This window comes from Triticum urartu, chromosome 6, assembly GCF_003073215.2.
Source record: "Triticum urartu cultivar G1812 chromosome 6, Tu2.1, whole genome shotgun sequence".
Lineage (NCBI taxonomy): Eukaryota > Viridiplantae > Streptophyta > Magnoliopsida > Poales > Poaceae > Triticum > Triticum urartu.
In genome coordinates, this window is record NC_053027.1 from 528968900 (window position 1) to 529040988 (window position 72089).

General features: G+C 46.1%; 1 protein-coding gene and 1 pseudogene across 1 annotated transcript; one reads left to right on the forward strand and one right to left on the reverse strand.

Moving 5' to 3' along the window:
• Window positions 1-16053: 16053 nt before the first annotated feature.
• LOC125512675 lies at window positions 16054-16931 on the reverse strand (annotated as a pseudogene).
• Window positions 16932-18345: 1414 nt separating this feature from the next.
• LOC125514898 (LRR receptor-like serine/threonine-protein kinase ER2) lies at window positions 18346-25675 on the forward strand. Its single transcript, XM_048680271.1, has 27 exons — window positions 18346-18646; window positions 19386-19527; window positions 19620-19691; window positions 19786-19857; window positions 19967-20038; window positions 20121-20192; window positions 20260-20331; window positions 20580-20651; window positions 20739-20810; window positions 20894-20962; window positions 21057-21128; window positions 21238-21309; window positions 21456-21527; window positions 21625-21696; window positions 21784-21855; window positions 21935-22006; window positions 22113-22184; window positions 22264-22335; window positions 22415-22486; window positions 22565-22636; window positions 22752-22820; window positions 22896-22967; window positions 23050-23123; window positions 23221-23349; window positions 23561-23926; window positions 24173-24546; window positions 25156-25675. Exons 1-27 carry the CDS (start codon window positions 18361-18363, stop codon window positions 25522-25524), a joined length of 3174 nt encoding a protein of 1057 aa, XP_048536228.1. The 5' UTR covers window positions 18346-18360; the 3' UTR covers window positions 25525-25675.
• Window positions 25676-72089: the final 46414 nt, after the last annotated feature.

The following is a 72089-nucleotide window of genomic DNA, read 5'->3' on the forward strand; positions in this document are numbered from 1 at the left end:
TGGGAGAATTTCACAGCCACTTACCCAGTTGACACTGTCACATGGGATCAGTTTCAGCAAGCTTTCCGCACTGCCCATGTTTCAGCAGGAGCTATGGCCATAAAGAAGCGTGAGTTTCGCAACTTACGCCAAGGAGGAAGGACAGTTAGCCAGTACGTTGACGACTTCAGCAAGTTAGCACGTTATGCCCCAGATGACGTTGCTACGGATGCAGCTAAGCAGGAGAAGTTTCTGGAAGGATTGAATGATGAGCTAAGCATGCAGTTGATGGTAGCGAGTTTCAACAACTACCAGGAGTTGGTAGATCGCGCCATCATGATTGAAGGGAAGCAATAGCAGATTGAGAACCGTAAGAGGAAATATGGATAGGGGAAGTATAACTCTGTAGCCCAGCAGAAGCCCCGTTTTGGCCCTAAACCGGGATTTCAGTTTCAGCACACCCATGGAGGAGGTAGCTCGCACAACCATAATGGCCACAAGAATGGTAATGGGAATGGAGGAAGCAACGGCCAGAACCGGACCACCCCATCAACCCCAGCCAAGAAGGATTTGAGCCACGTCACTTGCTATAAGTGTTCCAAGACCGGACATTATGCCAATGAATGTCCTGAAGGCCAGAATGGAAATGGCAATGGAAGCTCTGGGAAGAAGCCGAACCCTTTCAATAGGTGACAGGTGAACCACATTAATGTGGAGGAGGTTGAAGATCAGCCCGATGCAGTAATCGGTAAGTTTTTGGTTAAGTCATTTACCACACTCGTTCTTTTTGATACTAGTGCATCACATTCATACATATCAAGGGGATTTGTGGAAAAATATAGCTTGCCCACTAGGATTCTTAAAACACCTATGCTAGTAAGCTCACCAGGAGCAGAGTACATGGCCAGACAAGGATGTTTCCAAGTACCATTAAGTATAGGAAGGCATGTTTTCCCAACAGATTTAATTATTCTGGAATCCCAAGGTCTGGATGTGATTCTTGGTATGGATTGGCTGTCGATGTATGGAGGAAACATCGATTGCGCCAGTAAGACAATTTTGCTTACCACACCAGAAGGAAGAAGGATCAAGTATGTATCCCGGCATGTGCCAAACAGGACACAAGTAAACTGCCTAACAGGAGTTGTGCAAGAGGAAGTACTAATGGTGAAGGATTTTCCTGATGTATTTCCTGAGGAATTACCAGGCATGCCACCATATAGAGACATTGAGTTTTTGATTGAGTTATTGCCAGGTACAGGCCCAATATTGAAGCGACCGTACCGGATACCAGCAAAGGATTTGGTGGAAATTAAGAATCAGATTAAGGAGTTATTGGATAAAGGTTACATTCGCCCAAGTTCTTTGCCTTGGGGATCACCCGTACTTCTAGTGGAAAAGAAGGATGGATCATTAAGGATGGTTGTAGATTATCGGGGGTTGAATGAAGTAACCATCAAGAATAAGTACCCACTGCCAATGATCAACGATCTGTTTGATCGGTTGCAGGGAGCTAAAGTGTTTTCCAAGATCGATTTGCTATCAGGGTACCATCAATTGAAGATTCGAGAGCAGGACATACCTAAGACAGCATTTACCACAAGATATGGACTGTATGAGTATACCGTTATGTCATTTGGATTGACTAACGCACCTGCCTATTTTATGAACCTGATGAACAAAGTGTTTATGGAGTTCTTGGATAAGTTCATCGTAGTGTTCATTGATGACATCCTGGTTTATTCAAAGAATGAAGAGGAGCATAAGGAACATTTGCGTTTGGTTTTGGAGAAACTAAGGGAACATCAGTTATATGCCAAGTTCAGCAAATGTGAGTTTTGGTTAAAGGAAGTTGGATTCCTTGGACACGTTATATCCGGAGAAGGTATAGCAGTTGACCCCACTAAAGTTGAGACCGTAACCGAATGGGAAGCACCAACGACAGTTGGAGAGATCCGGAGTTTTCTTGGACTCGCAGGATACTACCGGAGATTCATTGAGAACTTTTCAAAGATTGCAAAGCCTATGACTGAATTATTGAAGAAGGATACTAAGTTCAAATGGACAGAGGAGTGTGAGGCTAGTTTCCAGGAATTGAAGAAATGCTTGGTTACCTCACCAGTATTGATTTTGCCATATCAGACCAAGGATTATGAGGTGTATTGCGACGCTTCACGTCGAGGACTTGGAGCAGTACTTATGCAGGAAGGAAGAGTTGTTTCGTATGCTTCACGACAACTGAAGCCTCATGAGTTGAATTATGCCACGCATGATTTGGAGTTAGCAGCCGTAGTGCATGCATTGAAGACGTGGAGACATTTCCTCATTGGAAATCATTGTGAGGTGTACACGGATCATAAGAGTCTGAAGTACATTTTCACGTAGAAGGAGTTGAACCTCAGACAAAGGAGATGGTTGGAGCTCATCAAGGATTATGATATGAGATTGCATTACCATCCCGGAAAAGCTAATGTGGTAGCTGACGCATTGAGCCGTAAGAGCCATGTCAATACTTTAATGACGGGAGAAGTACCAAAGGAGTTAGCAGAAAACCTTCGTGAGCTATGTTTGGAAATAGTTCCGAGGGGCTATGTAGCAACATTGGAGATTCAGTCAACATTGATGGATAAGATCAGGGAAGCTCAGAAATCTGACAAGGAGATTGCTGCTATAAAAGAGAAATTGAGCGAAGGAAAAGCAAAGGGATTTCATGAGGATGAGCACGATACCTTATGGTTTGAGGACCGTGTTTATGTGCCAAATGACCCGGAGATCAGGAAGTTGATTTTGCAAGAGGCACATGATTCACCGTATTCGATTCACCTAGGGAATACCAAGATGTATTGGATTTGAAGGAAACATTCTGGTGGACCGGAATGAAGAAGGATATTGCAGCATATGTAGCAGTTTGTGACGTATGTCAGAGAGTAAAGGCAGAGCATCAGAAGCCAGCAGGATTGTTACAACCATTGCCGATACCCGAATGGAAGTGGGATAAGATAGGCATGGATTTTATCACAGGACTACCCAGGACAAAATCAGGCTATGACTCGATATGGGTAGTAGTTGATCGTTTGACGAAGGTAGCACATTTCATTCCAGTTAAGACCACTTACACCAGTGCTAAGTTGGCAAAGATATACATGACTAGGATCATTTGTTTGCATGGAGTTCCGAGGAGTATCGTATCAGATAGAGGAACCCAATTTACCTCAAAGTTTTGGAATCAGTTGCATGAAACTTTAGGAACCAGACTAGAGTTCAGCACAGCTTTTCATCCGCAGACAGATGGACAGACCGAGAGAGTCAATCAGATTTTGGAAGATATGCTGAGAGCTTGTGCACTAGATTATGGATCTAGCTGGGACGATAACTTGCCGTATGCGGAGTTTTCCTATAACAACAGTTACCAAACCAGTTTGAAGATGGCACCTTTCGAATCTTTATACGGAAGGAGGTGCAGGACACCGTTGTCATGGGACGAAGTTGGAGACCGCCAATTCTTTGGACCAGATTTGATTAAGGAGTCTGAACGGAAAGTTAAGTTGATTCGCGATAGGCTCAAGGTAGCCCAGTCCAGGCAGAAGAGCTACGCAGATTCTAAACGCAAGGAGACAGTCTACGAAACAGGAGACAGAGTTTATCTCCGAGTATCCCCACTTCGAGGAGTTAAGCGCTTTGGAGTTAAGGGAAAGTTAGCACCGCGTTTCGTTGGACCGTATAAGATCTTGCAACGTATGGGAGAAGTCGCTTATAAGTTGGAATTACCAGAGGGACTGTCAGGAGTTCATGATGTATTCCATGTTTCTCAGCTGAAGAAATGTCACGCCGAGATGGCGGAGGTACCGCTAAGAGATACCGTACCTCTCAAAGCGATTCAGTTGAAGGATGACTTAATGTATGAGGAGAAGCCAGTCAAGATTCTCGAGTTTGCCAGCAGAGTTACTCGCAGCAAGGTTATCAAGTTTTGCAAAGTTCAGTGGAACCACCATTCGGAGGATGAAGCCACCTGGGAAAGAGAAGAAGATTTGCTCAAGGACCACCCTCACCTATTTTCTAGCCAACCCGAATCTCGAGGGCGAGATTCATCTTAAGGGGGGTAGGTTTGTAACATCCCAAATTTGCAATTTGGAATGTTATACACTAGATCATCATGCATAACATATTTTTCTTGCATTTTGGTTGATCCTAGAAATTTCGCAACTCAAGGACCCTTGGAGAGAGTTGGAGATTTCGTCATTTTCATATTTGAGAGTTTTCTCGAATTTGAAAAGAGGATCATTTGATTTATTTATTTCATCTTCAATAATTTTCCGATATATATAAGAGAGGGAATAATATGACTTTCCCAAAATTGAGGAAAAAATGAAGATTTAATAAATAGATCAAATTTTGTTTGCCGGAGTTTATTTGCATTTTATTTGGATAGGGAAAAATGCGTGTTTTCAAAAATTGCATTTTAGGTCCGGAGTAAAGTTCATTTTGTTCGGCTCATTTTTAGGAGTCGGGGAAAATTTACTTTAGAACTTTTGGAGCCCATTTAGATTTTCTTTTCTGTGTTTTTCTGCGCGCGAAACCGTTTAAAAAAAACCCCGCAGGCCAGCCGGGCCAAAGGCCCAGCCAGCCGGCCACCGCCCCAGCCTCCCTGCGCGCCGTGCGCCAGGCAAGGCAGGCGCCAGCCGCCGCCGCCTCTTGCTCTAGCCGAGTCCGGCTAGGGTTAGCCCCTCCCCTTTCCTTTGTTTCGTTTTCCTATTCCTACTCTATTTCTAGTCCCCTACCCCAAGTAAATCCCCCCCCTCACCTATATAAATACCCCAACACCCCCCCTCTAAATCATCAAACCAAACCCCAAGCCCTCCACCGCGCCCTACACCGCCGCCGCGCCACCCCACACCCGCGCCGCCGCCCTTAGCCCGCGCCGCCGCCGCCTTGCCCACGTCGCCGCCGCCTCCCAACGCCGCTCGCCGAAGGTTGCCCTGCGTCTCTTTTCCTCGGATCGTTTTCTTCTAATCGTTCCGATTCTTTTCTTCTCTTCCGATTCGTTTTCTTTCCGGCTCTTCTCTAAACCGTTCCGGTTTTCTAGATCGGTTTTTCGTTTCGGTTTTCTTCCGAAACCCTAGATCGGATTCGTTTTCTTTTCTGATTTAGTTGCTTTTGGACCGTTCGCCGGACCGTTCGTCCTAACAAACGTGATCACCGGATTCTTCTAGGTTAACAAACGTCCGTTCGTTTAACCGTTCGTCTCTTTCTTTTTCGTCGGATTTATTCCGCGATCGTGATCTCAGATCCGATCTTCGTTCTAGTCTTTCTTCTCGCTCGTTTATCGGAATCAGGTGATTCAAGCGCCTGGAGTTTCGTTTCGAAACCGTCGTTTCATCTAATCAACTTGGACAAGCTTTTGCTACAGTAAAATTTGACCTAGTTTCAACTTGCTAGAACCGAGTTGTTGTTTTTTCCGCCGTTTGTTTTCCGTTTCTTTGTTCGGTTCGTTCTTTCTTTGCAACCGGAGTTCTTAAGTTGAACTTTCTGGTTCGTTCTCTTACTCGAGTTTTACCTGTGCATTAGTGAGTACTTATTGTGTGCTTGTTGTTTGTCTGTGATAGATCACTCGGATTGCGCCGCCTGTTACTTCGAAACCCTAGGTCTCGCGGATCATCAGCAAGGCAAGTAACACTTTGATCATACCTTTTCTACAACCCATGTTTTATTGCATTAGATCAATCTTCACACATTGCATGATTAGGATCTAATTAAATTGTGGGATGAGAAGTAGATGAGGTAGTACCTATTACCTGTTTTACTATGAAACCTTTGGGAGTTACTTCTACGTTTGCTTATTATGCCATGCTATGCTAGTAGACGTGGATTGGGTGAGTGATATCCATGACAGATGTGAGTTGATAATTTTAATGGTTTATTTAAGGTGGCAACTTAAACACACATCTGGGTGGATTGAGGCACCTGATGTCTATCAGGACTTGCCTGTTTTTTTTTGGACCGCCACCCAGGCTCAAAGGGATCATAATATCATTCATGCTAGAAACTTCCGTGTGCAGCCACAAGCCATTATGGGCTCTGGCATAGTTGACTAAGTTGTGCGAACTCTTACAGTGGTAGACTAGCAGATGTAGGGGATGTAGGTGTACCGGTCTACCCGATCGTAAGGTGCTAGCGCCTCGGAAAGACTATGTCTCGGTCATCCGTCTTCTCAAACACCGTGTAGTGCGAGAAACCAAACGGAGGCGATCGAGTCTTGTGGGGAAAAGTGCGCAAACCTCTGCAGAGTGTACAAACTAATCATGATTAGCCGTGTCCCCGGTTATGGACAACTTGAGTATCTAGTACTTGAATATCAAGTGAATCTCAACATGTTACTCTAAATTAATTTTGATGGGTTTTTAATTGTTCACTTAATTGGGATCGGAATGCTGTCAACCATTCTCGATGTTTCACAACCACCATGATAGTTAAATAAATTTATTCCTTTGCAGTAGGGAAAAATTGGCTTTACGCAAAACTGTAACCATAGAGCTTTCCCCCAGCCATATATGCATGTAGTATAGCTGTTTCATTCCATTACTCTCTATGTGTTACATTGCCAGCATATTCCATGTGTTGACCCGTTTTCGGGCTGCAACTTCTCATGTTGCAGACTATTCAGACGACGAGTAAGGTGCTTTTAGGTCGTGGTTCTATACTCAGTGATGCCGTTGGAGTTGATGGACCCATTTATCTTCCAAGTCTTCCGCTGTTATCGACACTAGATGGCCTTAAGCCATTTTTATTGTAATAAGTTCTCTTTGAGACACGATGTAATAAGTGTGTGATTGCCACTCTGCTATAAATCCTTCGATGTACTGTGTGGTGTCAGCATTACTGATCCAGGGATGACACCTGAGCACAGAGCGCTTGATCCATTCGGGTCGGGTCGCGACATAAACTTGCCGGTGAAAAGAGGTTATTTGATATTAGCTCACTTGATGAATGAAGAACCCAAGCTTATGAAAATGCCAAGTTGTTTAAAGAAAAGGTTAAAAGATGGCATGACAAAAGGATACAAAAGCGTGAGTTTAATGTAGGTGATTATGTATTGCTATACAACTCTGGTTTAAGATTTTTTGCAGGAAAACTTCTTTCTAAATGGGAAGGCCCCTATGTTATCGAGGAGGTCTATCGTTCCGGTGCCATAAAAATCAACAACTTCGAAGGTACAAATCTGAAGGTGGTAAACGGTCAGAGAATTAAACATTATATCTCAGATAATCCCATAAATGTTGAAACCAATATTATTGAAACCGTAACCCCGAAGGAATACATAAGGGACACTTTCGAGAATGTTTCAGACTCTGAAAAGGAATAGGTATGTGGTACGGTAAGTAAACCGACTCCAAAACAATTTTTAAGGCAATATTTCTCCGTTTTGGAATATTTAGAAAAATAAAAAATTAAGTAGCAGTCCAGGAAGGACACGAGGGCCCCACGAGGGTGGAGGGCGCGCTCTACCCCCCTGAGCGTGCCCCCTACCTCGTGAGCACCTCGTGTGCCTTCCGGACTCCGTTTTCTTGCACGATACGTATTTTGGTCGGTAAAAATTCACTATATATTCTCCCGAAGGTTTTGACTCCCGTATCATGCAAATATTCTCTGTTCTTGTTTCGAGCTATTTTTCTGACAGATCTAGATTATCATGACGTCCCCAAGTGCTTCCAAGGACAAGTTCTTCGAGAAGGTCATCAACCCTTACCTCGCGGAGGTGCTGCGACACCCTAAAACCATTGAGATGCGTGATAGGTTGCTGCACATCCGCGATGCTGAGGGACCAAAGGGAACCGGAAGCGTGGAGACGAGGCTCGAAGCAATGGAGCAACAAGTTTTCAAGTGCCGGGGGATGGTGGAGCGTGGAATCAACGCTAGCCACACGATGCTCGTGGAGCTCACTAACAACTACAAGCCGGATGCCAAGAACACCGAGGAGGCCATCTTCAAGCTACATGAGAAGATCGAGCACCTCCAAGCCCAAATCTATGACCTGCAAAACCAAAACTGTGAGTATGAATATAGATTCAAAAGAATGAGTTTGGCTGCAGATTCGAGGATTCTGGAGACTCGATCATCCTTCTATGATGGTGAACCTATGCCTTGGAAGATGGATGACAAGCCCGCATCATCAACAGCACCTCCACCTTCTTCACCAACCAAGGAGATATAATCACATGGGTATGGGCACTCCCCTTGGCAACTGCCAAGCTTGGGGGAGGTGCCCCGATATCATATCACAATCACAACTCCTACCTTTACCGTTTTCCTTAGTTCGATCCTATTAGTAGTATTTTGATCTAGTAGAATAAAGTTTATGGCATGATCTAGTTTTAAGTTTTGCTTTATGATCTCTCTATGTAATCGAGTCCGTGAGCTATATAATAAAGATTAGTGTTGAGTCAAGGGCTTGATTTTCTTGCTATGATCTTGGGTGAATAAAAAGAAAAGAGAAAAAAAAGAAACAAAAGTTCATATTGATCTTATTGATAGTAATGACTTCACATAGAAAGAGTGTGATGATTAAAAGTTGTTGGGAGTTGGCAGACATAGCTTTGATCATCGTTGCAATTAATAGGAAGTAATAAGGAAAGAGAGGTTTCACATATAAATATACTATTATTGACATCTTTTATGATTGGGAGCACTCATCAAAATACGACATGCTAAAGAGTTGATGTTGGATAAGGAAGACAATGTAATGGGTTATGTTTTCTTATATCTGAGATAAAGTATGTTGTCATGGATCATCCAACATGTTGAGCTTGCCTTTCCCCCTCATGCTAGCCAAATTCTCAGCACCAAGTAGAGATACTACTTGTCCTTCCAAATACCCTTAAACCAGTTTTGCCATGAGAGTCCACCGTATCTACCTATGGATTGAGTAAGATCCTTCAAGTAAGTTGTCATCGATGCAAAGCAATAAAAATTGCTCTAAATATGTATGATTAGTGTGGGAGAAATAAGATTTATACGATCTTGTGATGTGGAAGTAATAAAAGCGACGGACTGCATAATAAAGGTTCATATCACAAGGGGCAATATAAAGTGACATTCTTTCGCATTAAGATTTTGTACATCCAACCATAAAAGCGCATGGCAACCTCTGCTTCCCTCTGCGAAGGGCCTATCTTTTATTATTATCTTCTACCTTATGCAAGAGTCATGGTGATCTTCACCTTTCCTTTTTACATTTTATCCTTTGGCAAGCACAGTGTGTTGGAAAGATCCTAATAGATATATCTAATTGGATGTAGGGGAGTATGAGTTATTATTGTTGACATTACCCTCGAGGTAAAAGGTTGTGGGGCGAAACTATAAGCCCCTATCTTTCTCTGTGTCCGATTAAAACTCCGTAACCACAAGTATTGCGCGAGTGTTAGAAATTATGAAGGACTAGATGATAGTTGAGTATGTGGACTTGCTTTTTTAGCTCTGACATAGACTCTTTCTGATGTTATGATAAATTGCAATTGCTTCAATGACTAAGGTTATAGTTTGTTGGTTCTCAATAAGGTTTCTGATTCATACTTTTACATTATGAATTGATCATCACTTGAACATAAGTAATCATATGACAATATGTATATATGTTGCTGTTATGAGAATAATCATGATGCCCTCATATCCATAATTTATTTTTGTCGACGCCTCTACCTCTAAACATGGGGACATATTTATTGTTATCGGCTTTCGCTTGAGGACAAGCGAGGTCTAAGCTTGGGGGAGTTGATACGTCCATTTTGCATCATGGTTTTATATCGATATTCATTACATTATGGGCATTATGTCACAATACTTATGGTTATTCTCTCTTATTTTACAAGGTTTACATAAGGAGGGAGAATGCCAGCAGCTGGAATTCTGGGCTGGAAAAGGAGCAAATATTAGAGACCTATTCTGCACAACTCCAAAAGTCCTAAAACTCCACGGAATACCTTATAATAAATAATGAAAAATCATCGCCAAAGATGAAGACCACACCCTTTCCATGAGGGTGGGGGGCGCCCCCCCCTAGGGCGCGCCCCCTACCTCGTGGGCCCCCTGGTGGCTCTCCGATGACCATCTTCTCCTATATGAAGTCTTTCGTCGAGAAAAAAATGGGAAGCAACCTTTCGGGACGAAACTCCGCCGCCACAAGGCGGAACCTTGGCGGATCCAATCTAGAGCTCCGGCAGAGCTGTTCTGCCGGGGAAACTTCTCTCCCAGAGGGGGAAATCATCGCCATCGTCATCACCAACGCTCCTCTCATCGGGAGAGGGCAATCTCCATCAACATCTTCATCAGCACCATCTCATCTCAAAACCCTAGTTCATCTCTTGTATCCAATTCTTGTCTCCAAGTCCGGGATTGGTGCTAGTAGGTTGCCAGTAGTGTTGATTACTCCTTGTAGTTGATGCTAGTTGGTTTAATTGGTGGAAGATCATATGTTCAGACCCTTTATGCATATTATTACCCCTCTGATTATGAACATGAATATGCTTTATGAGTAGTTACGTTTGTTCCTGAGGACAAGGGAGAAGTCTTGCTATTAGTAGTCATGTGAATTTGGTATTCGTTCGATATTTTGATGAGATGTATGTTGTCTAGCCTCTAGTGGTGTTATGTGAACGTCGACTACATAACACTTCACCATTATTTGGGCCTAGAGGAAGGCATTGGGAAGTAATAAGTAGATGATGGGTTGCTAGAGTGACAGAAGCTTAAACCCTAGTTTATGCGTTGCTTCGTAAGGGGCTGATTTGGATCCATATGTTTCATGCTATGGTTAGGTTTACCTTAATACTTTTGTTGTAGTTGCGGATGCTTGCAATAGAGGTTAATCATAAGTGGGATGCTTGTTGAAGTAAGAACATCACCCAAGCACCAGTCCACCCACATATCAAATTATCAAAGTACCGAACGCGAATCATATGAACGTGATGAAAACTAGCTTGACGATATTCCCATGTGTCCTCGGGAGCGCTTTTCCTTATATAAGAGTTTGTACAGGCTTGTCCTTTGCTACAAAAAGGTTTGGGCCACCTTGCTGCACTTTATTTACTTTTGTTACTTGTTGCTCGTTGCAAATTATCTTATCACAAAACTATCTGTTACCACTTATTTCAGTGCTTGCAGAGAATACCTTGCTGAAAACCGCTTATCATTTCCTTCTGCTCCTCGTTGGGTTCGACACTCTTACTTATCGAAAGGACTACGATAGATCCCCTATACTTGTGGGTCATCACCAACGCAATCAAGAAAAGGTGGTCCTACTTGAGGAAGTCAAGATCGTCTACATCTAGATCAAGTGGACTTTGTGCAAGGCAAATGTTTGGCCTTGATAGGTTCTCTATTCTACCGGTCTCATGGTGGTAGTTTGGATACCGGGTTATAGAATTGTTTGCCGTACTATCAAGGGGGGCTCTCAAGTGAGTAGCTTGATCATATCGTTCGTAGTGAGCTCAAACCATTGCATGCTTGCATCATCTTTCTTGGTTCTTGTTTGGTTCTATTTGTTAGTCTTAGAGCTTATGGTCATCTAGATGACAAGCTCGAGTTCATCGAAAACGGAGTTGACATGCTTCTTTTATTGCGTTTTCGGTGTTGGAGGTTTTACCGGTCTTATCGAGGAAGGGTTCTCACCATTTTCTAATGGGCCTTTTCTAATTTGCTTATTATTGTTATTTCTATCAAGATTGTGTTAGCCCTTGTCACTAGCTTTCCAACAAACTTGGTTTCGTTGAATTCGGAGTCCGTTTGCAGAAGTTGTGTCAGTTTTGGTGTCTTCTTAAAAGCTGCAGCGGTACTACCGCTTGTGGGAGCGGTACTACCGCGGCTACTTCTGTGGCTACTTCCGCTCCGGACCAAAAACTCATCACAAGTCCAGCGATGGTAGGCACGGATGTAATTTTTTAGTACCGCTCGCAAGCAGTAGTACCGCTACCCTTTGAGGTAGTACCGCTACCCCTAGCAGTAGTACCGTGAGGATGAGCGGTAGTACCACTCTGTGCGGGTTGTGAGCATAACGGTTGGGTTTTTCCCCACCTATAAAAGGGGGTCTTCTTCCCCAATGAACTTTATCCTTTGAGCTCGTGTTCTTCCCCCATTGTTGACCTTCTTTGAGCTTGCTAACTCTCAATCCCTTCATGGATTCTTGCTAGTTTTTGAGGGAAAAGAGAGAGGAGATCTAGATCCACATTTCCACCAATCATTTCTCCTCTATGTGAGGGGAACCCCTTGGATCTAGATCTTGGAGTTCTTGGTGTTCTCCTTCTTGTTCTTCCTCTCATTTTCCTCCCTAGAATTAGTTGCTTCGGTGGGATTTGAGATAGAAGGACTTGGGCACTCCGTGTGCCCTTGCCATTGCATTTGGTGCATTGTTTGAGTTCTCCACGGTGATACGTGGAAGTTACAAGTTGAGAACCTTATTACTCTTGGGTGCTTGGTGCCCTTGAGCTTGTTCCTCTTGGGTGCTTGGGTGCCCTAGACGGTTGGTGGTGTTCGAAGCTCAATCATTGTGGTGTAAACCTCCGGGCAAGCGTTGGGGTCTCCAATTAGGTTGTGGAGATCGCCCCGAGCAATTTGAAGGGTACCGGTGACTGCCCCCAAGGGTTGCCAAAGTGTACCGGTTCGGTGAACTCCCCCAAGGGTTGCCATTTGTACGGGTTCGGTGACCGCCCTCAAGGGTCCCTTAGTGGAATCATGGCATCTTGCATTGTGCGAGGGCGTGAGGAGATTACGGTGGCCCTAGTGGATTCTTGGAGAGCATTGTGTCTCCACACCGCTCCAAACGGAGATTAGCATCTGCAAGGGTGTGAACTTCGGGATACATCATCGTCTCCGCATGCCTCGGTTATCTCTTACCTGACCCCTTTACTTATGCACTTTACTTTGTGATAGACATATTGTTTCTTGTCATATATCTTGCTATCACATAGTTGTTTATCTTGCTTAGTATAAGTTGTTGGTGCACATAGGTGAGCCTAGTTGTTGTAGGTTTTGTGCTTGACAAATTAACCGCTAGGTTTATTCCGCATTTGTTCAAGCCTAAACCGTAATTATTTTAAATCGCCTATTCACCCCCCTCTAGGCGACATCCACGATCTTTCATGTGGGGTTTAATATTAAATTGGGTGATTAGTTTTGAATTGTAATGTGCACCTTTCTCAAAATGTCACAACCTCCTTGCCAAAGTATAAGAAGCAATTTAATTGTTCATGTTCATGTTGTGATTGTAAGTGTCTCATAAAATAAATAGTCCATGGTTACCTAAACATAACAGTGAGAAAATGCTTTTGATATGAATATAATGATATTGGTTTTGGGTAACATAAAGTGCATATTATTAGATGGGTTCAAAGCATTAATTCTGACACTCAAACTACACCTTATATTTTGGAACATATGTGGTACTAACTACACATGGCCCACCTTTGTATGCCTTTTCTTTCTGTGTAATACCTGCTAAGGTGTAAATGCAATGTTTTGTACATGACAAGCAACATCTAATTGGTATTCTACATTTAAATATCTCTTTTTAACCTTTTCAATATATTAATAATATTAATAGCGTCATTAAGGGAACCTCCTATGGTTTCTATTACTGGAAATCAAAGGTAAACTTAAAAGAAAGGATCATTAAAATACACTAGTTGAGCAAAATATCTCTCTGCAGTGGGTAGAAATTTATATATGTTTACCAGGATAGTCTTGGAGGACATCATTAGTCTCTCTAGAAGACATAAGTAAATAATTGTGGCTAGATATATACGCGAAAAACTTCGTAACCAAAACTATATGAAAACGAAGGGTCGTATCCATTTTTCAAATACAAGGCTCAGATTGTTATTGAACTAGGTGAAAAAACTCTTGCTAATGTGATTTTCTCTTTAACAAGAATATGATTAATGGAATTGAATAAGTTGGAAGAGTGGGAGATGTTAGCTTATTTTCAACAAGATGTCTTGAAATGTTAAGTCGCCTCCAATAATATAAGCCATATACATAGCATTGCCAAATAAGGATAGCTCAAAGAGGAAACTTTCGGTGTGCTCCTCATGTACAACACCATAAACCATCAAAAGGTCCCACATAGCTTTCACATTTTTATCCCAAAGGTTCGCCGATTATTTTTCATGTTAAAGGCACACACTTCTAAGATTTATTCTGTCACACCACAAAGGATAGCCCCAGACTTGTGAACAAAAGGGGTCCATTTCAAAAATAAATTGAACTCATTTTCTAAAGAAGCTTTGAGAGAACTCTTCTTTCATAGTTTCTTGCAACCTGAGGAAATCCAACGAATGGTGCTTTAATGAGGTCATGGATGTTGCCATGTTGGCGGCCATTTTCCTCTCACTTGACGAAGCGTAATTCTATATACTTCACTAGACTTTCTATTTTTGCCAATCCTACTAAGCAGATGGGTAGGGGATGCCATTGTTCATTTCCTACTTCCTCCATATGAGATTATTAGAATGAAGGACGGTAAAAGCGTGTCCATTATTCCAAGGGCGTTGAATAATAGTGTTCCATTTTCCCTCGATAGCCATCCCCTTCGGTTTTGCATCAAGGCAACTTTATTCTTAGACGTTATAGATGGATCTGACACGGCGAAAATCACACGAGGGAGGGGGTTTGCTTATTACCGATGATCTATCCACCCCGAATTATGTGAAGAAGAGAGAGTACATGCGCGCAATAACCACCAACACTTGAGACTGTAACATGCGCACTAATTTACCCGAGTTAATTGATGGTTGGCATGTTCGATAATCTTGCGTTGTTAGAGTTATTTCCTGTTTTGGTGCCAGAATTTCGACCCGGCGGACTATTAATCCTGGACGGAGAAAGTGGGTCTCCTTGACTTGGAGTTACAGGTTTAGAAGCGAAACCACTTTCTTAACAACATTAAAAGGTTCATCATCTACTTCCTCATGACATTGACGGTTTGAGTGGGTTCGCTTTTCACTAGCATTATTAGCAATAAGCAACACATTAGCAGCTAATAATTGCTTGGAGAGCAAAAAAATGGTGGTGACGTTTCTTCAATCGGGCGGATTTTCTTTCCGTGCCACGATACCAACTTAGAACACGTCGCGGGAGGGACTAGCTTTATAACTCATTTGTAAACATCAGATTTATCACGAGGTAAAAGCATCCCGGGTACCCCAATTTGCATGGAATGTGATGATTTAGTTCCAAACTTGTAAAATGCAACTCCATCATATCCCAATTTGCACCGGATGTAACGATTTGGTCCCCGGCCTATCATAGCATGACAAATGGCAGCCAGGTGGCTGGAACAGTGATCACCTGCACTTTTGCAAAAAAACACCCTGCCATTTTATCTAATCAACCCACGGTACATGGCACCTGAATTAATTCTGTCTCAATTCCTCCTTTGCACTACACGAATTCAGTTAACTATTCACATTACACCGCAGTACATGGCATCAGGTGAACGACATGGTTTCAACAGAAGCTTGCTACTAATTTATTTCAGAGTTTTTCTTTGTCCACGCCCTTATTATGTATTCTGTGTTCATCGCTCCATTCACTCATCTGAAAAGTGCACCGATGTTTTTCCTCCATCAAGAAAAAATAAACACCGCACGCAATACTACAATGGGGACAAGAGCCAAACTGACAGACATAGCCCGGCGACCGATTTCTGGCGAAGAAACACAATTAATCAAAGAAGCTAAACAGTTGTCCATCATCTTCTTGCGCAAGCTGAAGAGCTGGGGTGAGCCGCTCCGCCATGAAACTTTATAGAAACTTCGTCGGAATCGGGGATTTCTCCTGTGCTGCAAGTTGGTGGCCTGATCCGGCCGGAGGCACGGGTGCCACCAGCGTGACGGGAGCAAGCGACGGAGAGACGCGACTGATCTCTTGAAGAGCTTATCCGAAACCCGAAACAGGGGCGAGACGCAACCACACTCCAGAAACAGAAACAGAAACAAGAGCAGAGAGTTGTTGCGGCAAACAAATCATCCAAGGATGTATAAGCCTCCGGTCACGGGACACATCAGATGCATGTATGTGTGTCTCCAATTTGTCACTCATGTATTGATGTATATCCAGAACCAAAATCAAGGGCTATACACAGCGCGCAGAGAGGACAAGAGCTCACTCTATGTGCAGCAGCGAGGAGGAAGAGTCTCACTCTATGTACAGCCACTCTATCAACAGCTAATTGAGCAGGCCGTAATCGAATTGGGTCTTAAAACTCCAATCTACCGGCTTGATCCCCACCGATCTTCTATACAACGAACGGATTATTCGGGGAATTTCTTTCCTATGTACAGTTTGTGCAGTATGTACTAGTAGTATCTTCGCTATGGCATGTCGACGCTGTTGTTTTTTCATTGCAGGCAGCCGCCGGCCATGGACGTGGACATGGCGAAGAGCCGGCTGGCCCCGGCACGGAACCCGTCAACACGCTTTCTGTGCTGCAGCTGCTGCACCGAGAGAGACGGAGCCAGCGCCCTGCGTGCCCAGTGTCCGCTCCCCATGCGCTGCGCTAGCACGTTTACCATGCGCCTAGAGCAGCCGCCGCCGACGGGCGGCTGGGAGGCGGGCTTGGTGTTGCCGGCCGGGGCCTCTGCTCCTTGTGCAGGCTGCAACGGAACGAGCCCGGGTGGTTCCTCGGGGAGCACATGCAGGACCGACGGATCTTGGCGGCACCGCCCGAAGAGGAGGAGGGGGGAGACGAGACGCTGACGGATTTGACCGGCGAGCCGCCGGCGGAGAGCTTGACACGGGAGAGGAAGGCGGAGTGGTAGCTAGGAATGGGGCTCAAAAGGACACGGCCGCTGGGTCGGGGTTGCAGCCGCCGTCGCCATGATGAGAGATTGGCGAGGTGGAGCAGTTGGGAATCAGAGGAGAGGGGTGGCTTTGGTGGAAGCGGATCCTCTAACATCCTCAAGAGATGTCACGAAGCTACAGTAAAATGTATGTGTAAAGCTAAGAAGGGATGTCAGGATACTGTAGTAATTACTATGCGGATTTACTGTAGCATATACAAAAAAAATCAAAAAATAATTTTATTGCATCATAATTTATGTAATTTTTGTAAAGATATATAGTAGATTTGTAATTTGTAAATTAATTATAATCATTTTAGACTTAACCATATGGATGTGAAGAAGGGATGTCATGGTTACTGTAGCTTAGGTGACATCCCTTGAGGATGTTAGAGGATCCGGTTCCGGCTTTGGTATCCCAGTTGAGCTCCGGTGATTCGCTGCCGGTTTGAGTAACCAGAGATGCGAGTTGAGACAGAATTAATTCAAGTGACACGTACTGTGGGTTGATTAGATAAAATGGTAGGGTGTTTTTTGTGAAAGTGCGGGCAATGATCGGGCCAGCCACCTAGCTGTCACTTGTCGCGCTGTGATAGGCTGGGGACCAAATCATCGCATCAAGTGCAAGTTCAGATATGATAGAGTCGCATTTTGCAAGTTTGAGACTAAATCATCACATTCCATGCAAGTTAGAGTATTTGGGGTGCTTTTATCTCATTTATCACCACTGCTGCTAAAGCGTACCACGAACAGCCAGGCAAACAGCGCAGCACCCGGCCGGCACCTCCCGTCCCCGTGTGCATGTCCGCGAGCAGGAGAGGATAAATCTCACTTTGCGTGACCGTGAACAATTCCCTGAATATTCCCACCGGAGGCCGCAGTCCGCAGCAGCAACGTTTCACGGGTCCGGCCGCGCCGGCGCCCCATGGCTGAACCTGAACCGAACTGCTGCGCGCGAGACGCGCCGGAGCCCCGGCGGAGAGGCGGCCCGGATCCCGCCGGGCGGGCGGGCGGGGGCTCCATCCGTTTCACTCTCCACACCCTCGGCGTCTGATTAAAACGGCAAGCTGACTTTGGGAGCTCGGATCGGAAGCACCGGGGCGTGGGCGCGTGGCCCGCCATGCGCCAGCGCCAGCGCACGGCTTTCTACCTTATCATCAGCGCGTCCCTTTAAAATTCACCCTTGGTTACTGCTGCTACCAGCAGCATCGTCCCGAGGTAGAAGCAGAACGCAGCCCGTCGTCGTGCAGGACAAGCATCGTCTGCGCCTGGTCCCCGACTCCACCCGACCATCATTATCCGCCCGCACACACACTTGCTCGTAATGTAATGCCGATTTTTTTTTTACAAGGAGTCTCTAGTGTAGCCAGATGAAAACCATGTTTGACGCCACTTCAATTCAATGCCAGCTTATCCGGCGACCGTTTGCGCCGGATGAGTTTCGGCAAGTTGAAAAACGGAAGTGAAACTGACTGACTGGCTCGCCGGGTACACGCGACGCAAGTGGTGCTGCTGCGGCTCTGCGGCCGCGAAAGCAGCAGTGGCAGCGAGCCACATGGGCGCGAGCCCCACCGTAACAAACCACAGGAGGTCCCCCCTCTGCGGCCCCATCGCCTCCGCACGAGATCCTCCCCTCCCCCCCTCCTTCAGCAGCAGCTCAAGCGGCCAGCACGGCAAAACCCCAAACCCCGTTGGATTAAACGGGAGGCACCCGCGCCGGCATTTGCAGCCCGCGCCAATGCCGCCTCCCGCTCGCCGCCGCTCCCCCTCCGTCCCCGTGACCGCGGCCCTCCTCGCCGCCGCGCTCCTCGTCTTCGCCGCCGGCGCGGGCGCCGACGACGGTTCGTGCTCGTGCTCGTGCTCCCTCCCTGCCCGCCTCGCCTCCTCCGGGCCTCCCCGTGCCCATGGCTTCGTGTTGGCGGCCTCCTCCGGGCCTCCCCGTGCCCATGGCTTCGTGTTGGCGGCAGGTTCTGCTTGCTCGGGGAACGGGGATTCGTCGGGGGTTCTGGCTTACTCTCTCGCGCTGGTGGTATTTTATTAGTGCGCGCTTTTCTAGTGGGGCGTCGTCTGGTCTTTGTTTATGGCTCGCTGATTTGGTGTTCCCTCCGCTGTTGAGGGTGACCTAATGCTAGATTAATCCCGTCTCCTGTTCTTAGTAGTACCAGCATCTCCCATTGTTTAGCATTTCCTCTGCACTTCTTCTTCCGTTCACTGCCACATCTGCCGCATCTTTTCCCTGTCGTCGGCGCCTCGGCGGTGTATAAGCTCCGCCTATGGCTATGCACAGGCACAAATGCGGCATATTTCATTTAGTACTATTTGTTTCCCCTTCTCAAGTTGCTGTGCTATTCGTGCAAGCCAACCTCTTGCATATGGCGAGTTGGAAACTTGGTGTTTTGGGGGCCGTTTTTGGTTTGGTTATCTGAACTTTTGGTCAGCAAGCAAGTTTGTGTTGTGCATTTGGAAGCAACAGTCAAGCGCCTCTGCCGGCTGACTCCATTCCTCGTGGCGTCAGATTCTTCAGTTCTTCTTCTTCTGCTGCTGCTTCTGCTAATCGAGTGTTCTTATGCGTGTTTCCAGGGCGGACGCTGATGGAGATCAAGAAATCCTTCCACGACGCCGACAACGCGCTGGACGATTGGTCCGGCGACGGGGCGTCCCCGGGCTACTGCTCCTGGCGCGGCGTGCTCTGCGACAACGTCACCTTCCAAGTTGCAGCTCTGTAAGCACCTCTCTGTTGCGTGCGAAATCTTATTGCTCCATTGCTAGCTGCAGTGAGCGTTTACTGACGCCTGTTCATGTGTGCAACGGCAGCAACCTCTCAGGGTTCAACCTCGGCGGCGAGATCTCCCCGGCCATTGGGGATTTGAAGAGCGTCGTGTCAATGTATGATGTTACATTCTTTCCTGAAATTTAAATGCTTTTGTCTGTGTGATGAGTCCGTGTCACACTTTTTTCCTGATTGTTTGGTCATATGCAGTGATTTTCAGTCCAGTGGACTTTCCGGGCAGATCCCTGATGAGATTGGTGATTGCTCCTCGCTTAAAATGTTGTAAGTGGGCTTCAGTAGTACTGTGTTTCTTTCTCTTATTTTTTTACAGGTGTCGTATTCCTTCGGATCTGTACAAGTAATGCCTGTTTCAATTTTCTTTTTGATCAAGGAACCTGTCCTCCAACAATCTGGAAGGAGACATACCCTTTTCCATATCTAAGCTGAAGCACCTTGAAAACTTGTAAGGGTTGTTCTTCTTGCCGGAACTTGGTAAAAGCATGCGTTTCACTCATCATAATCCCTGCTGTTACTTGTATTTGTAGGATATTGAAGAATAATCAGTTGGTGGGGGTGATCCCGTCGACACTCTCTCAGCTTCCAAATTTGAAGATATTGTAAGTTAGTGCTGCTTAACTGATCTGTGATTTTATTGGGTTAGTTCTAATGTGATATGTGCCCTAGGGACTTAGCTCAGAACAAGCTAAGCGGTGAAATTCCAAGGTTAATATACTGGAGTGAGGTTCTTCAATACTTGTAAGTATTCATTCACTCTGTTTCCCAGTAATGAAGAAAAACATTATTTTGGTTTAGTACTTAAACTGTCTAGAATATTCAAGGGCCTAGCAAATGCTAATAAAACTTAATTTATGCAAGATTTAGGGTTTGGACAAAATGCTTGTGCTAAATACGATGATTGCTCAGACATAGTGTGCAGGGCTAGCAGACCAATATTTGTTTTTACATGCTTTGTTGTATGCATCTAAGTTTGTCATATATTCAAGGGGACTGCGAAGCAATAAATTAGAAGGAAGCCTCTCTCCAGATATGTGCCAATTGACTGGCTTGTGGTACTTGTGAGTGTATTGCTTTCCTCCGTTTATCACCACTGTAGCTGCTTGTGCCATTTATTCTGCTAACAATGCCGCTTTTGTTTGGTTCAGTGACGTGAAGAACAATAGCTTGATGGGCACAATACCAGATACCATTGGGAACTGTACGAGCTTTCAGGTCTTGTATGTACATTCGTTCTACTCCCTTTGAATAATGTTGTTCATTTTCTAGCTTTTAGAACACTCCTGATCTTCTTCTGTTTTAGGGATTTGTCTTACAATCATCTCACCGGAGAAATCCCATTCAACATTGGTTTCCTGCAAGTGGCTACATTGTATGTGGTAGTCATTTCACCAATAGAACTAGATGCTTAAGTTTTCTTACTAATACAAGTGATGACTTGAAATATTATTTGCTATTTGTGCTAGGTCTTTGCAAAGGAACAACTTCTCTGGCCCTATTCCAACAGTGATTGGCCTTATGCAGGCGCTTGCAGTGCTGTATGATAACATTCTTTTCTTGGTTTATGGTGACTGAGGAATTATATCAGCCCTTAAATGCAAAATTATGATTTTTTTGAAATGTTCTTTTATTTTGAAATTGATCCAGGGATCTGAGTCTTAACCAATTGTCTGGCCCAATACCATCTATACTTGGCAACTTGACATACACTGAAAAATTGTAAGCTTGCTACTTTTTTTATCTGTTTAATTAATAGTTGATCAAAGCTTTTACTTTCCACTAACTGATATTCTAGCCCTCTGCGAAATCTCTATGTTTTTTTTATCACAAGAAGTTACTGATACCACAATATCTTGTACTACTAGATACCTGCAAGGCAATAAGCTATCTGGGCCAATACCACCAGAGCTTGGTAATTTGTCGGCGCTTAATTATTTGTAAGCATGTAGCCTTTGTATTATTGCTTTTATTCTTCATAGTTAATTGATTAGTGTTCTATCCATTTGATATGCTACGATCGTTATCTCATTTCAGGGACCTCAATGACAATAAACTGACTGGGCTCATTCCACCTGAGCTTGGAAAACTCACAGCCTTGTATGACTTGTAAGTAAAATTCTGTTCATTTGTATTATATGTTTCTTATCAACAGTGCTAATTTGGTCGGTGGTCCATATCATTTGCTTCTTGCAGGAATCTTGCAAATAATGAACTTGAGGGAATGATACCTGATAATATAAGTTCATGCACAAGTCTTGTTAGCTTGTAAGTTTCACTTTTTCCCCCTGAAATTATTTAGCTATCTCTGATAGCTGGATACTTAACTTGTTTGCTATTGAAACAGCAATGCTTATGGCAATAAATTGAATGGGACCATCCCACGTTCATTGCACAAGCTTCAGAGCATGACTTATTTGTAAGTGGTTCCTAATTTTCCTAGTTTCTATTTTGTTTATTGGAGGTTGTTCTTTTTCTGGACTGCCATAATTACACTTCTAATAGTTATTCCTAATGACTTTTAGGAATTTGTCATCTAATTATCTTAATGGAGCAATTCCCACTGAGCTAGCAAGAATGATAAACTTAGACATACTGTAAGTTCTATCATTTAATTGCTATATCTCCTTCAGAAAGTTTTTAATGCCATCATGTGTTACATGAATATACTTTTAGGGATTTATCATGTAACAAGATCGCTGGTTCGATTCCTTCAGCAGTCGGCAGCTTAGAGCATCTTTTGAAACTGTAAATCCTATAACCTCTATTTTTTGCTTCTTGTTAAAATGCCTGTATCTTTTTCTGACAACATTACTTATTCATGTAGTAACTTGAGCAAGAATAATCTGGTGGGACACATTCCTGCTGAGTTTGCAAACTTGAGGAGCATCACGGAGATGTAAGCACCTTAACATCTCTATGTGCTTAAATCTGTATCCTTTAAGAGTAATATGGACACCTTTTGCTTTTGTTTCAGTGATTTGTCCTATAACCACATTAATGGTTTCATTCCTCGAGAGCTTGGAATGCTGCAAAATCTGATACTGTTGTAAGTACATGCAAGCTATGGGTTTTGCCATGCACCCATTAACATTGATAAACTAATATTGATTTCCCTGCCCAATTATTTGAGATTGATTTGTGTGATTGTTTTGTTGTTACAGAAAACTAGAAAGTAACAATATGACTGGGGATGTTTCTTCACTTACTAACTGCTTCAGTCTCAATGTCTTGTAAGTTAAGACCTGAAAAGCTATTCGAACTGTTTGCACATGTGTGGATTTCACTCATAGTGAGCTTTGCTGCAGAAATATATCATACAACAACCTGGCTGGCGTTGTACCTACAGACAACAACTTTTCACGGTTTTCACCTGACAGGTAGTATCATCTGGTATTAACCATACCTTCAAAAAGATTTGTTCTGGCTAAACCGTCATTTATAATCTGAACTTTCCTTTAGCTTCCTGGGTAATCCTGGACTATGTGGCTCCTGGCGTGGTTCTTCATGCCCTTCCTCCAGTCATGCAAAGAGATGTAAGTACAATGTTGTCTTTATTAAGTTGCTCTGGAACATAACCTCATCAGACCACTAACAAACATTCCAATACTCTTTCGTGCATTTTCACCGCAGTCTCTGTCTCAAGGGCTGTCATTCTTGGTATTGCTATTGGCGGGCTTGCAATCCTGTTGTTGATCCTAGCAGCTGCTTGTTGGCCACACAGTCCAGCCGTTTCCACAGATTTCTCTGTAAGCAAACAAGGTAATACATTTGCTTAAATCCCTGTATGTTGCTTTAACACATCAATTTCGATAGCTACTTGACAAGTGAAGTCTCGTCATGCTGGATCTTGCGAATGGTTGATGCCTGTCTCAAACAGTTGCCAGTCTGTTCAACTTGACAGATGCACTGTTTGTTTGTTTGATGGCTAATATGGTTTCAATGAGATAATGATGATAATTTTTTGTTACAGAGATTCATGCTGTGTTATCGAGCAATGTTCCTCCCAAGCTTGTGATCCTCCACATGAATATGGCCCTCCATGTATATGACGATATAATGAGGATGACAGAAAATTTGAGCGAGAAATACATAATTGGGTACGGGGCATCTAGTACAGTTTATAAATGTGTTCTGAAGAACTGCAAGCCAGTGGCAATCAAGAAGCTATATGCTCACTACCCGCAGAGTGTAAAGGAATTTGAGACTGAGCTCGAGACAATTGGAAGTATCAAACACCGGAATCTTGTCAGCCTTCAGGCTTACTCGCTATCACCTGCTGGGAATCTTCTCTTCTACGAGTATATGGAAAGTGGCAGCCTCTGGGACGTTTTACATGGTAAGTGGACATACCAGGCAAAATGCATGTGGGGCACAGTTTCACTTCATCGTGCTCAGTATTTAGAACCTTTTCCTTTCTACCCTCCATACGGTTATCTGTCAGCAAACATGTGCTGGCCACTTTCTTATTAAGATGGACTGATTACTATTTCTATTCTCTTGATTGGAATGTCTGCAAGGCATACATATAGTTTGAGAATTTTCCACAACCATATGCTAATCTGCAAGTCTTTGTTTATCTCAGCACCTTCGTCCAAGAAGACAAAACTGGACTGGGAGGCTAGACTCCAGATTGCTCTTGGCACTGCCCAAGGGCTGGCTTATCTTCACCATGACTGCAGCCCGCGAATAATTCACAGGGATGTAAAATCGAAGAATATCCTCCTGGACAAGGACTATGTGGCGCATCTTGCTGACTTTGGCATTGCCAAGAGCGTGTGCATCTCCAAGACCCACACATCAACCTATGTGATGGGCACAATTGGCTACATTGACCCTGAGTATGCGCGGACATCCCGCCTGAACGAGAAATCTGATGTGTACAGCTACGGCGTCGTCTTGCTCGAGCTGCTGACTGGGAAGAAGCCAGTTGACAATGAGTGCAACCTCCATCACCTGGTAACTAATTTTCCACTTGCTTGTTCGTTGCCTTCACTCCCTTCTGATTCTGAGGCTCAATAAGTTCACAGTCATGGGCATTAGGTTCGTGTTCCTTGAAGGGGAGGCAACATGAAAGCTATCATGTGATGGGGGGTTAGATCTATCTGCACTGTGGTGGGTGCGATTCATTGTATGGCTGGTGAAAGCTCTATTATCACTGGCAGCTTGTGCAGTGTCCTGCAAAGCCTGCCATGTTTGTCCCCTGCCTTCAATCATATGGCTGAAAATTCAGCAGGAAGCACACCACTGTCAAAAACTGTAGCTATCTAGTACTTCCTCTGTAAACTAATATAAGAGCGTTTAGATCGCTAAATTAGTAATCTAAATGCTCTTATATTAGTTTACGGAGGGAGTAGTAACTACTAGTACCTTCTGCTTTGATTACTAATATGCTGGTAATTTGGCTTGAGCATTTTACTTTCCCCTACTCTGTCAAAATTAGCTTGTTTGGAGTAAGATGCCCATGTTGTGTAGGGAACAATGCAGCTGTGCATAGTTAGTTTTAACTGTTGAACTTCCCTGTCCTGCACCAATGTCGGTTGTGCTCATTGGTTGCTCCCCTTGCAGATCCTATCCAAAGCCGCGGACAACACAGTGATGGAGATGGTCGACCCAGACATCACCGCCACATGCAAGGATCTCGGCGAGGTCAAGAGGATGTTCCAGCTGGCGCTCCTCTGCAGCAAGCGGCAGCCATCGGACCGACCGACGATGCACGACGTCGTGCACGTCCTCAGCTGCCTGGTCTGCCCAGAAGCACCCCCGAAGCCGGCGCAGCCACCGGCGTCGCCCCAGTCGTCCACGGCCCCGAGCTACGTGAACGAGTACGTCAGCCTGAGAAGTGGCAGCGCCCTCTCCTGCGCCAACTCGTCGAGCGCGTCCGACGCGGAGCTCTTCCTCAAGTTCGGCGAGGCGATATCGCAGAACACAGAGTAGACTGACCTGAGCTGCCAGGGTAGCATTTCCGCTAACTATTTTCGTCAAAAATAGCAGAGGGGGACACTGGGTTTGGGGATGTGTTCGATTCGATTCACTGTAAATATGCTGCTGCTCATTCTGGTTTCATCAGTCAGTTATCTCTTCTTTTCGCCTTCCCTTTTGCGACCTCCGTTGGGCTGGGATCATGATACGAACTGTGCTGAAACAGAAAGGAAGCTGGTGTTTTGCTGGAGACGGGTGCAACCGGGCACAGGCAATGCTGCTTTTACGGTGCCACCGGCCTGTTCGCTCAGTTGGGACGACACATTTACTGTGCCAGTGGCATTCTGTTGTTGTATGAACAGCCTCCACCAATCGAGATCCTGCTGGGTAGAAGTTCTGATGGTGCTTCTGCACTCTGCCCAGATCGCCGGCGTTGCGCGCACGCCAGGTAATGCCACTGTGATTGATTCACTGATTACTGCTAGCTAAGTGGCCACGGCATGGCCGTTAGATGGTAGTGCCGAGGAATTCCTACTTTTTTCTGTCATTCTGTGCGAGCGATGATTGATACATGCATGGGGCCAGAGCTTATCTCTCTGCCAGCCTCCCACGCAAGTCGACTGTCTAGTTCAGCTCATGACCTGCCGGCGCAGAAGAGAGTAATGCGCTGCGAATCAGATGCCATTGCTACTAGTGTGGGGAGCACGCACTGGGCCTGCAGCGTTGCGTATCTCACAGCCAATCATCCCTCAAAAAAAATATATGAAAAACTCACAACCAATCGATTTTGATCTGGAGCAACGGAGATCTAATGGGAGTCCGATACAATCAGCGGGATCAAAAACTGAGGCAACCCAGATAAGAAAAAACCGAGGCAACCCTCAGCGCCAAGGTTCAGGAATCAGGATCCTTCCTCACCGGCAGCGTTCCAGACAGTGACACGCCGAGAAAACACACATTGGATGGTTGTTTCTACTTCCATTCAAACCAACACCTTGGAAGCAGCAAAAGACTTTGTTCCTATTTTGCCAGATGATCCAACACCCCCAGTGTCTGCTACATACGAGTACGACCGTTTCACGTCCGCCTCCAACCAAACTTTGCAACTCAACCAACCACACAGTTCAGAACCTTCAGTTACCACTAATCACATGAAGAAGGCCCCATGTTTTCACGGATGAAGCTAGACGCCCGATTGCCCCTCCGTCGAGGGCTCCCTCTTCTTGTCCGGACAGAAGACGAAGAACGCAATGGCACCTGGAATGAGGACGTAGGACAATCTCTTGTGGAACTGCTGGCTACGCTCCAAGCTGCAGGTTAAGAGGAGACCACGCATACATGCGGGCATATGTATCGTGCATGAACAACGAGGAGTTCCTCCTGCTCTTTTCTCACAGCAACCTTCTCCCGGTGCATCCTATTTCTACAGAGTATCGTTGGTGCTCAGGCCAAACTACTAGAGTGCTATGAGCACACTAGGCAACAAGGAGCTCTGGACGAGAGAGGGAGACTGGGTGTTCAGCGTGCTGAAGCAATTCTTTAGATGAATATATCAATAGTGCTGAGCTCATTTCCAAATGGTGAGAATCGGCTCCTTAAATAGGAGTTCCCGAACCGACTTGAGCTAGGATATTTACTAGCTGACAGGGGGTGGCCAGCAGGCCAGGGCCTACCCCATGGTCATGATTTCCTTTGTATCATGCTTATGAACAATGATATTTGTATTATTTTTCACCTTACCCGCCCCCCTTAACATCAATATTTTAGGCAATCTTTTACTTGAATATATCAATAGTGGTGAGCTCATTTACATATGAAGAGGACCAGCTCCTTAAATAGATCTCAACCGAATTGAGCTAGGATATTTACTAGCTGTTTTCGAGAAAAGGTGGATTTTATTACTCAAAAAAATAAAGCATCAAGAGGATACAACCATAATGATCACACATCCGGCCTCTACATAGTTAGGATGCACACAGCCAACATCAACACACACACACACAAAAACGCCGGCAAATAGCAAAGTCATACAAGACCAAAGGCATGCCTAAGCGATGAAAAAAAACCCTGAAGCGATGAAATTCGTGATCGACAAAACTAACTTAGGAAATTTCTAAAGTCAACCCTCAAACCGGCCAAAACAGTTCGGACCGTGCGGTCCGGACGTGTTTTGCCATCGAACGCGGTCCTGTATCGATCTGCCGATCGGTCCGGATGTACTTTTTCCCGTAAACCGGAAACAAAGTGGAGGGCTTTGCTGGTGTCTACACTGAAAAATTGTGTAAAACTTCCATGTTGAACATAAGATGCCCATGTTGTGTAGGGAACAATGCAGCTGTGCATATTTAGTTTTATACAAGTCTTAGAGTGGTTGGGCTTTTTTAGAACCGTTCGTTGATGTCGATCTAACAGCAGACAAATACGAAGTACTGGGTAGTACTCCGATGAAAGTACGCGAAAGTACTAAAACGAGTGGGGCCGGTACTCGTGACAAGGTGGGGACGCGTTTTAATCTAGGGGCAGTTTAGTCCTAGGAAAATTTGCACGCGCCGCCCCTCTCGTCGAATGAATAACCGCCGCCATGGTGCTATACATTCCACAATTACTCATCGGCGGCCATCTCCTCCCTCTCCTCCATGTCCACCGCAGTCATCTCCTCCTTCTTGCCGCTGCAACTTCGCTCCACTCAGGCAACCACCCCACCCACCCCACCCCCTCTTCCACGGCAGATCAAGCTGATGGCCGGCGGCGAGAACACCGACTTGGTGCAGATCGCCGGCGGCGACCAGGTCAAGTTGGCCAGGTTGAGGGAGATCCGTTCTTGGTTTGACAACACAAGGCAGATGAGCTGGACGGCAATGGCCACTCTCAAGAATTTGACGAAGAAGGAGAGGGCAAAGCTTTTCCCCCAGCCCGCGCAACCGATTCAGAAGATCGAGATCCTCCTCTGGGCGATGGAGCAGGCCAATTCGTCCAGCGAGTGGACCAGGCGGAGGTGGTGGGCATTCAGATCCAGGGTAGAGCATCCACTGGATCAGGAACCCACCGTGCACGAGGTGCCGTTGCAGATTGTGCAGCCTCCAACCGAGTCACCGGAGACTTCGAAGCGCAAGATGAGGAGGACAATGGTCGCGACCTCGCTTCCCCGCCGTTCTCCACGCTTCCCTCGCCGCTCTCCTCGTCTGAACAGCGGCGGTAGCTATGTTTAGAGTAAGCTTCCCCACTCCTCATCTTTCTACTGCTCGTGCTTACATCGTGGTGATACTGATCATAATAGTTCAGAGAGGGAATGCTAGATGGCATTTTAATCTCAATGAATTGCATGAACATTTGAGCACATGGATTTGGAGGATGGATTATGATGTATGTGAACCCTAGACATCATATGAACCCTAGGAAAAATTAGTAATGTTGTAGTGGTAGACACTGAAATATTTCGGTACACACCGGTAGGCACTGAAATATTTTGGAACTGCCCTAGGCAAAATTTGTAATGTTGTAGTGGTGGACACTGAAATATTTCGGTACACACCGGTAGGCATTGAAATATTTTGGTACTGCCCTAGGCAAAATTTGTAATGTTGTAGTGGTAGACACTGAAATATTTCGGTACACACCGGTAGGCACTGAAATACTTCGTTACTACAATTTCAGTACACACCGATGCACACTGAATTATTTCACCACTGCAGTTTCAGTACACACCGGTACACACTGAAATATTTCAGTACTGCAAATTCTATACAAAGTTGGCATTTTTTCATTTATGTGTGAATTAATCCATGCATCATATGGCCTAACTTTGTACATGAGTTTGGGTCAATTTCATGTCTATTTATTGTTAAAATTATTGTCATGCCATGAAACACAAGACAAGTCACTGACCCAAGCTTGCAAAGATGCCATATCAATGTTGCTGATATGAAATATGCATGTTTTCACCTAGTCTTGTGTCTGAATTAAAACTGACCATTTTTTCTTGATGGTATCCATGGATCTAGAACTCCTATGAATTTGCTCATGTTGGATGTTTTGTTCTCCATCATTTGTACTAGCATTCCGTGCGATTAGTTGCCATGACAAGACCCCTGGCATATTTATTTTCTTGCCTCCAACATCACATGTGTGTTTTGCAGGAAAAAACCTGGAGTTCACCAGGCTGGCTGAAGTTGTGAGGCTGGGAGGCTGATGGTGCTGCTACTGGCTGATCCTTCTTCTTTCAGTTTTTGTTCGTCATTTCTCAAGCCATTGGACCAGGGCTACTTCCCTATGTGCTGTTAATGTATTAATAGTTCCTTCGAATTTGTAGTATTAGTTAGTTTGAATGTGGAAGTACCTTAATTTTTAGGAACGAAATGTTGCTATGTATGACCAAGGGTTTCATACCTTAATCTTTGGATAATTAATTATGTGAACTGTTGGATGTGGCGCATAACGAAACGCCTCTACCATTGATACTAGTTCAACATGTCGGTCCAATTAGAGACCAGCCACTACCATATAGAACAGTTAGCATTTCATACTACAACCTGACACGTACAAAACATCACACAGTGGAAGCACATCCCTAAGCACCTTGCATTGTACAAGGTCTTAGAGACAAGCCTCTACCATATATAACAGTTACCATGTCACACTACAGCCTATAAAACATCACACAGTGGAATAATCATAGCTAGTAGAGCATTAGGTACCAGTTAATAATAGTTGCAATCCATCACAAGCAATAGTACCTAGATATGAGTAGATATAGGTACGGTAATACACGACAAGTACTCGCAAATAAGAGCTAACATAACAAGTTCATTTCAGATTGATACATGGCCCACCGCAGTTCTAAATGAGGTGGATGGTGATCATCATCCTCAAGTCATGGCGACGGGTGTTCGCAACAGTGAGTAGGATGGCCTGTCCTACCCGAAGATTCTTGGCACGAAGGAACTTCTTCCACCCTGCACTGCTCAAGACAGTGCGACCGTCCGTGTCCACTGCATAGGCACAACTGGTGATGGAGCCCGTTCTGGTAAGGCGTAGTCCAGCAGCCATGCCTTCTTCGTCCGGGTCGATGCCACAGCTATCAAGTAACCTCTTAGGTAATTTCTGAAAACAGTTGACATGATCATATACATTAGTGGAAATAGCAAAACAGTTGACATGATATATGATCATGTCACGTGCAATTATCAACAAAGCATACACTTCAAGACACATATATCATTGGATTCAACACTGAGCATATATATCATCACATCAGTACACTATACGCCAAGCATCAAATTACTACAGTAATTAGGCATATCATTAGATTACTGCGTACACTAAGCATATCATCGCATATTACTACACTACATGCATGTCATAAAATTCTTCACTAAATGAATTCTAAACTAGGCCTCTCATCACAGTACTACAACATGCATATCATATGAACTACTACACTAACTAAGCATGTATATCATGTAATTACCACACTAAGTAACATACCATGATATGCCGTTTAACATTCGTCCTTGTGAGGCGGGTCACGAATGGCTTCCCTAGGTAGTCTTCACGTAGCGGAAGCATGTCCCAGAGGTTGCCGATTTCCTCGTCGCCCAGTCTGAGTCCTTGGGCATACAGGTATTCAACAAGTGGGTTCTCATCATCATCAGAATCGTCATCATCTGAATCAGCACCATCTTCCTCCTCATGAACTTCATCCTCACTATCCGGAATCAAATTTAGATAGATAACAGAAATCCTGGGCCTATCTTTTCTGAAGGAGAAGCTGATCAATTCACCCCCACTAAGACGCATGCGGGCGATGAAACGATCCCAATCATCTCCTCCTATCTGGGTTATCTTTCGCCCCTTCTCGACCTGCATAGTGTATGGGCCCCCAAGAGCATCGAAGGTCACGGTGTCTGCGACGAGCTCATTGAATGCCAATCTCACATTGCATGGTACGATCTATGTAAGATAAAAACGAATAACAGACACAATACATTAGTGGAAATAGCAAAAAAACAAAAAGAATGTACTGTCAGAAGGTTCATATAAATTGTTACCGCTGCAAAAACAAAAGAAGGCTGGAAGTAGATGCCGAACAGCGTGGCAGTAGAAAGGCTGGTCCGGCACCGTGAGTTGCAGCGTCCACATTAATGAAAGGCTGGTTTGTCTTGTTAACTAGATGAGCATAAGTTTCACAAGAGATACATTAATGAAAGAAGTGGGGTAATGAACCCAAATACAAGAAAATGTTCATGGCAGGGATACATTAATAAAAAAGTGGGTTAAACAATGGATATATGGCAGGATTCTCCATGGGCTTCCCAAGGACAGTGACAAAATGCTGCAGTTCCTGATTCATTTTAGTTTATGTAGATGAATTAATTTGCACACATGTTCATATATGATTAGTTTGCACACATGTTCATAGATGATCCATTTGCAAATTCTATACAGCTTTCCATTTTGCAAAGGAAGTGATCGCTCCCTTAATAATTATGGGCTGACAGTACATATCCACTGGATACCAAAAAATCAAAACATTTCATGAAGTATAATGAAGCCATTTTTCTGATTCCAATAAGAATTACACCTGTAACAAGTATCAAATATCATTAAACCAAGCCACTTCATGAAGTCTTTCATGTGTTAATTATGTACTACTTGTGCACTAATCTATAAATGCAACTATTCCACCGTCCATATTTATGCATGTCAGTTTCTTTGGCTCAATTATGTATGTGCACATACGCCTTGTTTCTAGCAAATAGATAGTTGCCATGTTACACATGTGTACTTTCAAAACATTGTAATTAAAGTCAATGCACCATAATAGATTAGCTGAGTTCTTCTATGTGTACTAATTCACTAATTCACAGGAGGATGACGACGACGTGGACTACAGCATGGACAGCAGGCACAGCAAGAGCCGGTACACCCTGAGGCATCTGATTGCTGGGAAGATCAAGTACCGTTTCTTTGGCAAGATTGGGTGCCCTTTCTGTTGCAAGGTGATCGGTGGCGGCATAGATGGCATGATCCAGCATGCCTTCAGCACTGGCAATGGACATGGTAAGAAGCATGAAGCCAGTACTCTGGCTAAACATGCTGCCTACGCACGCTTCCTCGAGATTGTCAAAGTCAATGAGCCCTGCAACATGCATTGAAGAAGGGAGAGAAGTGATGTGCTGCTAGAATGCTGCTGCTGCCCCAGGACCGCCGTGTCCTGTTATGTTATGTATGTTTGTTTGTTGTTGGAGTCTAAAACTGATGTCCTATGGTGTGTCTGAACCTATGCTGAGCGGTGGTTGATCTGCCGTTTATGTTAAGAGTTTGCTGCTACTCTGGTTTAGTGTTCCTAGTTGTTAATACTATTTTGGTGATGCATGTTTAAGCCTTGTACAATGCTAGATGCTTAGGGTGGTGCTTAGAAAAATAAACAGGGTATTTCTGAAGCACTAGTGCCTATTTCTACAGGAGAGACGCCTAGTTATGCGTCTACCCTGTACAAATAAGCACATGTGCTTAAGAAAAGCCTGGTTTATTTCTATAAGCAACTCCCCTAAGCACCTTGCATTGTACAAGGCCTTAGCAACTCAAGTATCGTACGGTGGTCTATGTTATGGTTGCTGTGTTATTCTGCCGTACGGTGATGCATGCTAGGAACTCTCATAATATGACTATGGTAGTTATAGCTTGGCATGACTATGTTTAGTGTATAACTCAGCATGTTCATGCCATATCTATGAGCAATTACAACTGAACTATGCATTAATTTTTGACAAAATTAAAGCATGCAAATGATTGCCGATTCCACCTATTGCCAAATCAAGCTTTGTACTGATGATGCATTAGATATTGCAATAAGTAGAGGATGCTCATGATTGCCAAAAGTACCTATTTCCACTTTCTGATAAGAACTAAACGTGTATCAAATGATGCTAAAAGTAGAGCATGAGCATGAGAATGTATCAATGCATTAGATATTGCAATAAGTAGAGGATGCTCATGATTGCCAAAAGTACCTATTTCCACTTTCTGATAAGAACAAAACGTGTATCAAATGATGCTAGAAGTAGAGCATGAGCATGAGCATGTATGAATTGATGATCAATTGATGCTACCTATTTGTGTTTGAATGGGCTCAATAAAGCTGGTGCTGGTTTATGCTCTCTGCGTGACCGTGATGGTAACGAAGACACTTGGTTGGCTATGGTCTTGCTGTCAAATTTAAGTTTCAGTTCTTTAAGACTCTTTGTTTTTGCTGCTTGCTCGTGATCAACTAGCTTTCTCGGGCGTCCACGTGCTCTCTTCCTTTTGGGGGAGTTGGGTGCACCATTTTTGGGGGAGTTGGCTGCACCGGTATCCTTCTGGGAGTTGGATGTGTCAGGTTCGTTGGAACCATCGGGATTGTTGACTAATTGTACGTCCTCTTCTGAAGCATCAGGTAGAACTGCTTGCCGGGCATCGTACACATCCTTCTGTATAAGAGAGAGTGCTGCGTTAGTTCTAATCATGAGAATTATGAAATAAATGATATATTCTTCATGTAGCGCTAACCGTTACGGGGAACTTATATGATTCGAGACGAAGCGCATTGCAATTTGAATGCAGTAAGGCTGTACATATTTTCCACCTGAAAATATCTATCCTTGCCTATATTGGATAACCGACACTGACGTCAGCATAGCTTTCAAGCTAAACAAAGTACAAATTTAAATTAGGCATTCCATTACCTGGTTCAAAATATCGGTCATTTCATCCCCGTTCCATGACAACATGTACTGCAATGTCCAAACCGCACAGGAAGTCCTGCGATGTTTAGTTAAAGATCAGTAATCTTATTCGTGTACGCAAATAATAATTTATGAGGCCATGCGTACCCATCGGTCTGTTGTGGTATGTTCTCATAGAGTTTTTTGGTCCATTTGGCAAAATTGATGTTATTAGCTGGTGATATCAACCCTTTCTTGACAGCTTCGTCAATGCAGAACTGAATTGAGTCCACCTAGGGTACGACGAGTTATACATAGGGTTACGGTACTTTGGGAGCTCATGTTCCATGCGGATCAAAAGAGGTAGCAAGAGAACACTTACAAGAGAATCTTCCTTGGTCTTGTCGCAATGATAATTCATGGAGTTCAGAGTCTGAATTTCTTTTTTGTCAAAATTAAACATCATTAGCATACAATGGTTTTGGTGTACATTGAGTGGGACATGCACCTGCAGTAAAATTTGGGTTGGGTTGAGAACCGAAATTTGTCGTGTATAGTGTGTACGTAAACTATGAAAGTGTGGAAAACGTGTACCTTTCGGCGCCCTACAAATTTTCCTGCTACACGAGCTAACCATGAGGCTGCACGTCCAACAGGAACCACCCCTTCATTTGTAACAGCTTTTCGGTTTCTTGAGGGGATATGATTGAGGTAGTATCATTCTCAATTTGGCTAATGAGAACATATGCCATAATAACCTGCCAAATTTTCAATCATACAATAATAAGACAGTTGTTGCAGTAATGATGTAGAATAGAGTATAATGGGCTTACATCACTATAAATGTATTTCTCGTCCAAATTTCGCTTCAGATTTTCTGCTGTGAGGGAAATGTCTCCGATTCTAGCTATTTCAACAGGGTCATATGTTCCGCGGATGTAAACGGCTGTATCTATGTCCTCATCCGTGAACTTGTAATCATTACCAAAGACAGGCTTCATCGGAGTTAATTGTGTTCCTCATTGTTTTCCGTCACATGTCTTGCACTTGGTGTACTCGAAGTCCCTGTCGTGAATTGGCTAGCCCTAGGAGTTCCTGTCAGGGATGAATTGCACACATTGACTTGATCCTACAATGAACAAAGGTAGTTCATCATTAGTTTGTTACTTTTAGATATTAACATGTTGGGCCAATTTTGATCACCTGCACGCCTCCTTTCCGTGACACTGATTGTCGGTTCCTTGTAAATTCGTATTTTAAGTCTTGTAACAATGCAAACAATAATGAACATGAAGGAACATATTCGTAAAAAATACAAAATGCACAGTATGACATACATGGAGTTCCCTCCTTAAGTCTTTAATTTCGTCCTCGGATCCATATCCGTATTGCCTTGCTTGCCTTCCATGCCAAGTAGAGTCCCATTCGGACACGAGACGAAGTCTTCAATCTTGTATCTTCATAGTCTAACAGTCCGGCCAATGGAGATAGTCCGGCTGTCCGAAGACCCCCTAATCCAGGATTCCCTCAGTAGCCCCTGAACCAGGCTTCAATGACGATGAGTCCGGCGCGCAGTATTGTCTTCGGCATTGCAAGGCGGGTTCCTTCTCCGAATACATCATAGAAGAATTTGAATACGAGGATAGTGTCCGACCCTGCAAAATAAGTTCCACATTCCACCGTAGAGAGAATAATATTTTCACAGATCTAATTTGCTGGCTTGTTTTGGCAGCATGACGTTACGTCATGGCCCGGTGATTATTCGAACCGTTTCTTTTAACCAGCCCCACACATAATGCGAGGCAGTTTCTCGACACGTCTTGTCAAAGCAGAGATCGGGTTCCCTTATTACGGGATTCTCATCAATACGGGCGTGGGTAACCCAACCGCGCCATCAATTGCGGTTCTTGGGGGATAAGCGAGTTTTACCAGGCAAGTGGGGACGCTTAGTTTCGTCCGCCCATATAAAGGGATAAGGATTCACCTTTCTATCCACGCCTTCTTCCTCCCTTACCCATCCGTTTTCGCACACTCGAGCTCTAGCGCCCAAGTCCGCACTTCCCACCTCGACCTTCCCCAATCATGTCCGGAGCGGGAGGCAGGTGGATGGTCTCCTCCATCACAGAGGGAGACATCAAGAAACTGAGGAGAGCCGGATACCTGCCCGACGACATCGCGCACCGGCTCACAGATGAGGGGCAGCTCATCCCCACCCCCAGGCCCCATGAGAGGGTAGTATTCCTCACCCATTTCCTCCACGGACTGGGATTCCCTCTCCATCCCTTCGTCCGGGGGCTCATGTTTTATTACGGCCTGGATTTCCACAATCTGGCCCCGAACTTCATCCTAAACATCTCGGCGTTTATCGTCATGTGCGAGGCCTTCCTCCGCATCAAGCCCCACTTCGTCTTATGGCTGAAGACCTTCAATGTCAAGCTGAAGGTGGTGGGCAGCCGCCAGGCAGAGTGCGGAGGCGCCAGTGTGGGCAAGATGCCCAACGTAACATGGCTCGAGGGCTCCTTTGTGGAAACCATAAAGGGGTGGCAATCGGGGTGGTTCTATATCACCGAGCCGCGTGACCCTGCATGGGCAGTGGCCCCCGAGTTCCGATCTGGCATCCCCACGCGGATCACCTCCTGGAAAGAGAAGGGCCTATCCTGGGGTAGTTCGAAAGAGCTGACCAGACTCCAAACATGTATTCAAAACATGGTGGACAAGAAGCTCAAGCTTGTCAACATAGTCCAAGTTATGCTCATCCGCCGGATACTCCCGCACCAACAACGGGAGTTCAACTTGTGGGAGTTCAATCCGGCGCAGCACCGAACTCTGAACAGGCTCTTTGACACGACTAATGAAGACGCCTGGAGGGTGCTGTTCAAAAGTGCCGAGGTCCCCCCCCCTATTACTGAGGATCGCGGATTCAGCGCGAAGCGCCAAGCCAGTGCGGTAAGCTACTTTACCTTTCACAGGATACTTATTATTTTTTATATAGATTGACTCTATGCAGGATCTAAACTCCGTACCTTTGACAAGACTGGCAGAAGATGGCCGGACAGATCGACTGTCCGGCTCCTTTGCCCGAAGGCCCCGCAGACGCTCTTCTGGCGAAGATGTTGACTCCGGCCCCTTATACGGTGCCGGAGAAGACCAAGAAGGCCAAGGGAACCTGAAAGAGTTCCCGACGCCAGGCGTCATCGGACTCACCGTCCGATGACTCTGTGGCGCACTCTTCCCCCGAAGACGAGGAAGAAGAAGAAGATGCTCCCCCACCGACTAGGGGAGACAAGAAAAGGAAGGCCGCCCCAACCGGGGAGGCTGGAGGGTCCAAGAAGGGAAGGACTCTCCTTCCGGACGGTTCCACTACCGCCGACAAAGGCAAAGACAAGTGGTTGCCCAGGGTCAAGCCCCCGGGGAGATCGTAAGTATTCGGATACCAGAGTAACTCATAGGATTCCTTTGTCGCACTGCTTTCCCTAACGCCGAATGCAATTATGCAGGCCGCCACGAGCCAGTATCGATGTATCATCGGACGGCTCCTTGGGCTTGTCGGACATGGATAACGATCCAGTCCCGACCGCCACCTCCCCTCATCCTGCCGACGATGCCGAGGTGTTGTCTCAAGAGGCACCGGATCGAGGGGAGACAATCCCGGAGGCGCCTCAAGGCGACCTTCCGGACTCCGGGAGCCGAGGGGACGGGGCCCTTGAGAGCTCCGAGTTCGGCCCTCAGCCGAACACCGTGCCGGAACCTCCAGCGGTTCCAGGCTCGGGAAGGAGGCCTCCTTCTAAGAGGGGCAAGACTCCTGTGCCGGTGACCTCTGTCCATCCAGAGGCGCCGAAAAATCTGCTGGAAGCACTTCGCGGCGCTTCCATCGACGAGGAGCACCGCACTATCATGAGTGCGGTGATCCAGAAGGTTCAGTCCGCCAAGAGCGGATTGACTGAAGCCTGTGCCAGCCTTCTAACAAGCTTCGATGTAAGTGTTTTAAAATGTAGTAGAAATATTACCGCATAGACAGTAGCCCCTGATGCTTTGTTCGGTGTTCACAAAGAAAAACCAAACAGATGATCAAATAATATCGCAAGAGTCTAATATAAGTATGTCAATATGCATATGCATATGCAGGCTTCGCTGCTGGCGTCCGCCGCACTAACTGCGGAGGTCGCCGTACTAAAGCAGGACCTCGAGGGGTCCAGGAAAGAGCTTGCCCTTGCCAAGAGGCAGCTCGAGGAGAACAAGGGTAAGTAATACCCTATCTTATGTATATATATAAAAGAGGACACAATTGCAAAATGACAGGATCATCGTATGTTTGCCAGGGGCCACGACCGAGGTGGCGACCCTGAAGCAAGCGCTAACCAAGGCCGAAGATACAGCGGCCAAGGTGCGCACCGAGTGAGAGAAGCACGAGGCTCGGGTGGGCGAGGTGCAGCAAGAGCTCCAGGCTCTTATGGCGAAGCACGAGGCGTTGGAGCTTGACTCCAAGACGCGGGAGTCTGAGCTTGCCGCGGCCCTCGAGAGTGTAAAAAGTGCCAAGGCCGAAGCCCAAAAGGCCCTCCAAGAGATCGACGCGATGAAGAAGATAGCGGCGGGTAAGGCTTTATATATGCAAAGCAAGCATGTTAAAGTAAATTACTGATTACTTACCCGGATCCGGAGCTCTTCAGGAGCATTCGCAGATTTGCCCCGCAGTGTGTCCGATGCCGCACAATTTTACCAGGCCGAGGACGGAAGCTCGACGGAGAAGCTGTTCTGGTCTCAGTATGCCGAGGCCGGACATCCGGTGCCAATGAGCGACCAGCTGAAGCAGATGGTCGAGCTACATAAGCCGGCCAATCAGGCCATGAAGAGCTTTATAGTCCGGCTGTGGCCTGGTGACGCCCTTCCGAACAGCTTTTTCGGCCTGGTGAGGCGGCTTGTGGATGCCTGCCCGCGGCTAGAGGTCGTCAAGCGATCTGTCTGCATTGAAGGTGCACGCCGGGCTTTCGCCCATGTGAAATTGCAGTGGGTCAAGCTAGACGCCGTGAAGCTGATCAAGGAGGGGCCACCAGAGGGCAAGGAGCACCGCCACCCCGAAGATGTACTACGAGGGTGTTCTGCTGGGTGCCCGTCTCATCATAGACAAGTGTTCAAAAGATGTAATATTTGAATGAGACTTGCTCGTTTTATCCTGTATGTACGAAAACTTGTTTCATATGCACTATGCAATGCTTGTTGGAATTTAAAATATTACCTTCTGTTTGGCTGTTTATCCAATCTGAGAGATGGCTAGTCCTCGGCTTCTTCCCCCATGCCACGAGTGCTGGGGTGTTCGGGATAAAGCTGAGCACTCTTGTTCCCATGTTTGGGTCCTTCGAGGGATGTGCTCAGCACAGCAAACAAGGCAACCGGACTAATGATGCTTTATCACTCTCACTTAGCCATAGAATTCTATAATTTTAAATTTCGGCGAAGCCCCTGGTATTCGGAAGGCCGAATTCAGGGCGCGATACACGCCTTTAAGCCGGACAGGGCCGGCCCCTCGCTCTAAGCGGCATAAGTCTTTAGGGACTTGAAAACCTCGCCGAACAGCGACCAGTCTCCCGCCTTATCATGACAGTCAGTTTTAGCTTTCTCTACTGAGGTGCTGAACCCAGCAGAACCGGGGCACAATCATAGTAGTTCTCCTAGCGCTACCTTAGCCGATAGAGCAGAACGTAAGGTACCAAAACATAGGAGCCGGGCAAACCCAACATTTGACTAAAGACATGATTCGGAGCTGATGCATATAATGCTATAAGTTTGGGGTGCCGCACTTGTGAAAGTGTTCGGACTTTTCACACTGCATTGTGGGGTACGTAAGCCCCTAGTGTATTGGGCGTACCATAGTGTACGGTTGCAAGGTATCATTAATGAACACACACACACACACACACACACATATATATATATATAACAAGAATGCAATAATAGTCGTAATGTCATGCATTGTTTATTAAAAAATTGCATTAAAGCAGAGTGATACAGATAGTGCGATAAGCAAAGAGTAGGACTATGTCCCTTCCAGGGGCAAGCTGAGGAATGATGTTAAATTGAATATTTCACTCGTTACTGTAATCAACCTGGGAATTCCGTGGTATAACGTAGCTGTCTGCCTCCTTGGTTGCTGCATCATGTGTTCGGCAATAGTGCTGCCGGACAGTGTTTCCAGAGATTAAGGTCCTGAAAGAAAAAGAAAAAGAACCGAACGGGAAGCCCCTAGTGTGGTTTAGGCCGCGTCTTGGGGCGTGCCGCAGTTGTGCCCCCTCCCCACATGTGCCCATGGTATTTTTAATGCGTAATTATGTACGCGCGGCACGAGTTTCGCCGCTGGGCTGGGATTGGGGTGGCCGCCATATTGCTACGCGAGCTCAGATCGCGCCAGGCGGTCTATTTGCTGATTGCCCCGAGCGCTCTTGAAGATGTCCGGGCTGTGAAGCGCCGAACTGGTTTATTTCCTTGAGAGGCTGCTTTGTGTTTCTGCTATGAGGGTTGCGGTGTGATCCTCTGTTCGGAGAGAGCGCTCTGTGTTTCCATTGACTGTAATAACTCCGCGAGGTCCTGGCATCTTGGGCTTGAGGTATGCATAATGCGGTACCGCCTGAATCTAGCAAATGCGGTTCGCCCGAGCAGCGCGTGATAACTACTGCGGAATGGGACTATATCGAAGATTTTGCTTCGAAAGTTATCCGGGGATCCGAAGACCACTTCTAGTGTAATTGAGCCTGTGCAATGGGCCTCTACACCTGGAATGACGCCCTTAAAGGTCGTTTTTGGGGGTTTGATCCTTGAGGGGTCTATACCCATTTTGTGCACCGTGTCCTGATAAAGAAGGTTCAGGCTGCTGCCGCCATCCATAAGGACTCGAGTGAGGTGAAATCCGTCGATGATTGGGTCTAGGACCAGTGCGGCGAATCCGCCATGACGGATACTAGTGGGGTGGTCCCTGCGATCGAAGGTGATCGGACAGGAGGACCAAGGGTTGAACTTTGGGGCGATTGGCTCCAACGCATATACGTCCCTGAGCACACGCTTCCGCTCCCTCTTGGGGATGTGGGTTGCGTATATCATGTTCACTGTCCGCACTTGCGGGGGAAACCTCTTCTGTCCTACAGTGTGCGGCTGCCGGGGCTCCTCCTCGTCATCGCTATGCTGCCCCTTGTCCTTGTTTTCGGCAATTAACTTGCCGGCCTGCTTGAACACACAACAATCCCTGTTGGTGTGATTGGCTAGCTTGTCTGGGGTGCCGTGTATTTGACACGAGCGATCGAGTATATGGTCCAAGCTGGACGGACCCGGCGTACTTTGTTTGAATGGCTTTTTCCGCTGACCGGGTTTAGAGCCTTTGAATCCGGCATTGACTGCCGTATCCTCAGTATTTTCGCTGTTAATGCGGCGCTTATGCTTGTTGCGACGTGACTTGCTATTGCCGTCCTTGGTATCTGAGGTACCATGGTTCTTTGATATGTTATTACTGCGAGCCAGCCAGCTGTCTTCTCCCGCACAAAAGCGGGTCATGAGCATCGTGAGAGCTGCCATAGATTTCGGCTTTTCCTGACCAAGGTGCCGGGCTAGCCACTCGTCTCAGATGTTGTGCTTGAAAGCCGCTAAGGCCTCCACATTCGAACAGTCGACGATTTGATTTTTCTTTGTAAGGAACCGAGTCCAGAATTGCCTGGCCGACTCTTCTGGCTGTTGAATTATGTGGGTCAAATCATCGGCGTCTGGTGGTCGCACATAAGTGCCCTGAAAGTTGTCGAGGAATGCGGCTTCCAGATCTTCCCAACAGCTAATGGAGTCCGCTGGCAAGCTGTTAAGCCAATGCCGCGCTGTTCCTTTGAGCTTTAGTGGGAGGTATTTGATGGTGTGTAAGTCATCGCCGCGGGCCATGTGGATGTGGAGGACGAAGTCCTCAATCAATACTGCGGGGTCTGTTGTGCCGTCATATGATTCAATATTTACAGGTTTGAAACCTTCTGGGAATTGATGTTCCATTACTTCGTCTGTGAAGCATAAGGGGTGTGCGGCGCCTCTGTATTCGGCTATATCGCGACGCAGCTCGAATGGGTCTTGCCCACTGTGTTCGGCCCGGCCGGATTTGCTTTTACTGTATCCGGCGTGACATTTGTCGTCTCGCAGAGTGGTGCGCCCTCGTGATCCATAGATCGATCTTGAATGTTTTGCCTTGTCCTCCAATATGTCTCGCAGGTTTGGCGTATCTCCCCATGCCTTTTTATTTGAATGGCGTTGGGGTGGAGGCTGAGCTTTTGGCTGGAATGCCTCTCTATCGCGGCCACGAGGTGGCCGATCAGCCGTATCATACGCTTCTTCCTCCTGTTGAGGTAGTAACCTGTGCCTTGGGTAACTCTTGGAGGGGCGCTCGAGTTTATATTCCTCGGCCGCGAGGACTTCAGTCCATTTGTCAGCTAGTAGATCTTGATCAGCTTGAAGCTGCTGCTGCTTTTTCTTCAGGCTATTTGCCGTGGCCATAAGCTGGCGCTTGAAGCGCTCTTGTTCGACGGGATCCCCTGGTATGGTGAATTCATTGTCGCCGAGGCTTGCCTCGTCTTCGGAGGGGGGCATGTGATTGTCATCCTCCTCCTCTCCATCTGCAGCTCTCTCAGGAGAGCTGGCTCCTCCATCCTCCTGCTCTAAATCTTGCTAGAGGGGTTTGTTGTTTTCTTCGGCACTATCCGAAGTGTTATTATCTCATGTGCCGGTATCACCACTTTTGCTTTGGCGGGACTTAGAGTGGCGCCGCTGACGTCGGCGTTTGGGTTGCTTCTTGGAGGGGTCATCCTCCGCTATCCCGTCACCATTGCCTTCTTTGGGTGTATCCACCATGTATATGTCATATGACGAGGTGGCTTTCTAGTGCCCTATAGGTGCTGGTTCATGTTCGTCTCCTACATCGTCGTCCATACCGTTGATGTCTTCGGAGTCGAAGTCGAGCATGTTGGTTAAATCATCGACAGTGGCTACGAAGTGGGTGGTTGGTGGGCGTCGAATTTCTTCGTCGTCCGCATCCCAATCCTGTTGGCCATAATCCGGCCATGGCTCTCCTGATAAAGAGAGAGACCTTAGTGAATTCAGAATGTCGCTGAAGGGCGAGTGCTGAAAGATATCCACGGCGGTGAATTCCATGATCGGCGCCCAATCGGATTTGATTGGCAGGGGCGCGGATGGTTCGGAGTCCGGAAAAGAGTCCGACACCTTGGAGTCACAGGCTGCGCAGAGGGTTAGGCTGGTGTTCGGCTCGATCGCCGTTGAGACTGCAGCCCGTGAGGCGGTGTCTAACCATCCGTCCTCGACTGGCACAGTTGGCTCCGAGCTAAGGGTCGGAGCTGATGCGGGCGCGGCCTCTGGGGTACTGCTCGGCGGCAGAGCTAGGTCATACCCATCGTGACAGTGCGGCGCGCCCGACTGTGGCTCGAATCCGTCGAAGATCAAGTCTCCGTGGATGTCGGCCGTGTAGTTCAAACTTCCAAATCTGACCTGATGGCCAGGGGCGTAGCTTTCAATCTGCTCCAGATGGCCAAGCGAATTAGCCCGCAGTGCAAAGCCGCCAAATACGAAGATCTGTCCAGGGAGAAAAGTCTCACCCTGGACCGCATCGCTATCGATGATAGTAGGAGCCATCAAGCCTAACGGCGACGACACAGAGAAACTCTCAATGAAAGCATCAATGTCGGTGTCAAAACCGGCGGATCTCGGGTAGGGGGTCCCGAACTGTGCGTCTAGGCCGGATGGTAATAAGAGGCAGGGGACACGATGTTTTACCCAGGTTCGGGCCCTCTTGATGGAGGTAAAACCCTACGTCCTGCTTGATCGATACTAATGATATGGGTAGTACAAGAGTAGATCTACCACGAGATCAGAGAGGCTAAACCCTAGAAGCTAGCCTATGGTATGATTGTATGTTATGGTTGTTGTCCTACGGATTAAAACCCTTCGGTTTATATAGACACCGCAGAGGGTTAGGGTTACACAAGGTCGGTTACAAAGGAGGAGATATCCATATCCGTATTGCCTAGCTTGCCTTCCACGCCAAGTAGAGTCCCATCCGGACACGAGACGAAGTCTTCAATCTTGTATCTTCATAGTCTAACAGTCTGGCCAATGGAGATAGTCCGGCTGTCCGGAGACCCCCTAATCCAGGACTCTCTCACCTCCCCCCGACACCCGCCTCATGAAGCGGGCGACCTTGAAGTGTGGTCGCGAAGGGTCTCTTCGGATCCACTAAGGCCAGAGGATAACCCTTTGGCTACCCGGGATCCCCAGTATCCGGCTCCTAAGGAGAGCGACAGCAAGGGTCCATACAGTATGTGGTCGGATGCGCTGAAGGATCTTCTGGGGCAAGCGGCCATCTCGGAAGCGCATCGTACGCTAATGGGTACGGTAATTGAAAGGATTTCATCCGCTGAAAGCGGTTTGCATGAAGCCTTTATGAGTCTGCTGAAAGGCTTAGAGGTACGTGAAATAGTGTATGTTTTTATAGTACCGCATACGTTAGGTGTGCCCTATGCAGATAGTAGCCCCTGAGACTCTGGTTGTCGTCGAAAACGGCGGCAAACAGAGGATCACAGTCCCAGGTAATAACCAGACCGCCTTGATGTGCAGGTGGCTGAAGCTCCGGTGGCAAGCCGGATTGATGGGTTTGCCGAGCTAAAGCGGCTTGACGAGGCACAGGTTAAGTGATTTTTCCGGTGATCAACACGTAGTAAGTGATCTTTAATATGTTGTGACTGCAGATGGAGCTGCCACCATAGAGACCCTTCGGGAGGAGCTTGCCCGAGCCAAGGAGCAAGCAAGGAGTAGCAATGCGGCCGCTCTAAAGGCGGCCGAAGAGTTAAGGGCCGAACATGCCACGCATTGCGGGAGCAAGGAAAAAATAGCCAAGATGGCTGTAGAGTTAAAGGATGCCGCTGACCGTTACCAGCTTCTTGAAGAAGAAAACCGGGCGAAGGCGACAGACCTGGAGAAGGCCCTGGTGGCTGCCAAGGAAGCCCGCTCCAAAATTAGAGCGACGAAGAAGGAGCTGAATTAAGCTGCAGATATCGTGTCTGGGAAGCCCTTCTTGTTGCGGACTAAGTTCGGAGATCCGAAGTATGCTCCTTTGGACCGGCTATGGAATTCTGTGGATGCCTACATGGATTTGGCTGCTAGTGCTGCTGATGCGGCAGAGTACTTCAAGGATCAGAAAGATCATGAAGTGGAAAAACTGTTCTGGTCACAGTTTCATGCCCCAGTCCGTCCGCTGCTGTTGAATGAGCAAATGGCTGAGTGGGCCAAGCTCCATAGGTTGTCCGGACTTGCCATGAGGTCCGTTGTGGATCACCTATGGCCGGGAGGGCCAAGGCCGAATAGCTACTTTAGTTTAGTGCAACAATTCCTTGGTGTTGTGCCACACCTCGATGCTGTAAAGAGATCGGTGTGCATAGAGGGTGCGCGGATGGCCTTTGCCCGTGTCACGACATACTGGGCGGAGATGGTGGCCACCACTGTTGCGACATAGGGTTCGGCCGTAGGCCGAGTAGCTGCCGAGCACTACTTTGAAGAATTTCTTGAAGGCGCTCGTTCGATATAGGCTCAGTGCTCAAAGAATATTATGTTCTAGTGACATGTATTCCCATTGTAAAAACAATGTTTTATTGAATTATCAAGGCTGTATTTATACTTTTGCCCGAAAGTACTATGATGCCTCCTGTGCGGCCGTTTATGTATATATGTATATAACCTGAAAGTTTGTAGTCGACGGCTTCCGTCCCCACGCATATAATGCGGGGGTGTTCGCAAAAAATGCATATCCACACTTGATCCAATGTCTTGGTCCATTTAGGAGGTGGTAGCACAGCGAACGAGGCAATCAGACTATATTGCTTTAACACTTTCACTTATCCATAGGAGTTTGACGGTGGGGCTACTATATAGCCCCTGGTACTTCTGCGCTCGTCCAGATACGGGGCGCATACATACATGACCAGGAAACGGCCCTTCGTTAATGCAGAGGAATCCCGAAGATTCTGCTGAGTTATCGAGTGGTTGACCAGTCTCTCGCTATATCATGACAGTCAGTTTTTGGCTTTCTCTACCGAGGTGCTCGTCCGGATGAACCAGGGCACAATCGCAGTAGTTCTCCCAGTGCTACCTTAGCCGATATAATGAAACATAAGGTACCAAAACATGGGAGCCGGGCAAACCCAACATTTGACCAAAGACATGATTCAGAGCTGATGCATATAGGGCCAAACTCGCGACGTCGAACACTCCCTAAGGTGTTCGGTCTTTATAACATATACCGGCCGAAACAATGCCCTTAATAAGAAACCCCATGTGTCTAGGTACGTGCAATATCCTGACGTGGCCACATGCCAAGAACGTTTGCATCCTTCTCGGTTGTGTGGAGTATCTGAAGGATGTCAGCAACAAGAGACAGTAAAAAAGGTTTACGCAGGGTCTTAATCTGAAAAGAAACCTTTGGGCGGGTCCCTGCTGCACGTCTGCGCCTGTGTCTCCGTTGTGTCGTGTCCTGGATGGGTGTAGCACGATTGTCATATGTAAAAGGAAAGAACTTTCGGTGAAAGTTTCCGTGCCAAAAAAAGAAGAAGAATTGTTATTATCAATGAACTATCAAAATTCAGGAGAAGTCAAGTTGAGCCGGGCTGGCCCTGATTACACGCGGGGAGCCCCTGGTATCTTTTATGAGGGTTTGATCATCAAATCCATCTCATGTATATGTGATGGAACGCCGGACTCGTCTAACCGTGTACGTGGTCTTGATGACCTGCCATTTTTTCTAGTTGGTGAGGCCGTCTAGTTCCCAGCTGTTAGAGCCGCCGCATCCTCATAAAAAATGTTTGGTATTTCTGCTAATTGAGATGATTCCACGTGGACCGGGCACCTTGAGCTTGAGAAAAGCATAATGCGGTATTGTGTTAAAACAAGCGAAAGCCGCCCATCCGAGTAGTGCTTGATAATCACTTTGGAATGGAGCGATGTGAAAAGTTAAACTTTTGCTTCGGAAGTTATCAGGAGAACCGAATACCACCTCTAGTAGTAGAGAGCCCGTACAGCGGGCCTCTTGGCCTGGTATTACTCCCTTGAAGGTAGTATTTACTGTGGCTTATTTGTGTCGGGTCTATCCCCATTTTGTGGACTGTGTCCTAATATATCAGATTTAGGTCACTACCGCCGTCCATGAGGACTCGTGTGAAATGGTACCCATTTATTATTGGGTCTAACACCATGGCCGTCAGTCCTTCACGCCGGATATTTGTAACGTGATCCCTATGATCAAAAGTGATTGGGCAGGCCAACCAGGTGTTGGACCTAGGGGTGACGGGCTCTATGGCGCGTGTGCATCGGAGTGCATGCTGGCTTCTCCTCTTTGTCACATGGATCACGTTTACTGTTTTAACCTCTGGTGGGAACTTTTTCTGTCCTCCGGCACTTTGCTGGCGAGGTTCATCCTCGTCTTTGCTTGGTGTCTCTTCCTCTTTGTGTTCGGCGTTTAGCTTACCGGCCTGTTTGAAGACCCAACATTCTCTGTGGGTATGATTTGCAGGTTTGTCTGGGGTGCCGTGAATCTGACAGAGTTTGTCAAGAATTTTGTTTAGGCCAGATTGTCCTTCTCTGCTGCCTTTGAAAGGCTTTTTCCGCTGACCTGGTCGGGAGCCCCTGAATCCGGCGTTTACCGCCGTGTTATCTGGGATACCTTCTTTATTTCGATGCTTGTTTTTGTTGTGTCGTGGTTTACCATTGCCATCCCTAACTTCGGATGTGCTTGGGTCGTTGGTGCTGCTACGGGCCAACCAGCCGTCCTCGCCCGCAGAAAAGAGGGTCATGAGGCTTGTTAGGGCTGCCATCGTTCTCGGTTTTTCTTGGCCGAGGTGTCTGGTGAGCCATTCGTCTTGGAAGTTGTGTTTAAAATCTGCTAAGGCTTCGGCGTCCGGACAGTCGACGATTTGGTTCTTCTTGGTTAGGAACCTATTCCAAAGCTTTCGGGCGGACTCTCCGGACTGTTGGATTGTATGACTTAAATCGTCTGCATCCGGAGGTCGGACATAAGTCCCTTGAAAATTGGCCCGGAAAGCGTCCTCGAGCTCCTCCCAACTTCCAATTGAGTTTTCGGGGAGGCTTTTCAGCCAGTGCCGAGCTGGCCGATCGTCTCCACGAGCCATATGAATATGGAGGATAAAGTCCTCTATCCAGACTCCAGGGTCTGTGGTCCTGTCGTACGCCTCTATGTTCACCGGCTTGAATCCCTCTGGGAATTCGTGATCCAGCACCTCATCAGTGAAACATAAGGGGTGTGCGGCACCCCTGTATTGGGATGTGCCATGGTGTTCGGACGGTTGTAGTATTCGGTGTTGGTTTTGTACCGTAGCATGCTTCCTAGATCCATAGATGGATCTGGTCGCGTCGGATTTTTGACGCAAGTTCTCACGTAGATCATGTGTTGACTTATGCGTGACTTTGTTAGCCGCTCTATCACGTTCACAAGGTGGTGTATCCGGCCGGTTGGCCGTATCATTCTTTGGCTGTATAGGCTCTAAGGCCTCGTCGTCGAATTCCGGTAATAGCTTGTGCTTTGGATAGCTATTTTTATGGTAGTTCCCACCATACTTTGTTACTTTGTTCCACCTGCTGTTGAGCATATCTTGTGCTACCTTGAGCCTTTGCTTCTGTTTCTTCAGGCTCCTCGTTGTGGCAATAAGCCTTCTGCGGAGGTTGTCTTGCTCCAAGTGTGTTTCTGGGATGACGTGTGCATCTTCTTCCGGACTGTTTTCTTCCCCAGACGGGGTTTGATGAGGCTTATCTTTGGCGTCATTGTGTTCGGACGTTAGATACGTACTATGTTTGCAGTTTGCATCTTGATCGTGCTCTGCCACCGGGGTGGTGCAGTCGTTGTTTCTTCTAGAGTCGACTGGACTATTATTCCCTCCTGCGCTGTTATCGCTGTTTTTGCTATGGCGGGACTTAGAGTGGCGCCGCTGACGTTGGCTCTTGGGTTGCTTGGAGGGTGCATCCCCTGCTGTCTCTTCGCCATTGCCCTCTCTAGGTGTATCCACCATGTATACGTCATGTGATGAAGTGGTGGTCCGGCGCCCTGTGGGCGGTGGTTCCTGTTCGTCTCCGTCATCGTCGTCCATACCGTCAATATCTTCAGAGTCGAAGTCGAGCATGTCGGTTAAGTCGTCGACATTGGCTACTATGTGGGTGGTGGGTGGGTAGCGAATTTCTTCGTCGTCCACAACCCATTCTAGCCGGACATAGTTCGGCCAAGGTTCTCCTGACAAGGAGAGAGACCTTAATGAATTTAGCAGATCTCCGAAAGGTGAGTGCTGAAAGATATCCGCGGAGGTGAACTCCATGATCGGCGCCCAGTTGGATTCGACGGGCACAGATGTGAGCGGCTCGGAGTCCATGGCCGGAGATGAATCCAGTGGTTCGGCGACACGGCTCTCGTAAGGGGTGAAGTCAGTAGCTGGCTCTATCGCCACTGAGAGTGCGGCCTCCATGGCGGGGTCTATCCCTTCGCTCTCGGATGGCGCGATTTGCTCCGGATTAACGGCCGGAGCAGTTGCGGATGCGATCTCCCGAACACTGTCCGACGACAGAGTTACGTCATGCTCGTTGCGACTGTGCGGCGCGTCCGGCATGGGCTCGAATCTGTCGAAGATCAAGTCTCCGCGGATGTTGGCCGTGTAGTTCAAGTTTCCAAATCTGACCTAATGGCCAGGGGCGTAGCTTTTCATCTGCTCCGGATGGCCAAGCGAATTGGCCCACAGTGCGAAGTCGTCGAATACGAAGATCTGTCCGGGGAGGAAAGCCTCACCCTGGACCGCATCGCTAGCGATTATCGAAGGAGCCATCAAGCCTTACGGTGACGACACAGTGGAACTCTCAATGAAAGCACCAATGTCGATGTCTAAACCGGCGGATCTCGGGTAGGGGGTCCCGAACTGTGCGTCTAAGGCAGATGGTAACAGGAGGCAGGGGACACGATGTTTACCCAGGTTCGGGCCCTCTTGATGGAGGTAATACCCTACGCCCTGCTCGATTGTTCTTGATGATATGAGTATTCCAAGAGTTGATCTACCACGAGATCGAATAGGCTAAACCCTAGAAGCTAGCCTATGTTCTGATTGTATGTTGTCCTACGGACTAAAGCCCTCCAGTTTATATAGATACTGGAGGGGGCTAGGGTTACCCAAGGTCGGTTACAAAGGAGGAGATATACATATCTGTATTGCCTAGCTTGCCTTCCACGCCAAGTAGAGTCCCATTCGGACACGGGACGAAGTCTTCAATCTCATATCTTCATAGTCCAACAGTCCGGCCAAAGGATATAGTCCGGCTGTCCGGAGACCCCCTAATCCATGACTCCCTCAGTCAGATTTCAAACACACGCGACAACTTTACTTGGGCTACAAGTAAAGCTGACTCATCCAGCTCTGGATAAGATTTGCTCTCATTGTCTTCGCTCGAAGACAGAGGATTTTGGTTAAGCATCACTTCAGTCACTCTGACTTTGTTCACTGGGACCCCACTTAACAGTACGGTGGTTCCTATGACTCAACAAAGAAGAAAAGGAAACAATGAAACAACTAAGTCTTCGCACTCCATAGTCTTCACGCGATGTCTTCTCTTTTCATAGTCTACAATGTGAATATCTTCACATACCACCTTTGTCTTCAATGTCTTCATACATTTTTAGGGGTCATCTCCGGTAGGTAAACCGAATCAATGAGGGACTACTACCTGTGTTATCCTGCAATTCTCACAAACACATTAGTCCCTCAACCAGGTTTGTTGTCAATACTCCAAAACCAACTAGGGGTGTCACTAGATGCACTTATAGTAAGTGATACATCTCCAACGTATCTATAATTTTTGATTGTTCCATGCTATTATATTATCCATCTAGGATGTTTTATACGCATTTATATGCTATTTTATATGATTTTTGGGACTAACCTATTAATCTAGAGCCCAGTGCCAGTTTCTGTTTTTCCTTGTTTTTGAGTATTACAGAAAAATAATACCAAACGGAGTTCAATTGACGTGCCAATTTTTGATGATTTTTATGGACCAAAAGAAGCCCCCGGAGTAAAAGAGTTGGACCAGAAGAGTCCTGAGCCATCCACAAGGGTGGGGGCGCGCCCTACCCCCTGGCGCGTCCCCCTATCTCGTGGACGACTCGGAGACCCCCCTGACGTGAGACCTACGCCAAAAATTCCTATAAATACAAAAACCTCTAGAAAATAACCTAAATCGGGAGTTCCGCCGCCGCAAGCCTCTATAGCCACCAAAAACCAATCGGGACCCTGTTCCGGCACCCTGCCAGAGGGGGGATCCATCACCGGTGCCCATCTTCATCATCCCAGCGCTCTCCATGACGAGGAGGGAGTAGTTCACCCTCGGGGCTGAGGGTATGTACCAGTAGCTATGTGTTTGATATTTCTCTCTCTCTCTCGTGTTCTTGATTCGGCACGATCTTGATGTATCGCGAGCTTTGCTATTATAGTTGGATCTTATGATGTTTCTCCCCCTCTACTCTCTTGTAATGGATTGAGTTTTCCCTATGAAGTTATCTTATCGGATTGAGTCTTTAAGGATTTGAGAACACTTGATGTATGATGACCCACAAGTATAGGGGTTCTATGGTAGTCCTTTCGATAAGTAAGAGTGTCGAATCCAACGAGGAGCAGAAGGAAATCATAAGCGGTTTTCAGCAAGGTATTCTCTGCAAGCACTGAAATTATCGGTAACAGATAGTTTTGTGATAAGGTAATTGGTAACGAGTAACAAGTAACAAGTAACAAGTGTAAATAAAGTGCAGCAAGATGGCCCAGTCCTTTTTGTAGAAAAGGATAAGCCTGGACAAACTCTTATATGAAGGAAAGCGCTCCCGAGGACACATGGGAATTATCGTCAAGCTAGTTTTCATCACGTTCATATGATTCGTGTTCGGTACTTTGATAATTTGATATGTGGGTGGACCGGTGCTTGGGTGTTGTCCTTACTTGGACAAGCATCCCACTTATGATTAACCCCCATTGCAAGCATCTTCATCTACAACAGAAGTATTAAGGTAAACCTAACCATAGCATGAAACATATGGATCCAAATCAGCCCCTTACGAAGCAACGCATAAACTAGGGTTTAAGCTTCTGTCACTCTAGCAACCCATCATCTACTTATTACTTCCCAATGCCTCCCTCTAGGCCCAAACAATGGTGAAGTGTCATGTATTCGACGTTCACATGACACCACTAGAGGGATGACAACATACGTCTCATCAGAATATCGAACGAATACCAAATTCACATGACTACTAATAGCAAGACTTCTCCCATGTCCTCAGGAACAAACGTAACTACTCACAAAGCATATTCATGTTCATAACCAAAGGGGTATTAATATGCATAATGGATCTGAACATATGATATTCCACCAAACAAACCAACTAGCATCAACTACAAGGAGTAATCAACACTACTAGCAACCCATAGGTACCAATCTGAGGTTTGGATACAAAGATTGGATACAAGAGATGAACTAGGGTTTGAGATGAGATAGTGCTAGTGAAGATGCTGATGGAGATTGACCCCCTCCCGATGAGAGTATCGTTGGTGATGACGATGGTGATGATTTCCCCCTCCTAGAGGGAAGTGTCCCCGGCAGAATAGCTCTGCCGGAGCCCTAGATTGGTTCCATCAAGGTTCCGCCTCGTGGCGGCGGAGTCTCGTCCCGAAAGCTTGCTTATGATTTTTTTTCTCGGACGAAAGACCTCATATAGCAGAAGATGGGCATCGAAGGGCCACCAGGGGCCCACGAGGCAGGGGGCGCGCCTAGGGGGGTATGGCGTGCCCCCCACCCTCGTGGCTGGTGGGTAGCCCCCCTTTGGTACTTCTTGCACTCAGTATTTTTTATATATTCTGGAAATAACTTCCGTGAAGTTTCAGGACTTTTGGAGATGTGTAGAATAGGTCTCTAATATTTGCTCCTTTTCTAGCCCAGAATTCCAGCTGCCGGCATTCTCCCTCTTCATGTAAACCTTGTAAAATAAGACAGAATAGGCATAAGTATTGTGACATAATGTGTAATAACAGCCCATAATGCAATAAATATCGATATAAAAGCATGATGCAAAATGGACGTATCAACTCCCCCAAGCTTAGACCTCGCTTGTTCTCAAGCGAAAGCCAAAATCGAAAAATATGTCCACATGTTTAGAGATATAGGTGTTGATAAAAAATAAAATATAGACATGAGGGCATCATGATCATTCTTAGAACAACAATATATATATATATATACATACATACATATATTGTCATATGATCTCTTATGCTAAAGTAACAATTCAATCACAATTTCAAGTATGAATCATAAACTTCATTGAGAACCAACAAACTCTAATCTCAGTCATTGAGGCAATTGCAATTTATCATAACATAGGAAAGAGTCAATATAAGAGCTTTTCAGTAAGTCCACATAGTCAACTATCATTTAGTCTTTCACAATTGCTAACACCCACACAATATTTATGGGTATGCAGTTTTAATCGGACACAGAGAAAGATAGGGGCTTATAGTTTTTCCTCCCAATGTTTTACCTCAAGGGTAATGTCAACAATAATAGCTCATGCAGACTCACATCCAATTAGCTATATGTATCTGGATCTTTCCAACACATTGTGCTTGCCAAAGGATAAAATGTAAAAAGGAAAGGTGAAGATCACCATGACTCTTATATAAGGTTGAAGATAAAAGTAAAAGATAGGCCCTTCGCAGAGGGAAGCAGAGGTTGTCATGCACTTTTATGGTGGGATGCACAAAATCTTAATGCGAAAGAATGTCACTTTATATTGCCACTTGTGATATGGACCTTTATTATGCAGTCCGTCGCTTTTATTTCTTCCACATCACAAGATCATATAAAGCTTATTTTCTCCACACTAATAAGTCATACATATCTAGAGAGCAATTTTTATTGCCTGCACCGATGACAACTTACTTGAAGGATCTTACTCAATCCATAGGTAGATATGGTGGATACTACCTCTTGAGCACTGCGTTGGATTTCCTTGAAGAGGAAAGGATGATGCAGCAAAGTAGCGTAAGTATTTCCCTCAGTTTTTGAGAACCAAGGTATCAATCCAGTAGGAGGCTACGCGCGAGTCCCTCGTACCTACACAAAACAAATAACTCCTCGCAACCAACACGATAAGGGGTTGTCAATCCCTTCATGGTCACTTACGAGAGTGAGATCTGATAGATATGATAAGATAATATTTTTGGTATTTTTATGATAAAGATGCAACGTAAAATAAAAGCAAAGTAAAAAAGCAAAGGAAATAACGAAGTGTTGGAATATTAATATGATGAAGATAGACCCGGGGGCCATAGGTTTCACTAGTGGCTTCTGTCAAGAGCATAAGAATTTTACGGTGGGTGAACGAATTACTGTTGAGCAATTGACAGAATTGAGCATAGTTATGAGAATATCTAGGTATGATCATGTATATAGGCATCACGTCCGAGACAAGTAGACCGACTCCTGCCTGCATCTACTACTATTAGTCCACTCATCGACCGCTATCCAGCATGCATCTAGAGTATTAAGTTCATGAAAACAGAGTAACGCCTTAAGAAAGATGACATGATGTAGAGGGATAAATTCATGCAATATGATAAAAAAAACATCTTGTTATCCTCGATGGCAACAATACAATATGTGCCTTGCTGCCCCTACTGTCACTGGGAAAGGACACCGCAAGATTGAACCCAAAGCTAAGCACTTCTCCCATTGCAAGAAAGATCAATCTAGTAGGCCAAACCAAACTGATAATTCGAAGAGACTTGCAAAGATAACCAATCATACATAAAATAATTCAGAAAAGATTCAAATATTGTTCATAGATAATCTTGATCATAAACCCACAATTCATCGGTCTCAACAAACACACCGCAAAAAGACGATTACATCGAATAGATCTCCACAAGAGAGGGGGAGAACATTGTATTGAGATCCAAAAAGAGAGAAGAAGCCATCTAGCTAATATCTATGGACCCGAAGGTCTGAGGTAAACTACTCACACTTCATCGGAGAGGCTATGGTGTTGATGTAGAAGCCCTCTGTGATGGATGCCCCCTCCGGCGGAGCTCCGGAACAGGCCCCAAGATGGGATCTCATGGATACAGGAAGTTACGGCGGTGGAATTAGGATTTTGGCTCCGTATCTGATCGTTTGGGGGTATGTAGGTATATATAGGAGGAAGGAGTATGTCAGTGGAGCAACAAGGGGCCCAGGGGGGGGGGGGGGGGGCCTGGGGGGGGGGGGGGTAGGCGCGCCCCCTACCTCGTGGCCTCCTCCTTTATTTCTTGACGTAGGATCCAAGTCTCCTGGATCATGTTCGGTGAGAAAATCATGTTCCCAAAGGTTTCATTCCATTTGGACTCCGTTTGATATTCCTTTTCTTTGAAACCCTAAAATAGGCAAAAAAATAGCAATTCTGGGCTGGGCCTCTGGTTAATAGGTTAGTCCCAAAAAAAATATAAAAGTGGATAATAAAGCCCAATAATGTCCAAAACAGTAGATAATATAGCATGGAGCAATCAAAAATTATAGATACATTGGAGACGTATCAAGCATCCCCAAGCTTAATTCCTGCTCGTCCTCGAGTAGGTAAATGAAAGATAATTTTTGATGTGAAGTGATACTTGGCATAATTTTAATGTAATTCTTCTTAATTGTGGTATGAATATTCAGATCTGAAAGATTCAAGATAAAAGTTTAATATTGACATAAAAATAATAATACTTCAAGCATACTAACAAAGCAATCATGTCTTCTCAAAATAACATGGCCAAAGAAAGTTATCCCTAGAAGATCATATAGTCTGGCTATGCTCTATGTTCACCACACAAAGTATTTAAATCATGCACAACCCCGATGACAAGCCAAGCAATTGTTTCATACTTTTGAGCTTCTCAAACTTTTTCAATCTTCACGCTTTACATGAGCGTGAGCCATGGATATAGCACCATATGTGGAATAGAATGGTGGTTGTGGAGAAGACAAAAAGGGAGAAGATAGTCTCACATCAACTAGGCGTATCAACGGGCTATGGAGATGCCCATCAATAGATATCAATGTGAGTGAGTTGGGATTTCCATGCAACGGATGCACTAGAGCTATAAGAATATGAAAGCTCAACTAAAGAAACTAAGTGGGTGTGCATCCAACTTGCTTTCTCATGAAGACCTAGGGCATTTTGAGGAAGCCCATCATTGGAATATACAAGTCAATTTCTATAATGAAAAATTCCCACTAGTATATGAAAGTGACGAAATGGGAGACTCTCTATCATGAATATCATGGTGCTACTTTGAAGCACAAGTGTGGTAAAGGATAGTAACATTGTCCCTTCTCTCTTTTTCTCTAATTTTTCTTTATTTGGGCCTTTTTTACTTTTTTTATATGGCCTCTTTTCTTCCCCCCTTTTTTATTTTTCGTCCAGAGTCTCATCCCGACTTGCGGGGGAATCATAGTCTCCATCATCCTTTCCTCACCGGGACAATGCTCTAATAATGATGATGATCACACTTTTATTTTCTTACAACTCAACAATTACAACTCGATACTTAGAACAAAATAAGACTCTATATGAATGCCTCCGGCAGTGTACCGGTATATGCAATGAATCAAGAGTGACATGTATGAAAGAATTATGAATGGTGGCTTTTCCACAAATACGATGTCAACTACATGATCATGCTAAGCAATATGAAAATGATGGAGTGTGTCATAATAAACTGAACGGTGGAAAGTTGCATGGCAATATATCTCAAAATGGCTATGGAAATGCCATAATAGGTAGGTATGGTGGCTGTTTTGAGGAAGGTATACGGTGGGTGTATGATACCGGCGAAAGGTGCGCGGTATTTAGAGAGGCTAGCAATGGTGGAAGGAAGAAAAGTGTGTATAATCCATGGACTCAACATTAGTCATAAAGAACTCATATACTTATTGCAAAAATCTACAAGTTATCAAAGCAAAGTATTACGCGCATGCTCCTAGGGGGATAGATTGGTAGGAAAAAGACCATCGCTCGTCCCCGACCGCCACTCATAAGGAAGACAATCAAAAAAATAAATCATGCTCCGACTTCATCACATAACGGTTCACCATACGTGCATGCTACGGGAATCACAAACTTTAACACAAGTATTTCTCAAATTCACAACTACTCAACTAGCACAACTTTAATATCACCATCTTTATATCTCAAAACAATTATCAAGCGTCAAACTTCTCATAGCATTCAACACACTCATAAGAAAGTTTTTACTATTCTTGAATACCAAGCATATTAGGATTATTTAAGCAAATTACCATGCTATTTAAGACTCTCAAAATAATCTAAGTGAAGCATGAGAGATCAATAGTTTCTATAAAACAATTCCACCACCGTGCTCTAAAAAATATAAGTGAAGTACTAGAGCAAAACTATATAACTCAAATGATATAAGCGAAGCACATAGAGTATTCTAACAGATTCCAAATCATGTATGGCTCTCTCAAAAGGTGTATACAGAAAGTATGATTGTGGTAAACTAACAAATAAAGACTCAAATAATACAAGATACTCCAAGCAAAACACATATCATGTGGTGAATAAAAATATAGCTCCAAGTAAAGTTACCGATAGAAGTAGACGAAAGAGGGGATGCCTTCCGGGGCATCCCCAAGCTTTGGCTTTTAGGTGTCCTTAGATTATCTTGGGGGTGCCATGGGCATCCCCAAGCTGAGGCTCTTTCCACTCCTTGTTCCATAATCCATCAAATCTTTACCCAAAACTTGAAAACTTCACAACACAAAACTTAAAGTAGAAAATCTCGTGAGCTCCGTTAGCGAAAGAAAACAAAAGACCACTTCAAGGTACTGTAATGAACCCATTCTTTATTTATATTGGTGTTAAACCTACTTTATTCCAACTTCTCTATGGTTTATAAACTATTTTACTAGCCATGGATTCATCAAAATAAGCAAACAACACACGAAAAACAGAATCTGTCAAAAACAGAACAGTCTGTAGTAATCTGTAGCTAGCGCAAGATCTGGAACCCCAAAAATTCTAAAATAAATTGATGGACGTGAGGAATTTATCTATTAATCATCTTCAAAAATAATTAACTAAATATAACTTCCCATATAAAAATGGCAACAGTTCTCGTGAGCGCTAAAGTTTCTGTTTTTACAGCAAGATTAACAAGACTTTCCCCAAGTCTTCCCCACAGTTCTACTTGGCACAAACACTAATTAAACACAAAAAACACAACCAAAACAGAGGCTAGGTGGATTATTTATTACTAAACATGAGAAAAAAGCAAGGAATAAAAATAAAATTGGGTTGCCTCCCAACAAGCGCTATCGTTTAATGCCCCTAGCTAGGCATCTAGGAAAGTGTTCCATGCCTTTCCTTAACGGAAATTGGAATCTAATATTTCATTCCTTCATATCAATAATTGCACCAATCGTTCTAAAGAAAGGTCTACCAAGAATAATAGGACATGAAGGATTGCAATCTATGTCAAGAACAATAAATCTACGGGCACATAATTCCTATTTCCGACAATAAGAACATCATTAATTCTTCCCATTGGTTTCTTAATAGTGGAATCCGCAAGGTGCAAGTTTAGAGAGCAATCATCAAAATCACGAAAACCTAAGAAATCACACAAAGTCTTTGGAATCATGGAAACACTAGCACCCAAATCACATAAAGCATAGAATTCATGATCTTTAATCTTAATTTTAATAGTTGGTTCCCACTCATCATAAAGTTTTCTAGGGATAGAAACTTCCAACTCAAGTTTTTCTTCATAAGATTGCATCAAGGCATCAACGATATGTTTAGTAAATGCTTTATTTTGACTATAAGCAAGAGGAGAATTTAGCACAGATTGCAACAAGGAAATACAATCAATCAAAGAGCAGTTTTCATAATTAAATTCCTTGAAATCCAAAATAGTGGGTTTAGCAACATCTAGGGTTTTAATTTCTTCAATCCCACTTTCATCAAATTTAGCATCAAGATCCAAAAACTCTGAATTTTTGGAACGCCTTCTAGGTAAAGGTGGATCATATTCAGTCCCATCATTATCAATATTCATATTGCATAACAAAGATTTAATAGGGGACACATCAATAACTTTTAGATCTTCATCTTTATTCTCATAGTAACTAGAAGAACACGCTCTTATAAAGGCATCTTTCTTAGCACGCATCCTAGCGGTTCTTTCTTTGCACTCATCAATGGAAATTCTCATGACTTTGAGAGACTCATTGATATCATGCTTAGGTGGAATAGATCTAAGTTTCAAAGAATCAACATCAAGAGAAATTCTATCAACGTTCCTAGCCAACTCATCAATCTTAAGCAATGTTTCTTCAATCAAAGCATTGAAATTCTTTTGTGAAGTAATAAATTCTTTAATATTAGATTCAAAATCAGAGGGCATCTTATTATAATTTCCATAAGAATTGTTGTAGGAATTACCATAATTATTAGAGGGGTTACTAGGATAGGGCCTAGGATTAAAATTTCCTCTATACGCGTTGTTACCAAAATTGTTCCTACCAACAAAATTCACATCCATAGATTCATTATTATTCTCAATCAAAGTATAAAAGGGCATATCATTAGGATCAGAATAAACACTTTTACTAGCAAATAATTTCATAAGTTCATCCATCTTTCCACTCAAAACATTAATTTCTTCTATCGCATGCACCTTTTTATTAGTAGATCTTTCAGTATGCCATTGAGAATAATTAACCATAATATTATCTAGGAGTTTAGTAGCTTCTCCTAAAGTTATTTCCATAAAAGTGCCTCCCGCAGCCGAATCTAAAAGATTTCTAGAAGCAAAATTCAATCCGGCATAAAAAAATTGTATAATCATCCACAAATTCAAACCATGAGTAGGGCAATTACGTATCATTAATTTCATCCTCTCCCAAGCTTGTGAAACATGTTCATGATCAAGTTGCTTAAAATTCATAATATCGTTTCTAAGGGAGATGATCTTAGCGGGAGGAAAATACTTAGAGATAAAAGCATCTTTGCACTTGTTCCAAGAATCAATACTATTTTTAGGCAAAGACGAAAACCAAGCTTTAGCATGATCTCTAAGCGAAAAGGGAAATAGTTTCAACTTAACAATATCGTTGTCCACATCTTTCTTCTTTTGCATATCACACAAATCAATGAAGCTATTTAGATGGGTAGTGGCATCTTCACTAGGAAGGCCGGAAAACGGATCTTTCATGACAAGATTCAGCAAAGCGGCATTAATTTCACAAGATTTGGCATCGGTAAGAGGAGCAATCAGAGTGCTAATAAAATCATCGTTGTTGGTATTGGTAAAGTCACACAATTTAGTGTTATCTTGAGCCATCGTGACAAGCAAGCAATCCAACACACAAGCAAACAAGAAATGGGCAAATAGAGAAAGAGAGGGAGGATAGAGAGAGAGAGAGGGCGAATAAAACAGCAAGGGTGAAGTGGGGGAGAGGAAAACAAGAGGCAAATGGCAAATATGTAATGCAGGAGATAAGGGTTGTTGTCGGTGTCAAAACCAGCGGATCTCGGGTAGGGGGTCCCGAACTGTGCGTCTAAGGCGGATGGTAACAGGAGACAATGGACACGATGTTTACCCAGGTTCGGGCCCTCTTGAAGGAGGTAATACCCTACGTCCTGCTTGATTGTTCTTGATTATATGAGTATTACAAGAGTTGATCTACCACGAGATCGTAGAGGATAAACCTTAGAAGCTAGCCTATGGTATGATTGTATGTTGTCCTACGGACTAAACCCTCCAGTTTATATAGACACCGGAGGGGCTAGGGTTACACAAGGTCGGTTACAAGGGAGGAGATCTACATATCCGTATTGCCTAGCTTGCCTTCCACGCCAAGGAGAGTCCCATCCGGACACAGGACGAAGTCTTCAATCCTGCATCTTCATAGTCCAACAGTCCGACTAAAGGATATAGTCCGGCTGTCCGGAGACCCCCTAATCCAGGACTCCCTCAGTAGCCCCTGAACCAGGCTTTAATGACGATGAGTCCAGCGCGCAGTATTGTCTTCGCCATTGCAAGGCGGGTTCTTCTCCAAATCCTGAAAATCTCCTAAGTAGTGTCCGGCTCCCATAAATGTTGGACTTCTTGGCTTCTGCGCCCAATAAGGGCTATCTTCCACGCGTTGAGCGAATGCGAGGAGCCAAGGCGTTTTTACATTCACCCCCCTAGCCAGGTAAATAGATTGTCTATTAAAGGGATGGAGATTCTTAGATCCAATCCACACCATCCTCCCATGGCGAGAATCCATCGGAGCGCGCTCGGAAAAATTCATTCCATCATGGCCGGCCACCGCAGCTCCTCCTCTCGCTCCCGTCGCCCTAAGCCCGGTGATTGGGAGAAGTGTTCCATCCCGCACAGCCGATTAGTAGAGTTGCAGACCCAGGGATTTCCCCCTCCAGCGTATATGGTCCCCGTCCGAGCCGGGCTCGCCACCTATAATGGCGGGGAGCAAGCGGAGAGCTTCCCCAATCCCTCCAAGGGGGAGCGGGCATGCCTTGTCCCTTACTTACTAAGGGGACTTGGATTTCCAATCCATCCGTTCCTCCGCGGACTCCTCGAGTTTTATGGCCTCCAGTTGCATAATTTCACCCCTGCTTCCATATTACACATCGCTGGTTATGTTGCCCTTTGTGAGCTGTTTCTGGGCTGCGAGGCTCATTTCGAGCTGTGGAAGAGGCTATTCTGCCTCGTGCCCCATACACAAAAGGGGTCACTTTATCAAGTGGGCGGAGCCGAAATATGGCGCATCGCCGAGACCGGATACCTGTTCGGTACCCCGAAGAAGACGTCCAAAGACTAGCCTTCGGAGTGGTTTTACATGGAGGACGTCCCTCTTCCCGACCCTGTTCAGAGGGGTCTTCCCGAGTTCAATAATGATCCTCTGAAGAAACGCCGAAGTTGGCGCCCACGGAGCCCCCAGGAGGAAGACAACGGGGAAGTCCTTTACCTGATGGACCGGATTAAAGCGCTGGCGCGATCAGGATTGACAATAATCGAAGTTATGTCAATATGCATAATGCGGGGGGTGCAGCCGCTTCAATATCGAGGGCACCCCCTGTGGTGTTTTAACGGGGAAGATGATGCCACCCATTGCGGGCGTAAGGGACCGGACTCCGCTGCTGCTTTAGCAAAAAAATTGTCCGACTTATTCAAGGGAGAGGAACAGGAGTTCATCCGTATTAAGCCACGGGATGGATTCTCCATGTACAACCCTCCAAGCTGGGTGAGTTGTACCTCTTTACTCCCAACCTTCCCGCATTCTTCGTCGTAGATATTCACCTTGCCATTTCACGGCAGGAACTGCGAAAAGATGTAGGGGAGGTCAACAGCCCACCTCCACAACTGGAGGACCCTGGCCGGCCCTCAATCCCAGACTCGAAGAGGATCCAGACATATTCGTGGAGCTGATAAACAGACAATTCTATCAATTGAGCTGTGATGACGCCATGGTGGCCATAACGGCCGACTATCCTGGACTACTCCCTGCATCGCACGTAAGAAAAACCAAAGTCCCAACTCCCAAAAAGGATCCCCTTTTATGCACTTCACCTACCGTACACATATGGTGTTTTACAGGGAAGGCCTTCGGGAAGCCATGCCGAACCCACAGCAACTCGCCAACAAGGGGCACCGAAGCCGGGTAGGCCAAAAAGGAAAGCGGTCAGGACGGAGATGCCGACACAGAGGTATGACACAAAACCTCGCTCCGTGGTTGTCGTTTTTCTTAAAATATAATGACGTCCATGCTTCCTAGTATAAAAAATGCTCGCCGGACTATATCCGGAGAGGCTGCCGATCACGCCTCCACCAGTCGGGCTCCAGGGCCGGACATAGAGGCGGAAGCTAACGCGGGGCAGACGCCGGATGTTCCTCCTACAGAGGATGCGGACAGACTATCCGCTACAAATTCCAAAGTGGAGAGCACCATGAATCACAGGCGTCGCCGGGCCGTACTCCGTGACGCTTGTTTCTCACCAAAGGCATTTGATGCCTTCAATTCCGGAGACGCGTACATCCGTGCTGCTCAAAATGGTCTAGCCAGAGCCACGGACCAGTATTTAAGGGATATACGGGTAAGAAAATCTGACGATTATATGTATCAGTAGCCCCTGAGACTTGAAACAGTTGACGCAACTGATTTAAGGATCATTATTTCTGCAGGTTCTTACAGAGAAGAATTCCCAATTGTCTCAAGAGCTGGAAGAGTGCAAGGCCCAGCTAAGGGCCGCTGTTGCCGCATTGAAGGAGTCCGAGAAGGGTCCCTCTGGTAACACTTGCTTCCATTGCAAAGAAAACGGGTACCAGGTAGTATGTGGCATGTATGCAAATCTAACAATAGATGTTGCAGGTGGCCCCGGAGTGAATCCGGAGGCCGTGGCGGTGAATGTGGCACGTGCTGATCGATAGCTAAATGCTGGCGAGCGCGTGCTTACGCGAGTCAGGCAGGAGAAAAATAATCTCCAAGAAGCCAATATCTGGCTGGGCGTGGAACTGAAAGATGTCCGAGCCCAGCTTGCAGACCCCGTGAAGGAGAATAAGCGGCTTCGGCATGGCACTTTTAGTAAGTGCTTGAACGAACTTTTAAAGGAGTTCGGCGAAGAAGCCGGCTAGCAGAGTTATGTCTGCAGGTATGCTGACGAGTCATCCCGCAGAAGAGATGCCCGGGTCTTCGGGTTATCTTCTACCAGAGCTCTCACGAGTGCATGAGCAAGTTTGGCAGGTGATACAGGGTATTGCCCAAGCCTTGTGGCCATCTGCGTCCCCGCCAGGAGGCATGGGGGAGCTTATAGAGAAGTTCAAGGGAGCGCGGCGGCGCTTCCGATTATCGAAGATATAAGCCTGCCGACAAGGTGCAAGGGAAGCCTGGGCTATGGTGAAGACGCGATATACCAAAGCGAACCCAAACCACATGGCCGAGGTCGGACCTATGGGGCCCGTTGGGAAAGAGATCCCCGTCAGTTTAGTGTATGATCAAGTAGAATTAGCCGCAAAGTATTCCCAACAGGATTGTAGGCTAGACAGCCTGTTGGATGGTATAGAAGTAGAATTTAATCAGTCTTAGTGACTGTGTACTTCAAGTGACATATGTAATGTCCCTAGCCGGATTGTAAATCATTTGTCATGGCGGACCTTTTCGCTTTGACCTCTGGACCCTATAGTCCGGAGTGTATCCGAATACCCGCTCTCGGTTATGTAAAAACCAGGGTATGCATGGAAACCAGGTGTAGGGGTCATTAGTGCTTGAATAGACAAGTACCCAACTAGATATGTTATATTACATGGGTAGTAAGAAACATCTTCCAGGGAGAATAGTTCCGTTAAGGGTTCCTTTCCCTGGGTACGCATGCCCTAATGTGCATGTCTGAACTGCGAGAAGAGACGCAGGCTATAAACATCTGGGGGCATGTGTCGAATTTAAATAAAAGTCATCTTTTATTCACCGACCGAATATTCTCTTAAGAACGCTAGCTTTCGGCTTCACCCAGTCTGAGGTACACATCCGGCTGACCCGGTAGTAACAATCGCAGAGGTGCTCCCCTTATGCCCTAGCCGAATTAACGGGAACGTAGGGCATAAATACAAGAGCCAGGCATCCCAGCTTGGCCAAAACTTAAGTCATATCGATGCATATAATGGCGAAAAAAGGTACATGCGAAGAATAAGACATGTGCGGGGCATAAAGCCCGGAAAAATAATTAGATTAAGCTTCTGTATAGGAAGCCCCCAGGTATAATGTGCGCGGCTAGCGCGTCAAGATTGTGTAACCAAGACACAAGTTTAGCCCTTTAGGGCCTTGAAGAGAATAAAAAAAGAGAGAAAAGACAGATATGCAAAAAATGGACGGAGGTGAGGAGACGAACATAGAGTCCGGCGCTAGGCATAGAATCTTTGGAGTCTGGCTGCGTTCCATGGGTTTGGCTCGAGTCGATTATCCGATGCATCCCGCAGACGGTACGCTCCGCCGGTCAGAACCTGGTCAATAATGAAGGGACCTTCCCATTTGGGCTTGAGCTTGTTCTTTTTCTTCTCCGGTAGGCGTAGAACTAGTTCGCCAACGTTATAGGTTTTAGCCCGTACTTCTCTGCTTTGATACCTTCGAGCCAATTATTGATAGAATGTGGAATGGGCTTTTGCCATGTCACGCTCCACCTACAGGGCGTCCAAACTGTCCTTCCGATCGAGCTCGGCCTCTTTTTCTTCGTACATGCGCACTCGAGGTGAGTCATGAATTATGTCGCAGGGCAGAACCGCCTCAGCGCCGTACACCATAAAAACGGTGTGTATCCGGTAGTGCGATTCGGCGTGGTCCGCAGCCCCCATAGTACGGAGTCGACCTCCTCTACCCAGTGCGTGTTTGATTCCTTTAAGGACTGCACTAATCTGGGTTTAATGCCGCTCATGATAAGACCACTCGCTCGCTCGACTTGACCGTTAGTTTGCGGGTGATAGACAGAAGCATAATCGAGCTTGATGCCCATGTTGCTGCACCAAAGTTTCACCTCGTCGGCGGTGAAGTTCGTGTCGTTGTCAGTGATGATGCTGTGGGGGACACCATAACGGTGCACAACCCCGGATATGAAGTGTATCACCGGTCCGAATTCAGCCGTTTTGACAGGTTTGGCTTCTATCCATTTGGTGAATTTATCCACCATGACCAGTAAGTATTTTTTTCTTATGGGTTCCCCCTTTAAGGGGTCCGACCATATCAAGCCCCCAGACCGCGAAGGGCCAAGTAATGGGGATTGTTTGGAGCGGTAGGCGGCATATGGCTTTGGTTTGCAAAAAGCTGGCAACCGACGCAATGTTGGACCAGATGCTGCGCATCTGCCCGGGCCGTCGGCAAATAGAAACCTGTACGGAAGGCCTTGCTTACAAGGGCCCGGGCTGCGGTATGATGGCCGCCAAGTCCGGCATGGATTTCTGCCAAAAGCTTCCACCCTTCCTCTTCAGAGATGCACCTTTGAAGGACTCCGGTTGTGCTTTTCTTATAAAGCTCTCCCTCGTGGACCTTGCAGGCTTTAGATCGCCGCACTATGCAGCGTGCCTCATTTTGGTCCTCGGGTAGTTCCTGCTTGGTTAGGTAGGCCAGGAATGGTTCTGTCCACGGGGCGATTACGGCCATTATCACGTGGGCTGAAGGTGTTATTTCAATGGCAGAGCCTTCGGTTGTGTCAAAGTGTTCGGTATCTGATGTTGTGGCCGGGTCAGGATTAATGTTACCGGTGTCCCCCTCCCATACCACGGATGGCTTAAACAGTTTTTCAGGAAGATGTTGGGTGGGACAGGGTCGCGTTTAGCGCCGATACGGGCGAGGATATCCACCGCCTGATTGTTTTCCCGAGCCACGTGGTGGAATTCAAGCCCCTCGAACCGAGCTGACATTTTAAGAATGGCGTTGCGGTATGCCGCCATTTTCGGATCCTTGGCGTCGAAGTCTCCATTTATTTGAGATATTGCAAGGTTTGAATCCCCACACACCTCCAGGTGCTGAATGCCCATGGAAACTGCCATCCGGAGACCGTGTAATAGGGCCTCGTATTCGGCTACGTTATTGGAGTCTATGTATAGTATTTGGAGTACGTATTGAACTGTATCTCCGGTGGGGGACGTCAGGACGACGCCAGCCCCTAGACTAGCCAGCATTTTAGAGCCGTCAAAGTGCATGATCCAATTGGAGTACGCGCCGTACTCTTTAGGGAGTTTGGCTTCTGTCCATTCGGCAACGAAATCGGCCAATACTTGCGACTTAATGGCTCGCCGTGGTTTATATGTTATGTCGAACGGGAGGAGCTCGATAGCCCATTTGGCAATCTGGCCCGTGGCATCGCGGTTGTTTATTATGTCGTTGAGTGGTACTTCGGAGGCCACCGTAATTGAACACTCTTGAAAGTAGTGTCATAATTTCCGGGATGCCATGAATACCGCGTATGCTATCTTTTGATAATTTGGGTACCATGATTTGCATGGAGTGAGGACAGTGGATACATAATATACCAGCTTTTGAAGTGGGAATTTATGTCCGTCCGTCTCTCGTTCGACGACGAGCACTGCGCTTACAACTTGGTGAGTTGCCGCTATATATAATAGCATTGGTTCGCCGACATTTGGCGCGGCCAAGATTGGGTTGGTGGCCAGGATGGCTTTTATTTCTTCCAATCCGGCCGTGGCTGCGTCCGTCCACTCGAAGTGTTCGGTGCACCGAAGAAGGCGATAAAGGGGGAGTGCCTTTTCTCCTAGTCAGGAGATAAAGCGGCTTAGAGCCGCCACACATCTAGTTAACTTCTGGATTTGCTTGAGGTCAGTTGGGATAGCCAACTGCGACAGTGCTCGGATTTTGGCCGGATTTTCTTCAATTCCTCTGCAGGAGACGATAAAGCCCAGGAGCTTTTCGGCGGGTACGCCAAAAACACATTTTTCCGGATTGAGCTTAATGTCGTATGTTCGAAGATTGTCGAACGTGAGCCTTAAGTCGTCCATTAAGGATTCGACGTGTTTGGTTTTAACGACCACATCGTCGACGTATGCCTCCACTGTTTTGCCGATCTGCTTGTCCAGACATGTCTAAATCATGCGTTGATACGTTGCGCCGGTGAGGGAGTCCTGGATTAGGGGTCTCCGGACAGCCGGACTATATCCTTTGGCCGGACTGTTGGACTATGAAGATACAAGATTGAAGACTTCGTCTCGTGTCCGGATGGGATTCTACTTGGCGTGGAAGGCAAGCTAGGCAATACGTATATGGATATTTCCTCCTTTGTAACTGACCTTGTGTAACCCTAACCCTCTCCGGTGTCTATATAAACCGAAGGGTTTTAGTCCGTAGAACAACAATCACAACATACAATCATACCATAGGCTAGCTTCTAGGGTTTAGCCTCTCTGATCTCATGGTAGATCTACTCTTGTACTACCCATATCATCAATGTTAATCAAACAGGACGTAGGGTTTTACCTCCATCAAGAGGGCCCGAACCTGGGTAAAACTTCGTGTCCCCTGCCTCCTGTTACTATCCGGCCAAGACGCACAGTTCGGGACCCCCTACCCGAGATCCGCCGGTTTTGACACCGACATTGGTGCTTTCATTGAGAGTTCCGATGTGCCATCGCCACCAGGAAGGATGCCTCATCCCGTCTTTAAAGACGACACTATTGCTGAGGGAGCTTTGGCTATCGGCCAAACTCTCCGGCTAGGTGGTTTCCTTATGACCGCCTATTCGGCCACTGCACCGACGATGACTTCTCGGGTCATCAAAAGCAATCTTCATGTCAACTTGGAACTCGCCGAGCAATTAGATCCAATGGAGCTCTCTTCCCTGAACGAGCTCTTGGATCGCATCGCCGCCCTGGGAGTCGCTACAGACTACGATCAGATTGGGCCTAAACCCGATCTGAGAGAGATCAACTCTCCACAGGTCACCCATCATGTTGCAGTGGTGGAGGAACAATGCGGCAACCCTTCATCTATCTTAAGGACTAGCTATGTCCGGATTCCCGATCCCTCCAAGCCGGATACCCGCGGAGGGGAGGACGTCACTCAAGGCCTGAACCTAGAATCAGGCAGTGGGCTAGATTTATCGAAAAACATCCAAGAATCCAAACTTTCGAGTTCGGAAACTCCTTGGCCCCTGAGTCTCAGATTGGGTAAGGATTCGGATTCAATTCCACCCACCCACCCAAACATACGCGATCTATCCCAAATTAGGCAAGAGCCCGAAGAAACAATACACCATTACTGGGCTAGATTCCTCCTGGTCATGAACAGGATAAAGGACTGCCGTGAGGAAGACGCAATTTCATTCTTTTGCAATAATTGCACGGACAAGGGAATCCTCAACGCCATAAGTCGCCGCGAAATAACACGCTTTACCGACTTGGTGTCCATAGTACGAAAGTATTGTGCGATGGAAAGCGCCTGGAAAACCGAAATAAAGTTTTGGGATAATCGGGCCCTGAATACAAACCCAGTCCGAAATAAAAGGGTGCATTATCACAATACACCTGGGTTAACTACCAAAAAGCAAAAGCCCTCTATGGGGCAAGGAACCGTACTGGAGGGATGGCTCAACGGACCCTGCAAAATTCATAGTACAGCGGATGCAATACCAATGCACAGCCTTAGAGCATGTTGGATACTCCGGCAGGTGGCCAAAAGTGGTGAGGATCTACTCCTCCCAAAAATCATAGAGTACCATCCCGTGGACAACAATACGGTGTTAACGGTCTTTGAGACCTTCGCGTCAAATAATAGACGCAAGCGAACACTCCGCAGCATGGCCGAAATCTGCCACATAGCAGAAATAAATACTTGGAGTGACACGGCTATTACCTTCAATGCCAGTGATGAACCCAAATTCCGAACAGCCCGAGCACCAGTCGCACTGGTCCTCAGTCCAATCATGGACGGCTTTCGACTCACCAAGGTACTCATGGACGACGGCAGCGGATTAAACCTCATCTATGAGGAAACTCTTCAAAAGATGGAAATAGACTAGAGCCGCATTGAGCAAAGTAGCACAACCTTTAGAGGAATCATCCCTAGTCGGGAAGCATGCTGTGCTGGGAAAATCACACTAGATGTGGTATTCAGCACGCCGGATAATTACAGGACCGAAGAAATTACATTCCAGGTGGCCCTGTTCAGCAGCGGATACCACGCTCTACTAGGGCGGGAGGCGTTTACAATCTTCCAAGCCATACCCCATTACGGGTACATGAAGCTCAAAATGCCCGGGCCCAACGGAATCATCACTCTTGCTAGTGATCCGGACATAGCACTCCGCGCCGAAAACAAGACAGCTGCACTGGCCCTCGAGGCACTATCCGAAGCCCTAGCGGCCGAGGAACTAACTGCGCTGCGCTCCACGGTGAACAGGGACGATGTGATACTCGATAAAAGATCCAAGTCCACCTCCTTTAAACTAGCGGATGAAATAGTCAAATTCCAAGTCCATCCAACAGACCCTACAAAAACAGCTTCCATCGGGGCACAATTAATCCCTGATGTCGACACCGCACTGCGAGAGTTCCTACGTGAGAACTGGGACATTTTTGCCTGGCACCCTTCACACATGCCAGGAATCCCACGCAGGCTGGCTGAGCACAGCCTAAATATCCTAAAAGGATTCAGGCCAGTCAAGCAGGCTCTTCGACGTTTCTCCAAGCCTAAGAGACAAGCCATGGGAGAGGAACTAGCCAAGCTATTGGAGGCCGGATTCATCAGACACATAAAACATCCGGACTGTCTAGCAAACCTGGTGATGGTACCAAAGAAGGACAAATCCTGGCGCTTGTGCGTCGATTTTAAGGACCTTAACAAGGCCTGCCCAAAGGATCCCTTCCCCCTCCCCCGCATCGATCAAATCATCGATGCTACCGCAGGACACGATTCATTGTGTTTCCTCGACGCATACTCCGGCTACCATCAAATTAAAATGGCGGAGCCAGACCAAGCCGCAACGGCATTCATCATACCATACGGTCCATTCTGCTTCAACACAATGCCCTTCGGGCTCAAAAATGTTGGCGCAACATATCAACGCATGATTCAGACATGTCTGGCAAACCAGATCGGCAAAACAGTGGAGGCATACGTGGATGACGTGGTCGTTAAAACCAAGCATGTCGAAACTCTAGTAGATGACTTGAGGCTCACATTCGACAACCTCCGAACATATGACATCAAGCTCAATCCGGAAAAATGCGTTTTCGGCGTACCAGCCGGAAAGCTCCTAGGATTCATTGTCTCCAGTAGAGGTATTGAAGCTAATCCGGTCAAAATCCAAGCGTTGTCATAGTTGGCTACCCCAACAGACCTCAAACAAATACAAAAATTGACTGGATGCGTGGCGGCTCTAAGCCGCTTTATCTCCCGCTTGGGAGAAAAGGCATTACCCCTTTATCGCCTCCTCCGGCGCACCAAACACTTCGAGTGGACGGATGCCGCCTTGGCCGGACTCAACGAAATAAAAGCCATATTGGAAACAAACCCAGTCCTGTCCGCGCCAAACATTGGCGAACCAATGCTATTATACATTGCGGCAACTCATCAAGTAGTAAGCGCAGTGCTCGTCGTCGAGCGAGAAGTGGACGGACACAAATTCCCCCTTCAAAAGTCGGTCTACTATGTGTCCACTATCCTTACTCCATGCAAATCACGGTACCCGCATTATCAAAATATAGCGTACGCGGTATTTATGGCATCCCGGAAGCTGCGACACTACTTTCAAGAGTGTTCGATAACGGTAGCCTCGGAAGTACCACTTAACGATATTATAAACAACCGCGACGCGACGGGCCAAATTGCCAAATGGTCCATTGAGCTCCTCCCGTTCAACATAACTTACAAGCCACGGCGAGCTATTAAGTCGCAAGTTTTGGCTGACTTCGTCGCTGAGTGGACGGAAGCCAAACTCCCTAAGGAGTACGGCACATATTCAAACTGGATCATGCACTTTGACGGCTCCAAAATGTTGGCTGGTCTGGGGGCTGGCGTCGTTTTGACGTCCCCAACAGGAGATATCGTTCAATACGTACTACAAATAATGTATATGGACTCCAACAACGCAGCCGAATATGAGGCCCTTCTACATGGTCTCCGGATGGCAGTATCCATGGGCATTCAATGCCTTGAGGTGCGCGGGGATTCGAACCTCGCGATATCCCAGATAAATGGAGACTTCGATGCCAAGGATCCGAAAATGGC

Coding starts and splice junctions, on each gene's coding strand:
- LOC125514898 (XM_048680271.1), top strand. CDS start 18,361: ATGGGCGCGAGCCCCACCGTAACAAACCACAGGAGGTCCCCCCTCTGC. Junction 19,858..19,966: donor TGCTCCTCGCTTAAAATGTT/GTAAGTGGGCTT, acceptor TTTTTGATCAAG/GAACCTGTCCTCCAACAATC. Junction 22,968..23,049: donor TCACGGTTTTCACCTGACAG/GTAGTATCATCT, acceptor ACTTTCCTTTAG/CTTCCTGGGTAATCCTGGAC.